The sequence below is a fragment of the Globicephala melas genome, chromosome 1 (assembly GCF_963455315.2).
Source record: "Globicephala melas chromosome 1, mGloMel1.2, whole genome shotgun sequence".
Classification (NCBI taxonomy): domain Eukaryota; kingdom Metazoa; phylum Chordata; class Mammalia; order Artiodactyla; family Delphinidae; genus Globicephala; species Globicephala melas.
The window spans coordinates 169,202,283-169,265,773 of record NC_083314.1 but is presented as its reverse complement, the minus strand read 5'-3'; the positions used below and the strand labels follow the sequence as shown (position 1 = coordinate 169,265,773).

At 48.3% G+C, this 63,491-nt stretch overlaps 1 protein-coding gene across 1 annotated transcript; it reads right to left on the bottom strand.

The window, feature by feature from the left end:
* Positions 1 to 6,467: 6,467 nt before the first annotated feature.
* Positions 6,468 to 29,652, bottom strand: IFNLR1 (interferon lambda receptor 1). Its single transcript, XM_030874719.2, has 7 exons — positions 29,544 to 29,652; positions 25,780 to 25,903; positions 17,601 to 17,785; positions 13,123 to 13,265; positions 11,235 to 11,394; positions 10,799 to 10,932; positions 6,468 to 9,800 (listed from the first exon to the last, which is right to left on the bottom strand). The coding sequence occupies exons 1-7, from the start codon at positions 29,650 to 29,652 to the stop codon at positions 9,054 to 9,056; spliced, it is 1,602 nt and encodes a 533-aa protein (XP_030730579.2). The 3' UTR covers positions 6,468 to 9,053.
* Between the last annotated feature and the right edge of the window lie 33,839 nt (positions 29,653 to 63,491).

The following is a 63,491-nucleotide window of genomic DNA, read 5'->3' as shown; positions in this document are numbered from 1 at the left end:
GCAGAGGAAAAGCTAGACTCCTCGGCTTCGTTCTGGCAGGAGGAGATATAGCGTGTCTGCTGCCCCTGCTTATGCCGCGTATTAAAGCAGGTCCGCCATGCTGGATGCTTGAGGGTCAAGGGGGATGGCACTCCTCCTAGAGAGGCTGCTGAGGGTGAGAAGTCCAGGCACTCCTACACTGAACCTTTGGGGTCTGGGAACTGCAAAACGTTAGGAAAAAATGGAACAGAGATTTCAGTGACTCTTTCTAGTGTGCTAGAGATGGGGGCAACATTCAGGAAAGGGCCTTCGGTTTGTGACAATGAAGGCTCAAACTGCTCGCCCAAGCTGTTCCACCATGTGGAGGTGTATCTACAGGGATAACATGAAATCCACTGGGATGGGTGTTTAGGAGATGATTTTCCTCTTTTTGCTGGGCCTCAAGAGAAGACTGAAGGGGCCTGGACTCTGGTTAGGGTCGACATGATCAGAGATCTCTGCCTCTGGGGAGAGTCTGGCCGGCCCCAGCCACACAACAGCAGGCTGAGTCCTATAGCAGGACAGCCAGACCCTAAGGGAGGCTCTAGAGGGCTTGGCTTTAGGGTGTAGTAGGCCGTGATATCCAGGGATCTGTATTTACGTTTTTCTTTTCTGTGTCGTAATTGTTTTCCGTCATCTCTGAGTCTTTGGCAAAGTTAGACAGCACGGCCACATTTGAGCTGTGCTTTGGGGGAATTAAGGTACGATATTGTGCCAGTCCTTTCCTAGTAATTGCAGGAAACTACATTTCCCAGGCTCCTTTGTCAATGGTTTCCTGTTAGGTCCAGCCAATGGGAGGCACTGGAGGACTGCCGGGAGCTGGAGGAGGGAAGTCAGGGTATTTCTCCCCTTCTTCCTCAGCTCTGAGTGGCATCCCCTACAATGGCTGTGTCTCCTCGGGAGCTGCAGCTGCCACCACTTCTCCGTCAGGCCTGGGCTCTGATAACAACATCTCTTCCTATTTTCCCCTTTAGCTCAAAGGACAGAGCAGCTTCCTGCTGTGGTGACTTTCTGGGCTGCTTCCCATCCAGGATTGGATTCTCAGCTCTTCCATCACCTGGATAACCAGTTCCCCTTTGTGAAAGTCTCTTGGTTTGAAAGACTCAGTGGGTTTCTGTGTTCCTGAATGCACTATGATGGATGGGGGGCCTTTGATGACTTTTGGGACAAAGGGGTGTGGGGAGATCATGGCCAGAGAAAGAGGTTACAAAATGCCAAGAAGGGCCCGTTTGGAGAGGTGCACTCGCTGGAGCAAGCTGGGCTGGCTGGCCGAGAGGACAAGCTGCAAGCCAGCTTGTCTGGGTCTGTGGAACATGAGGTCTTCCTTGGGGACTCTCAGAAGCACCTGGAGGAAGGAACCTATGAAAGAACTAGGCCCCCCATAGTCATGAGGAACTATGATTGTGGGACTATTAATGACAAGGAAGACACCTGGATTATTTTTATTTATTTATTTATTTAGGCTGCATTGGGTCTTTGTAGCTGCGCGCAGGGTTTCTCTAGTTGTGGCGAGTGGGGGCTACTCTTTGTTGCAGTGAGCGGGCTTCTCATTGCGGTGGCTTCTCTTGTTTTGGAGCACGGGCTCTAGGCGCGCGGGCTTCAGTAGTTGTGGCACGCAGGCTCGGTAGTTGTGGCACACGGGCTTAGTTGCTCCGCAGCATGTGGGATCTTCCTGGACCAGGGCTTGAACCTGTGTCCCCTGCATCGGCAGACGGATTCTTAACCACTGCGCCACCAGGGAAGCCCCTGACACCTGGATTATTAAAGAACTTGGGAACATCCAGACATCATTTCTAATAGTAAAAAGAATAAAAGTAGAAGAGAACAGCATCTGTGTCTGACAGTAGGGGTTTGGCTAAATGCATAATGGTAAGTCCATCCAATGCAAGGCGAACGCAGCCTTCAAAATAACCCTGGAGAAAACTGTTTCGTGGCCTGGTAAAGAGTCACCATAGTTTGTTAAATGAAAAGAAGCATGGGGAATTCCCTGGCGGTCCAGCAGTGGTTAGGACCCCGCGCTTTCACCGCTAAGGGAACTGGTCGGGGAACTAAGAAGCATGGAACAAACTATGTACAGTACAGGCTCGTTAAAACACATACACACGTAGAGAAAAAAGTCTGAAGGATATATGTGAAAATATTCATGGAATTATCTCTGGGTGGTAGTAGAATTAAAGGTATTTTTATTTTCCTTCCTTTGCTCATCTGCATTTTCTAAAGTTCTTACAGGAAATGTATTATTTTATACTAAGGAATAGTAAGGTGACTACACAAGACAAGTAGACTGAAGGAGTGCCTTTATCTGGGCTGGACCCGTCTCTGGGGACGCCATTTCTTCTCCCTCAGCCAGAGTCCCTCTTCTTCAAAGCCAGCTGGGATGATTTCTCCTCCTGCAAGATGCTCGTGACAACTCCAGCCCACCACAGATTCACTCAAAATATCCTTCTAGAAGATGTGGTATATATATACAATGGAATATTACTCAGCTATAAAAATGAATGAAATAATGCCATTTGCAGCAACACGGATGGATCTAGACATCATCATACTAAGTGAAGTAAGTCAGACAGACAAAGACAAATATATGATATCACTTATATGTGGAATCTAAAAAAATAATGTTATTTACAAAACAGACTCACAGACGTAGAAAACAAACTTATGGTTACAAAAGGGGAAAGGTTGGGGTAGGGATAGATTAGGAGGTTGGGACTGGCATATACACCCTACTATATATAAAATAGATGATCAACAGGGACCTACGGTATAGCACAGGGAATGCTATTCAGTACTCCGTAGTGACCTGTATGGGAGGGGAATCTGAAAAAGAATAGATACATGTATGTGTATAGCTAAATCACTTTGCTGTACACCTGAAAATAACACAGCATTGTAAATTAACTATATCCCAATATAAAAAATATTTAAAAAATCCTTCTAGAGCTCTGGTCTGCTGTGCACTTGGCATCGTCCAATATTTTTCTTCAGTTATGCTCACATTTATGACTGGAAAGAAGAGACTTGGGTGGGGGCGATGTGAGGCGCCAGCACCATCTGCAAGTACCGGAGGGGCTGCTGCATGGAGAAGGGTCGAGCCCATTTTTGTGTAGCTACCCCTAAACAGGAAAACCAGGGTGGGTAGTAAGAGGACATATTAAGGAGGCAAATTTCTTTTCTTTTTTTCAAAGATTTTTTGATGTGGACCATTTTTAAAGTCTTTATTGAATTTGTTACAATACCGGTTCTGTTTTATGATTTGGTTTTTTGGCTGCGAGGCATGTGGGAACCTAACTCCCTGACCAAGGATCAAACCCGCACCCCCTGCATTGGGAGGTGAAGTCTTAACCACTTGACCGCCAGGGAAGTCCCACAAATTTCTTTTGATTTAAGGAAATAGCTCTCCCTACGAAGGTGTGGCTGCCTTTAGGATGGGCTGCTCTTGGTTGTGGGGGGTATTCAGTGAGAAACTGTGACCAGTGGTAGATGTTCCCTAGATAACCTCATTTATGGTCATAAATGTCTCCTTAGAAGTTTGAGTTGGTGGTAGTTTCTGAGGCCAAATTCCAAGGATGGGGGAAGTAAGGGCATTGCATCCTGTAGTTTAGGCTTTGAGGCTGGATTAGAGCTATTTAGAGGAGGCATGTCCCATGAAAGGGCCTGGAACTCAAAGATGGGATTTGGAGTGGGAGATTCTGAGCCCCTGTTGGAATCTGGCTTCCACGACATCCATTTAGTGTCCAGAGAAGCCAAGGCTTGGAGTGGGGTGGGATGTGTCTAGCAGCACCCAAGAATGGATGGGACTCACCCTGGAGGGATCGGCTCCTGGAGAGGGGCCTCCCACCCCTTGCTGATGGTTTTTCCCACCAGGAGAGTGTACTCTGAGGTATTCTTGCCTTGGGATCCCCACCTTCTTCTCCTAACCCACTTAAAGAGGCAGTAAGGGGAAAAACAGACTGTTGATAATTTATAAATTGCAGTCACACGCCTGCATCCTATATCATCATAAGCCAAGGGGTGGGGTACCCTGGGCTGGAATGGGTCCTGGCGCCAACCAGTATCTCTTGAGTAATTGATTCATGGAACTGACTCACTCATTTAGATAAAGTATAACTTCTAGTGTTTTTTTTAACCCACTCAAACTCCCATCGCTTTAGCCTAATTTTGTGCACACAGGAATGAGTCTCCCACTTCTGCCCCCTCCCTCACAATTTCACTCACTGAACAGCACTGATACCCCCTTGGAGCAGACGCTGGGTTGAGGGAGGACAGTCATCCACATGTGACAGGATCTGGGATCTGGGATAGAATCTAATGCAAGGTCTCTGGCTGCTTTATATGTAAGTCAGCCACAGCCAGCCCCTTACTGACTCCAATTCATATACCAGTTCACTCATTCATTCCTTCGTTCACTTATTTAATATCAAGTTTCCACCCTGTGCCAGATGCTGGCACCGGGAAGAAAACAGTCCCTTCCCTAAAGGAGTTCTCAGGATGTAGCATCCATTACCCCAACGCTGCCCATTCTCAGCGGCTCCGAGCACCGTGCTTGTAAGAACCTGTGCAATTGGCAGCCCTGCCATCCCACCACTGTCCAGAAGGTGGCAGCAAACAGGCAAAGAGGAGCTCAAAAGGTGAGGCGGGCAGGGTGGAGGCCCTTGGGGATCACCTGGAGAGGAAGTTCTGCCCTGGTTTCTGGAAAGGACCTACTGCACACCCATTCAAGGGGGCAGATGCCCCAACCTGACTACAAGCCGCAATATGCATGAAATGTGAATTGGCAAGGATATTTGGTTATGAGTAATAGAAGGCTCTGAAAGTTGGCTTAAAACTAGGATGCAGGGGGCTTCCCTGCTGGCGCAGTGGTTGAGAGTCTGCCTACAGATGCAGGGGACAGGGGTTAGTGTCCCGGTCTGGGAAGATCCCACATGCCGCGGAGCGGCTGGGCCCGTGAGCCATGGCCACTGAGCCTGCGCGTCCGGAGCCTGTGGTCCGCAACGGGAGAGGCCACAACAGTGAGAGGCCCGCGTACCGCCAAAACAAACAAACAAACAAAAAAACCAAAATACAAAAAACTAGGATGCAGGGAAGCCGAGGACAGGGCTGCAGCTGGGCCTCAGGAATGGACTGGATCCAGTCCATTTCTCATCCTGGAGGCTCATGTGGAGGTCCCATGGTCGTCTTTGTACCCTGAGCTTTCCTGTTCTTCGGAGTGGGAAATAGTGTCAGAGCCGGTTGGAACTTAATTGTTCCAGGCCAAGCCAGCCAAGAAGACATCTGAATGCCAGGGAAAGGGACTTGTTGGATTAGCTCATCTTGGGTCTAGAGCCTGCCCTGGCATTAGTAAATGATGACAGTCCGCAAGCACAGTTCTGGGCAGTGTGAAAATGAACGGAAACCTCATTTCAGATGGAGTTGGGAGGACTGAAGGGAGAACTCTCAAGCTCTCGCTGTCAATTGCAGACTCAACAGAAAGAGACATACCTTTGCATCTCCAACAGGAGGAGGGTTACTATTTTACTACCCAGCAGGAGGAGGAATTTCTCTTTGCCTGGCAACAGCCTAGCCAATAAGAGACTGTAGTAACTCAGCCAATGAAAAGCAGTACACTTCAAACTCTCAGTTTGCTCCAATAGACTCTGTGTTTATAACGGCCCCTCCCAACTAACCTCTTTTCCCCTATAAAGGAACATTCCTCTCCGTGTTCTCTGGACTTGCCTGTGGTTCACCATAGATTGCGTGTCCCAAATTGCAATTCTTTGCTGTTCCTGAATAAACCCGTTTTGCTGGTAAAATAACAGGCTGTTTTATTATTTTTAGGTCTTCAGCTGTTACCTTGTGGGAGAATTGGTGGGACCTGGGAGACCCTCCCCAGTAGAGATCTACTGGAATGAGTTTGGGTTGCAAGGCTGCCACATAGGATTTTCTGTATCCTTCCATGGACCATTGTTGCAATAGGGTGAGCTGCCAGGTGGTAGGTACACCTCTGGCTTCGTTGTAGCACCCTTCTCATGTACTCAGCTTGATGGATTCCAACTGCAAGTACCTGCAGCTCCCTGGGAGGGAGTGGCTCTCTACACAGGACTGATGGGAGTTGGATAAGCCTCCCAGCTCCTGTCCCTGGCAGGGGAACAAATCTGGAGGGTCCAACACTGAACTCCCAAAGCTCCCTAGGAGGACTGAACCCTAGTTGCCCAGAGCCATGACCTGTTTGATTATGCATCTGGACTGGCTGCCTCCCCTCCCTCTCTTCCCACTCCCCTATTGATGCTTTCTGGAATCGCCGCACTGCTTTATACCCCCCAGTCCTCGCCTCTGGGTCTGCTGCTGGGCACCCAACCCAAGACCCTGTAGTCTTAACGGCGAGAAGAGTGGTGAGGAAACTTTGAGAAATGAGAGCACACGCTTTTCCATTCAATTTTGCCCTTTTCTCTAAAAATAGAGCTCTTTATTTAAAACAGTTTAGGGTAGGCCCCAACAAACATTAGGAAATTATCTAAATATGACATAAACATAAAATAAAATTAGAAATAACTACAAATATCTTAGAACAATATATAATCTCCTCACTACCCTAAAGAACGGGAATGTTGCTTTCACCCGGGCATCACCCGCTCTGCCCCTGACATCTTTCACGCGTGGCCCTGGAGTTCCCACTATGCAGTTCCTGCCTGCTGGGGACATGAAAGGGCTTTGTAAACAGTTCAGTGCTGAGCACACCTGACAAATGATAATATTGAATAGCATGCTCTTTCCTAAAGCTGCCCAGTTTTTTGTTTATGACTTAATGACCATAAAGGAGCTGGAGTTTAGAATTAATAGAAAGCTCAGCGTCTGTCAGAAATTAAACTTTAAAAAAATGCTTAAAAAACACACAAGGTTTCAGAACAGAGAGAAAGCGGTTCCTTCACACAAGCCTAAGACAATAGTGAGGATAGCTTTTAGTTATTTGGAATTTACTTCCACGAAGCAGCTCGGCTGGTTCCAGAAAGGACACTGGGCTTGGTCTGGGTATTCTCCTAGGAACTGGCCGTGAGCCACAGCCTTCCCCAGCTCCATGGTTGCAGTTTGTTCTTCCTCTTCTGTGCTCAATCATGGATGTAGACAAGCCTCATTGCAGGGAAACCCCTGCAGAAATGCATGTATGTGTGTGAGTCCCAGCAGTGGTGAAGGCCTCCTGCCAGCCTCGTGCCCCTTGGAAACCCTTGCCGAGACCTCAGTACTGTTTACATGGCCAAGGGGACGGGGCTTGGCCCAGCTGGCCAGAGACCGACAGTCTCACCCTCAGAGACGTACACAGTAAGTCAACATTTTAGCTTCCTCGTTTGAAACAAAAGACAGGTGTTCAATTTAAAAAGGGGTTTGCTAACGTTTTCTTTAGCAGTTGAAACTCGTAAGCACAATCTTACGTAGAGGGCCACCGGAGAAAATCAGGGCCCAGGGAGGCTGCTCTGGTTGCGCTGCGGGGATCCTACAGCCCACGGCTCCCCCTGAGATTGAGACGCCTCCTGTGAAGCCCAAGGCCTTTTGGGAACACAGTTTGAGAACCCCTGGACCAGATGCCTTCGAGAAGCTTTTCCAGATCTTCCATTAATGTTCCACCCTTGCGTTGCCTTCAAAACACAGCCCCGTGGATAAAATGCTTATGAAGATGCTTTTTACACAAATGGAGGAACTTAAGTCCTGGCAGGTGAAATGGCAGAGCCAAAGATGTTCGGATTCCTGTGGTCCCTGCAGGGCCACAAAACTGACAAAACCTTGGTCTAACGGGTGAAGACTCAGCTCTGCTCGTCCATATACTGGTGGGTGTAGGTTAATAAAGCGGTCGTTTGAGAACATCCATCACTACCCTCAGGTAAGGACAGTCACCTGTTTCCAGAAGACAGTGGTTTCTCAAAACTGGAAGAGGAAATGGGATGTCTTTACAACCACAATGGTCACCTAAAGGGTCTGAAGTGCTAAGTTGGGGATCACGGGCCCAGGGGTCCAACTCCCTGCTGGGTTGCTACCCCACCACCAATTAATCAGACCCCCTAGAAGGTGGGCCATTTGGTATTTTCTTTGCTGGGAAAAGGGAGAGGGACCCTTGGCTGGGCTCCAGCTTCTGAGAACTGTTTCCTGACCAGGAGGCAGGGGTCAGTGAGGGCAGGAGGCAGGAGAAAGACTAAAGGTGGGAACTCCAGTCACTCTGAGTTTAGGGTCACAGGTGGGAGATGCCCAGCGGTCCCCTCAGAGCCTGGGTGGATGGAGAATCCTACCAGCCACCACGTGGTGAGTGCCAATGGTGTGGCAGGCATCACACGTCTCTGTCGGAACCCTCACCGTGCCCCAGGTGGTAGCTGTAGAAAGGAGACTCGGGTACAGAGAAGGAAGGTATCTCCCCTAAGGCCACACAACTGGGAAATGGCAGAGCTGGGATTTGGACCCAGGCCTCTTTGATAATGGAAACAGTGCAATGCCTGACCCAGAGACTGGGATTTGAAGGACATGCCTTTCCTCTTCCTCTCCAACACCCTCAGCCAACTGGATTTTTCTTCACTGGGGCCCACCCTAGGGGACTCATAAATCAGGATGTCGAGCCTCGGGGAGGAGGGAGCCCAGCGGGTGCTGGAGAGAGGCGTTGAGTCCTGCTACACTTGGTTTGCCTCCGGATTTCTTCCCTCCCCAAATCCAGATGGGCCCTTGTGCTGTCAGCCTTCAATGTCCCCTGTGACCTGACCTCGCCTGTTTCATGTTGTGCAGGGATGACTTTTCCAACTGGCCTGTCACCCCAGGGACAGTGGTGTGGTCTGACACCCAACCAACCTCTGACCTCCGCCCATCCCTGTCTCCACCCCTCTTGGCTCTCGGCTCAAAGCTCGCAGGTCATAGGACGGGGTGGCTTCTGACTGCTCAACCTGGCGGACACCTCTAGCCGGGTTCCCCGAGGTGCCGTAAGAACCCGCTGCTGCCCCGGCGATGATGCTCTCAGGACTTCAAGTCTTGGTGGCATGCTGGGTCCCCAGAAAGCTCAGGAGCACCAGACTGGGAGGGACGGCTCACCTGGCCAAGTAGTGCCCCAGTGTCCTACCTCTGACCTCGATCCTCTGGAGGCTCTTAGCCCCGCAGCTGCCGTCACTGCTGTCCTCACTTTCTGATTCCCCCCCACCCTCTTCTTCTTCCTCGGGGCTGCTGTCCCAGCAGAAGGTCAGTGTCTGAAGAGAAACTGGGGGCTCCCTGGGAACCAGAATCAGCCCTGGGGACGGTAAGCCCCAGCTGACCCAGGAGGACGGGTTGTCTTCTGGGGGCTCTTCCAGGGAACTCGAGTCCTCGGAGAATTCGGGTGGTGGGAGAGGCTTCTGGAACTCCTTCCCACCCGGTCCTCGGCCTGGCCTCTTCTTGGCCAAGTAACCAGATGATCCAGCCTCGTCCCAGGTGGAGGAGCCCACAGTGCTGGCCCAGCTTCTGTCTGAAGAATCGCAAGCAGAGGAGCCTTCGACCTGGACCAGAGGAGTCCAAGGCCCTCCTGCCTCTGCCTGCCCCGGGCTCTGGTGTTCCTGCCCCAGGAAGGGGGGTGGTTCAGTGTAGGGCTGGAAGCTGACACCATCGTCCGAGCTCTCCTCGTCGGCCTCCTCCTCCTCAGCACTGTCCTCTGATCCTGCCTGGACGGTGGCTGGGGCCCTGACTCTAGGGGTCAGCCTGACCCTTCTGGTCTGTTCCTTTTGGGGACAGAGGATCAAGACATGCAGGCACTCTGGGCCACTGGGTTGAAATGTTGCCCCGGGGTGTCTGTGTCCAGAGAGGTCCTGATCGGGGGAAGGGGGAGAAGAACAGAAGATTCAGCCTTTCTGGAAGAGTGACCGTTCTAATTTGGGTTCCCCTGGAAATAGACTCTGAGACAAGGATTCAAATGTAAGTAGTTTCTTTGGGAAGTGATCCCAGGAAGTGTCAGCAAGGCCTAGCAACCGATAGCGGGGTGTTATCAGGCAAGTTACCCCGAGGGCAGCTGGAACTTAGCCCTGCCGGGGACACAGGCCTCAGAGCACCATCGGGTGAGGCATGGAGGGGTGGTGGCGGTGTGAATTCTCTGCCACATGCAGCTGGTGATGTGCACGGGCAGAGCGGACACCAGAGGCCAGAGAAAGCCTCCAGCTTTCAGGTGCCAGCTGCAGGGGGTCGAGCTGGTAACTTACCACATAATGGGAAGGCAGAGGGATAGGGCAAGGTGCAGACCCATCTAACACAGAGGTTGTCCTTCAGTTAGTGAGAATTCTGTGCAGGTCCCATATCCAGGAACGTTGAAACAGTCCCGTGTGGCAGGGACTCTCAGAATCCCTCCTCAAAGCCCCCACCGGACCCGAGTGCCCACTGAGCCTCATCTCCCACAGCCTCACTTTCCAGGCCTTCATCTGAACAAGTCTGACCTCTCCAGGCTTCCCCTGTCCCAGCTGGCCCCAGGTTCTAAGCAAGCGAGCTGGCAGTCCGGTGGGGAAATTCCAGCGTCTGCCTGGGCAAGACTGACCCTCGGTTAGATTGTGAATGAAGTGCTGGGACTCTTTTAAGATGTCCCCTTTAGGTGCCACCCTCCCGCCTCCCCTCTGGGCATCTCTCCTGAAGCATATTTGCTATTTTAGTTTGGTGCCAAAGGAATGAATTACTAATGGTGAAAATTTAGACAGGAAGATAGATGTTTCGCAGTCTGGGCCATCTTGATATTCTAGCTGAACTATCTCTAAGTCTAGCTCCACTTCCTTGCTCTTCGACAACCCTCCCTCTCTGTCGCACACCCCCAGATTTGCCATACCAGGGCCTGTGGCATCTTTGCCTGATGAAACCAGGGGTTCCCCCTGAAGCTCTTCCAGATCACAGGCCCCGTGGCAACGACCAACAGCAGTGGCAGCAGAAGGGGTAGCAGTACCAGGAGTGCCCAGTTGGATCCTAGGAAGAAAAACATAATAACAACTAGAGAAGCAGGGGCTCCTGTCTATCAACGGCATCTGTGCCGTGGGCTTCACGTACATTATCCTATTTAATCCTCATCAGAGTAAACCCGTCCTACAGGGTGTGGAAAGCAGTGTTCAGAGAGGTTATGTAAGCTGCCCAAAGATACAGTGAGTGGGGTGGAGCTGGGATTTTAATCGAGGTGAGTCTGTCTCTAGACTTGTGCTCTTAACCACCATATTATGAAGATCCTAACGCCCAGCGGAAAAGTTCCCACTTCTGTACCACTTTGCACACACCTGGGGCCTCCAGGAAGAAGCAGGTGGGCTCAGAGAACTTGCTGTATTTAGGGGAGCCAAAGGTGTATATAGTTCTGGCGCTGAGGCAGTGGTGTCCGCTGGTGTCTGGCTGGAGAGAAATCTGGACTGGCTGGCCATGGGGAGTGGCTGGAAAACTGGCCTGTTTGGAGAGAGAAGCAGAGGCGGGTGGACCTGCTGGGGGGCGCTGGCTCCATGCAGCCAGGACAGGGTGGGGTTGGCAGGACACAGCGGTGACTCCTACACCTTTTCTTGCATTAAGGCTTAAGCATTCAGGGAGCACGTCCCCACACTCTCTGGTTTCTCTTCCATGGAGTTTCGAGGTAGAGATGGTCTGGGTTCAAAAGCAGCCCTGCCACTCAGGGTCACTCCCATGCACACCCCACCAGGGCCCACAGGCCCTCACTTTCAGGGACAGATGCCTCAGGCTTCCTGCCCTCAGGGCGTGTCAATCAATTGGGGGGGTGGGCGGTGGTCACTCAGCCATTACAGACACAGAAAACTCTAGGGCTGCCTGTCTAACACAGTAGCCACTGGCCACATGCGCTTGAGCCCTTGAAGTGTGGCTGGTACCAACCGAGATGTGCTCTAAGTGTAAAATACACACTGGCTTTCACGAAAAAAGAACATAAAACTTCTCAGTAATTTTTATATTAACTACAGGTTGAGAAGATAACATTCTATTGGATGAAATAAAACCTACTATGAAAATAAATTCACTTGTTTCTTTTTACTTAATTTAATGTGGAACGCTTAAATGACACGATGTGGCTTGCATTATGTTTCTACTGGACAGTGCTGGTTGAGAATATCTGTGAGGTTCTTGAAGGTGAGGACCACATCGGATGAAGATCTATCAACGTGTCTCTGGGATCCAGAGTGTGCAGGAGGTTAGGAGTGGGAGCATTGGTTCGGTAAAAGACAGAATGGACAAGAACGGGGGTCCGTAGACTACAGCCCCATCTTTTTTTTTTTTTTTTTTTTTTTGTGGTACGCGGGCCTCTCACCGCCGCGGCCTCTCCGGTCGCAGAGCACAGGCTCCGGACGCGCAGGCTCAGCGGCCACGGCTCACGGGCTCAGCCGCTCCGCGGCATGTGGGATCTTCCCGGACCGGGGCACGAACCCGTGTCCCCTGCATTGGCAGGCGGACTCCCAACCATTGCGCCACCAGGGAAGCCCCCATCTTTTGTTTTAAATAGAGTTTTCCTGGAACACAGCTATGCCTGTTCATGTACCTATTTACTTATGGCTCCTTTTGTGTTACAGATGGAGTTGAATAGAGGTGACAGACGATAAGGCCTGCAAAGCCAAAAGTATTTACTATCTGGCCAATTACAGAAAAAGTTTGCCAACCCCTGCCATAAATAAATATATACAGACATATGCACACGCATACACAGAAACAAGTCTGAAATTGGATATATACCACATAGTTATTTGCGATCATCTCTGTGTACTTTTGGTTTTCTTCCTAGAATTTATCTGTATTTTCTAGGTTTTTTTCCTAATGAATCTGGTGGCTTAACAAGTAGGCTAAGTAGGTTCTTGGAGCCTGTCATACTTCAGTCAGATTAAAAAAAAAAAAAAGGTTTCATAATTTTAAAAAAAATTAGGTAGAAAACTGCTGTTTATTACCTGTAATGTGCAGGGGAAGGATGTCCCGAACTTGGCCTCTTAGGGGGAGGGGGGCAGAGGTGGGCCACAGGCCACTCACACTGTGCAGAGTCAAGGGGTGACTGCCAGGAGTGAGGGGTATGCAGGGAAGGCTTCCTGGAGGAGGCTTTCAGGGCTTGGAGGGTGAAGGGCACTGGGGTTTGGTGGGAGAATGAGGAAGGGGACCCAGCCTGGGGGCATGAAAGGGGTTTCTCACCTCATTCCCGGTCCCCTCTTTCCAGAAATACACCTCATAGCTCAGATCTGGTTGGGGCATGCAGTGGGGCAGCTGGTACGTGGCATTGACACTCAGGATCTCGTCTGTTCGGGTGAATACCAGGACAGGTGGGGCTGGCTCCACTGGCAGAAACAGAACAGGACCCATCAGGACCTTCTGGGGGTCACAGGGCATCCATCCCCCAGCCTCCAGGCAGGCCTGTTCCTCACCCAGCCCAGAAACAGTTAACCTCCCTTTACTCATGTCATCCCTTCCACTTGGGTGCCCTTCACATGTCACTGGTCTGTCAGCATCCTGTTCATTTGTACTAGTTTTTGCTGCTGCCATAACATATGACCATGAACTTAGTGGCTTAAATCAACACAGATTTATTATCTCTCAGTTCTGTAGGTCAGAGTCTGGGTGGGCTTGATGGGGTCCTCAACTCTGGGTGGAAATCAAGATGTCAGATGGCCTGGGCTCTTATCTGGAATTTTGGGGGAGAATTCACTTCCACGCTCATTCATGCTGTCAGCAGAAGTCAGTTCCTTGTGGTTGTGAGGCTGAGGTTTATTTCTGTGCTGTTGTTAGCTGGGACCCTCTCTCAGCTCCTGAGGGCACCTGCATTTTTTTTTTTTTTTTTTAATTTTGGCCGCGCTGCACAGCATGTGGGATCTTAGTTCCCTGACCAGGGATTGAACCCGAACCCCCTGCAGTTGGAGCACAGTCTTTATTGGACTGCCAGGGAAGTCCTGCCACCTGCATTTCTAATCACGTTGCCCCTTCATCTTCAAAGCAGAAACACCATGTTGAATCCTTCTCACACCTCAACTCTCTCTGATTTTCCCTTCTTCTACACCTCTTCTGCCTGCAGCTGGAGAAAGTTCTCTGCTTTTTAGGGTTCATGGGATTAGATTGAGCCCATTTGGATAATCCAAGATAATCTCACTACTTTAACACCCATAAACTTAATTAAAATCCCTTTTGCCATTTAATAGTAACATCTAACATATTCAGAAGTTCAGGGATTAGAGCATGAATATCTTTGGGGGAGTCATTCTGTCTATCATGGTCCTCCCTCTGACTCCTTGAAAATCATGTCCCTCTCCAATGCAACATACATTCTCCCCATCCCAAGGTACCCCAGGGTCTCATCCCATTACAGCATCAACTCAAGTTCTAAAATCTCATCATCTAACGTATCTAAATCAGGTTCAGGTGAGACTTTGGGTACAATCCATTCAGTACAACTCCTGGGACACAATTCCTATCCATTTGTGGACCAGTGAAAATAAAGTACAAGTTATCTGCTCCCGATATAAGGTGGTGGGATAGGCGCTGGATAATAGTTATAGACATTTTGGTTCAAACAGGGAGAAATAGGAGGTAAAAAGGAATCACTGGGCTGAAGCAGTTTTGAAATCCAGCTACACAAACTGTACTAGGTTTTAAGGCTTGGGAACTACTTCTCCTTGGCTTTCAGCACTGCTCTCTGGGCTCTTGGTTCCACCCTCTGAATCATCCTTCCTTTTCATGAAAGGTAGCAGGTATTTGCAGCTAAGTAGTTTTACCAGTCTGCTTCCTTCCAGTAGAAATTGGGGGACCAGTAGCCTTCTTTCTTTTCTTGTCCTCTCTGTCCCTCTCCGTTCAAGCTGGCAGTGTTTCTGCCGATATAAAATTCTCAAGAATTTTATGGGTCTCCTGTGGATGTCATGGGGACCCACTCCATTAGACAGAAGTCAGTTCCACAAATCTTTTTGAGATAAGCCCTTCTCTATTTTTGGCTTTAGCGGAGCTGGCTGAGGGATAACACTTCAGCTTTCTAGAGGCCCTTTGATTTGACTGAGGGGAACTGAACTGTGTGTCATACCCTTAAATCTCTTCAAAGAGCCTTTTTCTGGACTAAACACTTTGACCTTTCTGAGGTTTTAGGAGATGATCGCACAGCCGCACACTTGGCTGTTTCTCTACGTCACACTCTTGGAAGCAATTTCTTTAGTATCTTTTGCCATCTGTATAGGTTAAGAATTTCCCAAATCTTCAAGTCCTGGTTCCTTTTCGTTTATGCTCTTTCCTCAATTTCTCTCTCTCCTCTTTGCATTTTGCTATGATTACCAAGAATAAACCAGGCAAACCTTCAACACAATATTTATCAAATCTCCTTGATAAATGTCCAGATTCGTCATTTACAAGTTCTGCTTTCCACATACCGACAGGACACAATTTTGCTAATCTTTTTGCCAGTATATAAGAGGCATTCCCCCTTCCTGAAATTTTCAATAACATATTCCTCACTTCCTTCTGTGAGGCAGTGCTTTTAGCATCCATACTTCTACTAACAGTCTGTTCGTGATGATTTAAGAACTCTTGAAGGAGATTTAGATTTTCTCTATGATGCTCCTCGCTTGCTTCTGAGCTCTCACTGGCAGAGTCTTTAATGTCCATTTCTAATGACAGTCTGTTCAAGGTCATCTAGGTTTGACTGATGGTTTGAAGATGGTGGGGGCAGTGAGTTGAAATAAGGTGGCAAGAGAAAATTAATACACCATTGTTCAAGATCCAGCTGAAATGCCACTTCTTCCATGCAGCCCTCCCTGAGTACCAGCCAGCAGGAGCTCTGGCCACACTGGTCATCCCTGTCCTGTGTTTGTGCTCAGGGAAAAGGTGTGGCTTCCACAAGGTGCCACTACTTATGTGTTCAGGAAATATCCACGGGACACTGATATGTATTAAGCCCTGGGCAGGGAGCTGAGGGGAGTGGGGAGATGAGGCCTCCATAAATCTTGACCTCAAGGAGTTGGAAGAATTTAGGGGGAAATGAAATACATAAACTACCAAAACTCAAGAGAGAGAGTGACCAGGGTCACCACAGCTGAGGGCAGAAATAGGAAGGAAGGGTCACTCAAGCTTGAGGTGTGCTGCAGGAGAATCAGAATATTATTCAGGGAGGAGGAGGCAAAAAAAAAAGTAGCCTCCTTTCTGCATCTTTCCCTCTGTTGTTCTAATTCTTATTCCTATTCATCCAGTCTCTGCAGTGGTTCATCCATTATTCTTCTAGCCAGACAGCCTTTCTGCCTGCCTTCCCATCTTTCTTTTCCTTTCTATCCATCCATCCATCCTTCCCAACTATGCTTCTTTTCCTTCCCATCCACACGTCCTTCTCAACCATCCTTCCTTCTTCCTAAGCATCCTGTCTTCCTTTCTTTCCAATTGACATTTCTTCCTTCCTATCCACCCTGTCTTCCTGTTCATTTATACTTTCTTCCTTCCTTGTATCTAGCCAATCAGCCTACTTTTCTACTCCTCCATCCTTCCTATCCATCCATTCTTTTCTTTCCATACATCTTTCCTTCCTGTTTTTCCTTTCTCCTTTGCCTCTCCTTCCCTTTTACCCTTCCTTCCCTTCCCAGGCAGCCAGCCTTCCTTCTGTACTCACTACCCACTGATCCATCTGTCTGCCTTTCGTTCCTATCCTCCACTTCTCCATCCATACTGGCTCCTTCATGGTAAGCATTTACTCATCCATCTAGCCTCCTCCTTCCCACTCATCCATCACTTCTTCCCCATCCTCTCCACACTTCTTTTCTTCTTACCCACCCATCCTTTTCCTCCTTTCGTCCATCCAACCAGCCAGCTTCCTCCCATCCAAATCATCTCTTCTTCCTTCTCTGCCATTTTCTCCTGCCATCCTTCATTAAATCCCTTCCTCATCCCCCTTCAAGCCCTATTTTGTCCTCAAACATTTTGAGAAGCCTGGGTGATAAGTTACAGATCTCAGCTCCATGAGGCTATTGTCTGAGTATTTATCCTCCCCTCCTTACTCCTGACCTGATGAGCACCTTGTCCCAGATCAGAAAGAGCCATTTCACATCCCGCGTCCACCACTTACTAGCTGGCAAGTTCCTTAACTTCTGTGAGTCTTGCTTTATTTATTTTTAAAAAATGGGGTGATGAAAATGAACCCCACAGGTCTGTTATGAGGATTAGAAATAAAATACATTGGGGGAAGAAAAGCACTCTCCTCACTCAATGTTAACACTGGTGATTTATGAAGGCTGTAAGCATGGGGAATGTTTTCCTCTCTATTTTCATCTCCTTTCCCCCCCAAATTTCTACCGTGTACAGAAATTACTATTGCAACCAGAATTTTTAAAAATTGTTTCTTAAAGAGAGAGATTGAACCTTAAAAAAGTAAGAATAAATATATAAAGTGCCTTGTGTAGTTCATGACCAAGGTTGTGCTCAAAAGAAGATCATGAACCTCATTAGGAGGAGGTACAAACTGAACTGCTGGGGCTGGTGAACTCCCCTAACTCCCTGCCACGAAGTCAGGCTACTTGGACATGGGCCAGGGCCCGTGGCAGGTGGCCCCAGAGAGCTGCCCACTGCTTTGGGGAAGTGGGAGACAGATGGCCAGGATAGCAGTGCCTCTGAGCCAGGCTCCTGAGCAGACGGCCTCCCACAGGTCCTTCACTTACCTTCAAAAAAGTAATCCATGGACTTGGACTCCACCCAGGGTGACCTGGCTCTGGGAGAAACCGCTCGCACACGCCCCTTGAACTTATTGCACAGGTCTTGTTTCTCCAGGCACATCAGAGAACACTGTAGCTCTTTGGTTCCTGCACACACTTTTACTCTCCGCCACTGTTTGGGGGTTGCAGAGCTGAGGGAGGAGACAGGAGGGTCATGGATTCAGCCTCTTGGGGGTGAGAAAACTTAGAGAACATGCGATCACTCGTCCCTCCATCCCACCTGATCATCCATCCATCCATCTGTCCAGCCAGCCAGCCATCGGCTGAGACAGAATGAGAACAGTCTAGTCAAGAGCTTGGGCTCTGGAATGATAGACAAGGGGGGGAACCCTGGCTCTGCCCCTCACTAGCTCTGGAACCTTAACGCAGGTCACTGTCCCTAAGCCTCAGTGTCCCCATCTGTCATGGCTCCCCCACAGGGTCGTCGTGCTAGTAACCATTTTCCCCGCGTTTATTCATTCAGGCATTTATGGACCCCCTGCCGTGTACCAGGCCCGGTGCCAGGCGCTATGCGGATGTCAGAGGGGAACACACAGGTCCATGACTACGACCTCCTGAGAACACTGAGGTCCAAAGGAGGGACCTGCGTGCTGGACATTATTCTTGGGCAATCGGCAATTCATGACAGATAGGTCCTGCCCTCAGGAACTTACACTGTGGAGGGAGGGGATGAGAGACCATCACATCAACAAGAGAAATCCAGGAGCTGGTAAATGCAGTGGTCATAGGGTAGTGCGGGGGTGACTGCTCTCTGAAGGCGGCTCAGGAAAGGCCAGGAAGACAGTGCTGAAGCTGAGGCCGGGATGCTGAGAAGGGAGCCAAGAGAAGGCCTGAGGGAAGGAAACGCAAAAGCAAAAGCCTTGCAACGGGAAGGGACTTGATCTGTCCAGACAAAAACAAGGCCAGGGCAGCCAAAGCCCAGTGGACAAGGCCGGGAGAGGGTGGACAGACTGGACGTGGGTGGGCAGAGCAGGCAGGGTCTTGCCATCTTGGCAAGGGGTTCGGATTTTATTCCAAGTGTCAGAGGAAGCTATCAGAAGGTTCTGAAGAGAGGAACTGAGGTCATCTAATTTATGTTTTTAAAATATCACTCTGATAAACTAGCTAGGAGGCTGCAGCAGTGGTCCAAGAGAGAATGATGGGTGAGATGGCAAGAAAAGGTTGGATGTAGGATGCCTTTTGGAGGTAAAGCTGATGAGACTTGCTCATGGATTGGATGTGGAATGTGAGGGAAAGGAGAATTGAGGACTCTTCCTGGGTTTGGAGACTGAGCAACAGGTGACCAGAAAAGGCTGAGATACAGGTAGGCAAAGAGAACAGATCTAGGGGAAGAATTCCCCTGTTTTGTTTTTTGGTGAAGTTATACTAGGTAAACATCAACGAAAAAAGGAACTGGTGTAGGCATATTAATATGAGATAAAATAGAAACTTCAAAGTCCAAAGTGTTAGTAAAGGTGAAAAGAACCACTACACAGTAGTGAATGATTCCACTTACCAGGAAGATATACAAATTCTAACTTATATGTGCCTATTAAATAGCTTCAAACTATATTCAGCAAAAATAGATAAAACTACAGGAAGAAAAAGAAAATCCACAATTATGATGGGAAATTTTTAATATATCTCACTCAGTAATCAACAGTTGAATAAAGAAAAATTATTAGTACATATGTTAAAAAAATGAACAACATAATTATCAAAGTTCGTCTAATGAACATACACAGAACAAACAAGAAACTGGTTGAGCCACATACGAACCCTAAACAAAATATTATCAAAAATATTAACAAAAATAAAGCAACTCTCAAATTTCAAAGAATAGGTATCTCTCAAACTATTTCCTCTGACTGTAAATAATCCAGTTAAAAATCATTAACAAAAAGAGAACTAAAGGAAGTTTGAATATTTTAAAATGTTTTAAAATGACTCATGGATCAAATATTTGCAAATGATGCAACCAACAAGGGATTAATTTCCAAAATATACAAACAGCTTATACAACTCAATCAAAAAGACAAACGACACAATCAAAAATGGGCAGAAGACCAAAATAGACATTTCTCCAAAGAAGACATACAGATGGTCAACAGGCACATGAAAAGATGCTCAACATCTCTAAGTATCGAGAGATGCAAATCAAAACTACAACAAGGTATCATCTCACACCAGTCAGAATGGCCATCATCAAAAAGTCTACAAATAATAAATGCTGGAGAGGGTGTGGAGAAAAGGGGACCCTCCTATACTGTTGGTAGGAATGTAAATTGGTGCAGTCACTATGGAGAACAGTATGGAGGTTCCTTAAAAAACTAAAAATAGAGTTCCATATGATCCAGTAATCTCACTCCTGGGCATATATCTGAAAAAGACCAAAACTCTAATTTGAAAAGATACATGCACCCCAGTGTTCATAGCAGCACTACTGACAATAGCCAAGACATGGAAGCAACCTAATGTCCATCAACAGATGAATGGTATGTATGTATGTATGTGTGTGTATACATATATACAGGAATACTACTCAGCCATAAAAAAGAATGAAATAATGCCATCTGCAGCAACATGGATGGACCTAGAGATTATCATACTAAGTGAATTAAGTCAGACAAAGACAAATATCATATGACATCATTTATATGTGGAATCTTAAAAAAATGATACAAACTTATTTACAAAACAGAAATAGACTCACAGGCACAGAAAATAAATTTATGGTTACCAAAGGGGAAAGGGGACTGGGGAGGGATATATTAGGAGTCTGGGATTAATATATACACACTACCATATATAAAATAGATAAACAGTAAGGTCCTACTGTATAGCATAGAGAACTATATTCAATATCTTGTAATAACCTATAATGGAAAAGAATCTGAAAAGGAATATATATATATATATATAAAACTGAACCACTGTGCTGTACACTTGAAACTAACACATCATTGTAAATCAACTATACTTCAAACAAAAAGACAGGAGACTCAAAAATCACATATTGGAAAATAAAATAAAATGACTCATGGATCAAAGAAAGAATTATGATGGAAGTTAGTAAATCTCTAAAACTGAATGATCAAAAATATAACACAAATAAAAATTTATGAGATGTAGTTAAGCATATAGCTTTAAATATTTATAACAGAAAATAAGGAAGGATAGAAATTAATAAGCTAAGCGATCAACTGAACGAGTCAGAAAACGCATGCTAAAAACATATCTATGAACAGATTGAAACTGTAAACTACTCCTTCAAAATGGATTATAAAAGACATTTTAAAAATGATATAAGACATGGAAGAACAACACAAAACAGAATCAGAGAAACTCAGAAAGGAGATAACAGAACACAGGAGGCAGATAAGAAACAATAACAACCACATTTCATAAACGAAGAATAAATTAGAAGAACAATAAGAGCAAATTAATACAGCAGATAATGCCTTAAAAGAAACAGAAAGTGAAAAGAGAGAAAGTTTCAAAAAATAAAAGAGAACTGGGGGCTTCCCTGGTGGCGCAGTGGTTGAGAGTCCCCCTGCCGATGCAGGGGACACGGGTTTGTGCCCCGGTCCGGGAAGATCCCACATGCCGTGGAGTGGCTGGGCCCGTGAGCCATGGCCACTGGGCCTGCGCGTCCGGAGCCTGTGCTCTGCAACGGGAGAGGCCACAACAGTGAGAGGCCCGCGTACCGCAAATAAATAAATAAATAAAAATAAAAGAGAACTGAAATGTAAATACTAAAGTTTGAAAACTTCTAGAAGAAAGCACAGAAGAGGATCTTCGTGACCTTGAGTCAAGCAAGCATTTCTTAGGACACCGGGAGAAAAGAAACCTGATGTGTTAGTCTGCCAGGGCTGCGGTGACAAAATGCCAGGCTTGGGGGCTTAAACCACAGAAATGTCTCTCTCACAGTTCTGGAGGCTGGAAGTCCAAGATCAAGGTGTCTGCAGGTTTGCTCTCTCCTGAGACCTCTCTCAGGAGATGGTTACCTTCTCTCTGTGTCCTCACCTGGCCTTTTCTCTGTGTGTGAGCAGCCCTGCTGTCCCTCTTCTCATAAAGGCACTAGTTCTATTGGATTAGGGCCTCACCCTTAGGACCACATTTAATCTTAATTACCTCTTGAAAGGCCCCATCTCCAAATACAGTCACATGGGTGTTAGGGCTTTAACATATGAGTGACTAAGGGGGGGAACACAATTCAGTCCATAACAGGGAATTATGAATTAAGCTGCTATGAAAGTTTGTATACAAGTCTTTGTTTGGACATATGTTTTCATGTCTCATGGATAAAGATCTAGGAGTAGAATCTGGGAAACTCGGTTACTGAATGTGTAACTTTACAAGAAACTGTCAAGCTGTTTTCCAAAGTGATTGTACCACTGTATTTCCCATCAACAATATACAGTCAGTGTCCACAGGGGATTGGTTCTAGGCCCCCCGGGAGATACAGAAACCTGTGGATGTTAAGGTCCCTTACATAAAATGGTCTCGTATGTGCATATAATGTATGCACATCCTCCCATGTACTTTAAATCATCTCTAGATTACTTATGATACTTAATACAATGTAAATGATATGTAAATAGTTGTAAATACAATGCAAATGCTATGTAAATAGCTGCTAGTGTATGGCAAATTCAAGTTTAGCTTTTGGCACTTTACGGATTTATTTTTCTTTCTGGATTTTTTTTTTTTTTTTTTTTTTTTTTTTTTGCCGTACGCGGGCCTCTCACTGTTGTGGCCTCTCCCGTTGCGGAGCACAGGCTCCGGACGCGCAGGCCCAGTGGCCATGGCTCACGGGCCCAGCCGCTCTGCGGCACGTGGGATCTTCCCGGACCGGGGCACGAACCCGTGTCCCCTGCATCGGCAGGTGGACTCTCAACCACTGCACCACCAAGGAAGCCCCTGGATTTTTTTAAAAAATATTTTTGATCCATGGTTGGTTGAATCTGTGGCTGCAAAACCCCAGAATATGGAGGGCCATCTCCATGAGAGTTACTCCACATGTTTGTCTATGCTTAGTATCATCAGACCTTTTAACTTTAACCATTCTAGTGAGTGTGAAGTAGTATTTCCTTGTAGCTTTAATTTGTACTTCTCTAATGACTAATGATGTTGAACATCTTTTCATGTGCTTATTGGCCATTTATATATCTTCTTTTGTGAAGTGACTATTCAAATATTTGGGGGGTGATTTGTCTTCTTATTTTTGAGATGTAGGAGTTCTTTATTTTGGATATAAGTTCTTTGTCAGTGTTTATACTATGAATATATTTTTCTCAGTGGCTGGCTTTTTCATTTTCTTTGGGCTTTTTTTTTTCTTTTAAAGAACAAAATTTTAAATTTGGTGAAATCCAGCTTATCAGCATTATTGACTAAATTGTGCACACACATCCCCCACCCAATTCATATGTTGAAGCCCTAACACCCATGTGACTGTATTTGGAGATGGGCCCTTTAAAGAGGTAATTAAGATTAAATGTGGTCCTAAGGGTGAGGCCCTTATCCAATAGGACTAGTGCCTTTATGAGAAGAGGAAGGGACACCAGGGCTGTTCTCCCACAGAGAAAAGGCCAGGTGAGGACACAGAAGGTGACCATCTCCTGAGAGAGGCCTCAGGAGAGAGCAAACCTGCTGACACCTTGATCTCGGACTTCCAGCCTTCAGAACTGTGAGAGAAAAACTTCTCTTGTTTAAGTCCCCAGTCTGTGATATTTTGTTATGGCAGCCCTGGTAAATGAACACAGATTTTGGTACCATAAGTGAGGTGCCAATGTAACCAATATCTAAAATTGTGTTAGTAGCTTTGCAGCTGGGTAACAGAGGCTGAAAGAGTTTTGAGGTTCATGTGAGAAAAAGCCTAAATTGCCTTGAAAAGACTGTTCGTCAGAATATAGATGTTAAAGGTGATTCTGGGGTCATCCCAGTTGGAAAGGAGGAATGTCTTACTGGAAACTGGAAGAAAATTGATCCTTGTTATAAAGTGGCAAAGAACTTGACTGAATTACGTCCTAGTGTTTTATGGAAAATCAGAAGTGGAAAGTGATGAACTTGGATACTTAGCTGAGGAGATTTCTAAGCAAAGCGTTGAAGATGTGACCTGGTTTCTCCTTACTGCTTATAGTAAAATGAGAGAGGAGAGAGAGAGAGATAGAAGGAATTGTTAAGCAAAAAGGAACCAGAAATTGAAGATTTGGAAAATTCTCAGCCTATGCATATTGCAAAAAATGAGAAAGCGTGTTCTGGAGAGAACACCAACGTGGTGGCTGGAAAATCATTTGATAAGGAGATCGTGGGTGCAACTCACGGATTTAATCAGCCACCTCAGTAGAAGCCAGGGATAGGGATGGGATTATTACGTGAATCACCCTAATTCTGTTCACTGAAAAGATCTCAGAGCAATAGTTCAGTAGTGATCAGACAGCTACACAGACTGTGTCCTTTAAAACCATTTCTTACCAAATGGAGACGTGGCTGATTTCAGGTTTTAGGTCAGGAATTGTGCAAGTGAGTCTGGAACATCTTTTCGCAACAGATAGCAATAAAGATATCATGAATTACTAGGGTCAAATTCAAAGGACTCAGGGGCCAACCTGAAGAGACATTCATGGACTAAAGATGAGACCATTCAAGCTTCAATGAGTAGAATAAATTGCAATGAATTGAAACCATCACATATGTTTAACTACTTGAGTTCGTAATGATAATAAAAAAACAAGTCAATCACCTTTGGGACATGATAGGGAACCAGTTTGTTATCTTGAAAACTGGTAAATTAAAGGAAAACAATTCAAGCATTTATTCTGTCTTGCTTACATGAATAGTACCACTGAATATCAAACACTACATGAGAGGAAGCATCTCTTTGTAAAATTAATTCCAGCTAATAAATGAAAAAATACCATTAGAATATCATGGTTTTGGAATCCTCGCAGGTGTTTCAAAAGCGTAAAAGGAAAGGAAAATATCATATAGGTCCAGAGGTTAGGCTTTCAATTCTTTCATCAATTTATCCCACCTCCACTATGCCCAGCTCTGTGGCTTTGAGCAAAATACACTCTCAGTGCTTCAGTTACCTCCACTGTAGAGCAGAGTCACTGAATCCTTCCTCGTAGGGCGGTGTGAGATTAAATACATTTCATGTATGGACACAGTGCAGACACAGAGCAAACACACAGGCCATGTTAGGTATTGGTATTTTCTGCCTCCTGATACAGTTCTATACCATTCTTTCTTTTTAAAGCTCTCTCACAGTCTGTCCTTTCCCAAGCCAGGCCCCCATCACTCACATCTGGATGCTACAGATGGAGGGACAGTAATAGAACAGGGAGAGCACAAGCTTTGGGGTCAGACAGACTTGGGTTTTTCTTCTGGTTCCATCACTGGCTTCCTTGGGCAGGTCACAGCACCTGAGTTGTTTCCTCGCCTCTAGAACAGGGGAAATGCAGGGTCTGCCTGGTGATGCTGGGAGGAAGAAGGGAAATGCTCATGCAAGGCTCCTAGCACTCAGCCTGGCACAGAGTGGGTCCTGAGTACGTGGCAGTTTCTTCTCCTTTCTGCTTCCTCCTTCTCACCAATTCTAGATTAATCCTCCTGAGTATCTGCTTTCATTAGCTCACTCTCTTACTAAAGAACTTCAGATGATTTCCGTCTATGTGCAAAGATGGCAAATCAGCTTTCATTTGCAAACTCCTCTGCATCAGCAGTGGCTGCCTGGGCTGCCAAGTTGAGAAGGACTCCAAGACTCCGTGCAGGCTCCGTGGGGAAAAGGGTAATCATCTAGCGATGCCTAACACGGCTCTGCAAGAGATACACCTGCCTCCCTTATCTGCTGGAATGCCAAGCACCTCATCCAGGCCCTCAAGAATTCCCTCACTGGGTCCTCACAGCTCCATCCAAGCTCTGCTCTGACTTTTCTCAAAGACCTGCCCCCACCCCCGGCAGGTCTTTCACCTGGGCGCTGTTCTCCATTAAGCATCATCCCCACCTCCAGAGCTTTATCAAACGCCCTCTCCCAATACCTGCTGCAGGCCGTCACCCATGGACACAGAGAACCAAGCCCGTCCAGCCCCTGCCCACCTCCTCGGTCTCCCCCTATCATCCCACCAGCCCAGAGGCGCCCCTCCACCTTTGATAGGCCACAAAATAGGTCATGTTCTGGGGGTTGCCAGGTCCTGGGAGCCACGTCAGGTACACACTGAAGTCCCAGGAGAGCAGCGTCACGTTCTGGGGAGGGGCCAGAAGGGGCCTCCCTGTGGTGGAGAAAGAGGCCATGAAGTCTGGAGCCATTCCGAGCAGTGCGGGCGGGCAGTCGGGTGCTCACCGAGTTTAAGAACCAGGAGTTATCTGGGGTGGCTTAAGTATAGGGGATGTGATGTAGGCTGGGAACCTGGGGTGTGGGATTCCAGTCACATCCATGCCACCGACTGGCTGTACTGCAGCCCCTTCCCCTCCTTAGACCTCAGCAGCCCATCTATGACATGATGGGAAGCCCACCCTGGCACGTGAGGGTTCCGGCAAAGCAGCGCAGCACAGGACCATCTAATAGATTCCTGGACTCCAGGAGGGAACGGCCCTGAGGGTCTCAAGGAGCAGAGGCTCTGTCTTGTTCTCAGCCATGTCCCCAGAGCCTGCCTGCAATGGTCCCTGGCACATAGTAGGTACACAATAAAAATCTGTTGAGTGAATGAATGAATACTGTGATGACTTGGATTATTCCTAAGGTCTCCTAACTGGTCTCCCTGCTTCCAACCTTGTGCCCACAATCCATTCTCCATATAGCAGCAAGGGTTAAAATGAAAGTCACATCACGTCACTCTTTTGCTTTAAACCTCCAGTGGCTTCTGTTTCATTCAAGGTAAAATCCAAAGTCTTTACAATCACCCTCAAGACCCTACCCTATACAACCCATGACTCCCCTTGCTGGCTCCTCTCCAGCCATTCTGGCCCTTTCCTGTTCCTAGAGCATGCCGGCACACTCCCACCTCTAGGCCTTTTCACGAGCTGTTCCCTCCGCCTAGACTGTTCTCCCCACGGCTGTCCATCTGGCTCACTCCTCTGCTTCCTTCCCATCTTTACTCAGATGTCATTGTCTCAGTGATTCTTTCCCTGACCACCTCTCACTGGCCCCTACTTCCCTCCTTGGCACCTCCTCCCTGCTAACCCTCATCTTCTGAAATATGCATCTGATTACACAGCTGCCCAGTTTCTGCCCTTCCCTTGTCCTCAGAATAAAGTCTATGCTCCTTATCAGGATACGTGAAGCCCTGCCCAGCTTGGCCTGGCTGGGCCATCTCGTTGACCTCTTCCTGACAGCTCACCTACATACGTCACCAGGCTGCAGCCAGTCTTCTTTCTCGCCCTTCTCAAACCACCTCATTCTTCTGTGTGTCTTTGAACCCAGGTGTCTTTGACAGCGTGGTATTCACCATCGAATCTTTTAAAGACTTGATTCAAACGTCACTTCCTGACATCTTTCAGAAGTGGTGGTGATGCTGCAGATGATAATAACAGCAGCTAATGTGCCCTAACTACGTGCCAGGCACCATGCAAAGCACGTTACCTGCACTTCCTCCTTCAATCCGCCCCACATCCCTAGGAGGTAGGTACTAATTAGGATCATCACATTACAGATGAGGAAACTGAGGCCCCCTCAGCTAATAAGTTGTAGAAACAGAATTCAAATCCAGGCCTAGCCACCCCCAAAGTCTGAGTTTTTTGGGTTTTTTTAAACATCTTTATTGGAGTATAATTGCTTTACAGTGGTGTGTTAGTTTCTGCTTTATAACAAAGTGAATCAGCTATACATATACCTATATCCCCATATCTCCTCCCTCTTGTGTCTCCCTCCCACCCCCTAGGCGGACACAAAGCACCGAGCTCATCTCCCTGTGCTATGCGGCTGCTTCCCACTAGCTATCTATTTTACATTTGGTAGTGTATATATTCCATGCCACTCTCTCACTTTGTCCCAGCTTACCCTTCCCCCTCCCCGTGTCCTCAAGTCCATTCTCTACGTCTGCAAAGTCTGAGTTCTTGATCACACTTCCTCCCCTGGGTTCTCGTGGGGCCTGTTCAGCCTTATTCTTCCAACATCTATGGATCATTATTGGTCAAAGACATCTATTGATCACTGCGTGCCAGAGGGTTCAGAGAGGACTACAGCTCCACTCCTCCCCTTTAGGAGCTCATGGTCCCATGGAGAAGGCAGTGCCTTGAAGTGTCACATGGGTCATGATGGAAATCCATACAGGTTATAGAACGGCCTCAGGGAGGGAGGGCCCTTTCTGCTGGTGGCGCTCAGCTCGGCTCCACACTCCTGGCCTTTCAGACCACCCTACCCCGTGTCCTCTAGCTGGAACTGCGTCACCAGGATGCCAATGCCGACATGGCCCCAGCTTCTGGACTTCCTAGCAGGTGGCTGGCATGAGGCCAAAATCTGTCTACAATCGTCTTATTTGAGGACAGGCCTCAATTCTGAGCTTGGCCACAGTGGATAAATAGCAGCTAGAGTAGTTACCTCCTGATGAGCCTTCGAAGGGTGCCGGGCATCGGTGTGAAACTTTATACACAAAACCTCATTCAGTCCTCAGGACAAACCACCCTGTGGGTTAGGTGTCCTTCCCTTCCACGGAAGGCACTAGGCTCCGATACAGATGGTGAGTAATTTGCCTGAGACTACACAGCCAGTGTGTGTGCGAGCCAGGATGAGAACCTGGATCCCGCTGCGCTTCACCCTAAACCTTCACACCATAGTTTGTGTTGTGTACACTAAATATTCCTCGGGTGTAAGGATAGCTAGCTCTAGACAGCAAAACTATTGAGTTTGATGGTGAAAAAGGGGTACAGAGGAACCCCTCCTCTCCTCCCTGCATAGGTCCACTGTCCCTCATCAGCTGCAGTAACACTGCTGCGGAGGCTCCAGGGGCTGGGGCATCCCTGAGCTGACCTGGGTGGGTGGACCGCCCTGTGCCAGCTGCCCATCCCACGGCCAAAGTTGGCCATGCTCACTTCAGCTTGTCTTCTCTGTTCTGTGTGTCTCACCAATGCCTTCCTTCTTGGGTAATTCCCCTTAATTGCTCTGAGCCTCAGTTTCCCCCTCTGAAACGGGAGGAAATAATACCTATCTTCTAGGACAGTTGGGTTGTGATGCTAAACTAGAAGCCCAAGAAGTTGCTCAAACAAATGCTGGCGTTTAACCTTAGCATTAGATGATGTCCAAGGGCACTTCTAGCTCTTAAATTATTAGTCTAAGACTAGGGACATATCCTGGGGGCATTTTGGTGTCCTTCTCCCTGGATTGGTTGGGGTTTGGTGGTTGGTTCCTATCCCAAGGTATTTTGTATCCTGTCACCTTATTTACCAGTGAGAGCTCAGAAAAAAAGGTGGCTTGTTAGAATGACAGCACAGCACGGGCTAAGCTGGCACTTCTTCCCCTCAGGCCTGGGTGGAACTTCTGACACCCCGAGTCGGGAGGAAGGGGAGGAGACCCCTGGCGACGGCAGGGCGCTTCTGCTTAATTTCCCCTACTAGTCAGGGTCTGTGATATTAATGCAGCGGATAGGGCTTTTAGGAAACCTTAAAAACCACTTTATAAACAAATGCAGCTGACTTTTGAACGGCCACTGTCTTTTTTTCTGTTCGTCTGAGGCTGAACTGGCATTAGGAAGCTGGATCAGTTCCTTCCCGGAAAGGAATTTCAAAGACCCGGGTCTGTTTAGTCCTCGGAAAAAGAAAACTGGTGCTGGGTGGGCTCTGCTAATTCGCACGGGTTGCGGCGCACAGACTGATGTCCAAGGCACTCCCTCCCCGGAGCTCTGGGTCGGAAGGTGGGTGCGGACCGGATGGGGCACCCCGCGGCCCCACGCCCACCCCGCGGCCCCGTGCCCTTACCTGAAGTGGACTGCAGCAGGCACAGGAGCAACGAGACCCACCGCGGGGCCCCGGTCATGCCGGTCTTCCTGTGGCCCAGGGTAGGACCAGGTCCCTCCTCCAGGCCCATCCAAAGCAGGTGACGCGACTGGCAGCCAATGGGAGGCCGGGCCGCGGGCCCGCCCCTTCGGGGCCAGGACTGGGAAGCTCCCGGGGCTTCCCTTGCGGCTGCCGGGCTCAAACCCTCCGGTAGCTCCCAGGGCGTCTACTTCATTTTGTTCTGCCCGATCCCGGGGGTGGGATGTGAGGGGGTATCAGTAAATCCGTGTGTGGAGGGAGGGGAGAAGAGGGAAACTGTTTATTATTAATAATCACAGTTAGGAATTCCAATACGAGACTTTTAACAGGACAGTCGAGTTCAGGGCCAGTTTAAGAACGTAGTCTCAGGCAACCATTGGCTGTATCCGAGAACGTTCTAAGTTCCAGGTTCTAGGCCAAGCACTTTCCCGTATTATCTACTTTAACCCCCGCGAGAATCTGGTGGGTCTGTCGTGTTATTCTCTACATCCTTCACGCAGGGAGTGACAGCCTCCAGAGCTTCACGGGCTTGCTCCCGGGAAAGCTGGTCCCTCTGGTGCCAAAGCCTGTGGTGTGTTTGTTACCAGTCACCTGAACAGTAATCGCTTTCAAATAGTGGAACCAGCCGCCCCACAGGATAGTCTACAGCCATTAAAAACGATGTTGCCAAGGCATATGTAGTGACTCAGGGATGTTTATAATACACTCAGCAGCAGAAAAGCAAGTACCGAAATATGGGCCCATTAAAGAAATGCGTGCCTATAGGTGTGGATCGTTTTGGAAGGATATACATCAATATGTCAGTGGTTGTTATCTCTCGGTGATGAGGGTATTTTTAAAAGGGTTTCTTCTTTTTGTTCATGTTTAATTTCAAATTTAAGTAAGTAATCCTAAACTAAATTAGTCAAGTTAGTTTCTAATTAATATGTCTTGCTTTTCCAATAAGAAAAGTCACTTTATTCTATAAATCATCATAGCTCTTCTTTATTAAATATGTTATTTTCTGTTCTTCCACAACTCTCAAAGGAGGTATTGCTTCCTCGTTTCAGATGAGGAAACTGCCATTCTGAGACCCCAGAGAGCTCATGCAGGTGCTGGATGCTGGATTCAGACCCAGGCCCGTCTGACTCCAAGGCCACACTGCCTCTGGGTAAATGCTCTGTTCATTCTCTGGGTCTCAGTGACGGGCCTGGTGACCGTTGGTCAGTTGTGACCCAGCCCGGCTATTAATATCTTTTTTAACAGGTGAAACTCTGAGAGGTAACATTGCTTGCCCAAGGTCACCCAGCTAGTTAGTGACAGGGCTGGGATTTGGTCCTCAGTCTGGCTGTCCTCAAAGCCTGTGGGTATAAAACTTCTGCTACTCAGCCTTCTGATGGTTAAGGGCAGACAAAAATAAAATGTCCCAGTCTTGATCCCTTCCTGATTTGCAAAGATCATAGCATTAAACTCTCACCAGTGCTGCAGTGCCAGCTTCCTCTTTGGTGGAAGCAGTGGTGCTGGTAAATGTTTAATGCCTGGGTCTTGTGGGGCAGGGGGAGGCCCTGCTTGGTAGCGTTTGCCAGTTTCTGTGGTATAGATATCTCCACCAAGGTCAATTTCAATTTGAGGCCCTAAACACAAAGTTGGGAAGAAGTGCACACAATGGGCTCTCCTGAGTCTGCAGGAGCCTGCTTCAACACAGCACAGAGTGGAAGAACCAGACCTGAGCTCTTCCATGTTTAGAACAAACCACATCCCAAGCCCTGAGTGGCACATGGGGCTCGTATTGAAGTCTCTGGTCCATAGCGTGAGACTCATAATCTCTTACGTGGCAGTCAAAGGTTTTTACAACGGGGCCTCCACCTACCTTTTGAACCTCCCTCCAGTTCTCTGTGCTGCACCCACACAGAGAGTCCTCCTGGCGTCTCTCTCTGTCTCACTCTCGCTCTCTCTCTCACTCTCACTCTCTCTCTGTCTCACTCTCGTTCTCTCTCTCTCTCTCTCTCATCTTTCAAACACGGTTTCCAGGATTCCCTTCCCAGGCTTATCTTTCCCCTAGTCTTCTAGACTTTTAGCCAACTCCTATTCTTGCTTCCTGTCTCAGCTCATGAGTCACTTTCTCAGGGAACGTTCCTTAACCCCTGACACTGATTTGTTCCCAATCCCTATATATGTCTCCTTTGGCAGTACTTAATCACCATTTCATAGAAATCGTTTTTCTGCCTTTAATATCTCTCCTCCTGGATATATCCTCAAGGCCTGGCACATAGTAGGTATTCAATGACGAGTGAGTAATAGACTTTTAATGTCTGGGGCTTAGTTAACACATTTCCAGATGCCCAAGACAACTCAGCCCCACTCCTGGCTCTTAGCTGGCACATGGTAATCACTCTGTAAATATTTACTAAGCTGAACTTGGCATATGACTGATAATTGAAAGACATCAGTATCTCTTCTGAAAGTATGACTTCACAGTCATACCTCCCTCCATAGATAGGATTTTACAATCACACCTCTTCCATTGACCCCGAGAAAAATGTGTAAAACATTACTGTATGATGAATTACAGCTTCCCTCTTTCCTTCCTGGGCCAGCAAAGGGTCCAGGAATGTTGGATCAGTGGACATTGGAAAAGGTAGGTGAGGAGGAAAAAGCTAAGAGCCGACTGGGGCTTAGGTGTTTGGAGAAGAAGGAAGTAAGTTTAGTAGACAGCTACCATGACTGTGAGATGAAGAGAGAGATGGAGAAAATGGAGTTTAAAACTTTTTGTTCTGTGTTAGGACTGGAATATGTTTTGGCATTTTTTTTCAAGAGACTAAAGATTTTAAATGGGTTGAAACTACTGTTGTTTTGACTGCTGTTTTCCTTGCTCTTGTTTTAATGCAATGCTGTCGGGGGTTGGGGGGAGGCAGGCCTCAAAACGAGAACAGGAAAGCCCATTTTTATATGGTAGTATTACTGAAGCCTTTATCCGTGGTAGGGACAAAAACCCCAAAATGGCTTAAGCCAAAAAGGAATTCTGCAGGCTCACCAGATTGGGAAATTCAAGAATGGATGTGGCTTTGGGATGGCTCTCGCAGAAAAAGATTCTGATTGGCTTGGCTTGGGTCACATGCCATTCCCTGAACCAATCAATGCGGTCAGGGAGGATAGACTAGTCTAACTGGCTAGTCTAGGTATTGTGCCCTGGGGTGCGAGGGATGAATGGAATACCCTGACTTACAGCACCTCCAACCATGTGGAGTGGAAGATGGGCAACTCCCCAAAGAATGGATGCAGAGGAGACAAACAGGCCATAGCCACTACAGAGGGTTACATATGAGGAGACCTCAGAGATCACCCACACCAACTTCCTACCCTGGAAAGACAGGCATCCAGATGCTGCTTGGAATCCTCCAGTGATGGACCCTCACTACCTTTCGGGGCTGTCAGTTCTGTTTCTGAACAGTTCCAGTTGGGAAATTCTCCCTTAAGTTCATCTAGCTCCTTGTAATTTTTGCCAGTCATCTGACTCTTCCTTTTGAGGCCTCCCAGAATAAAACAAAGCCTTCCTTTCCACGTCAACATTTCAAATGTTAAGGTCTCTGGAACATTCTTATTGGATGGTGCAGGGCTGGCAGCCAGTTTCCTTGGGGTAAAAGCAGCAGCCTGGAAATCTGGAGGCCTGAGCTCCAGCCCTCATTCTACCTTTCATGCAGAATAGTGGCCACCCTGGGAGCAGGTGTATGCTGTTCCCATTTTACAGATGATTATACCCAAAATTCATATTTGAAATCCTAACCCCCAAAGTGGTGGAATTTTGAGATGGTGCCTTTGGGAGGTAATAAGGTCATGAAGGTGGAGCCCTCATGAATGGGATTAGCAGCCTAAGAAGAAGAGATACAGGAGAGATCATTTTTCTCTGGCCATATGGGGATATGAGGAGAAGACTTCTGCCATCTGCAAACCACGAAAAGCGCTCTCAGCAGGAATAGAATTGGCTGACACTTGATCTTGGATTTCCCAGCCTCCAGAGCTGTGAGAAATAAATGTTGTTTAAGCCATCCAATCTATGGTATTTTGTTATAGCAGCCTGAAGTGACTAAGACAGATACTGAAGTAAAGGGAGGCTAAGGGACATGCCCAAGGTCACACAATTGGAAATGGAGAAGCTGGAATTTGCAGCCAGGACCACATGATTCCAAAGCTTCCAGTCTTTATCACCCTGTGGCCTTAAGCAAGTTACATCCTTTCTCTGGGTCTCAGTTTTGTCATCTGTAATTTGGGAACTTTAGTGTGCATTAGAATCACCTGGAGGGTTTGTTAAACCACAGCTTGCTGGGGCTCATCCCTAGAGTCCCTGATTCAGCATCTCTGAGGTGGGGCCTGAGGATTTGCATTTTAACAAGTTCCCAGGTGCTGCCAGTCTGGGTTCCACACTTTGAGAACCACCATAGTAATTGATTCCAGGTCTAACATACAAGTTGCAGGGTGGGAGAATTTTTACTTTTCCACTTAGCTTGGCTTAGTCCTTTATTAAATGGTGTGTGTGTGTGTGTGTGTGTGTGTGTGTGTGTGTGTGTGTGTGTATGAGAGAGAGAGAGAGAGAGAGAGGGAGAGAAACAGAGAGCGTAGGCAGCAGGAACTTTGCTCCACAGTAAAGTTAATTGAAGGGAAATTCAAGAAGTAGGTAAATAAATGGGGATAATGTGGAGTAGATGCCCAGTCAGATTTGAAGGGAATCAAAAGGAACAGGCTCAGAATCCTATAGGTTTTCTAATTATAATAATTCCACTTATTGAGCACCTGCTGTGTGCTACTGCTTTCATTACTTTATCTCAGCTAACTCTTACAGCCAGTCTATAAGGTAAGTATCAATACTGATGCTTTGCCAATGGGAAACTGAGGGTCAGAAAGGTTAAGAGACTGAGCTAATGGGAATATAATAAGGTACAGCTGCTGTAGAACACATTCTGGTGGTTCCTCAAAAGGTTACATATACAGTTATGATATGACTCAGCAATTCCACTCTTAGGTACATACCCAAGAGAACTGAAAACATGTCCACTCAAAAACTGTACATGAATGTTCAGAACAGCATTCTTCATAGTAGCCCCCAAACTGGAAGCAGCCCAACTTTCCATCAACTGATGAAAGGATGAACAAAATGTGGTATATTCATACAACGGAATGCTACCCAGTAATAAAAGGAAGTATGTATTGATACATACTACAACATGGGTGAACTTTGAAAACATTATGCTAAGTGAAAGAAGCCAGACACAAAAGGCCACATGTTGTATTCCACATGTATATCCCGTTTTTTTTAAATGTGGACCATTTTTAAAGTCTTTATTGAATTTGTTACAATATTGCTTCCATTTTATGTTTTTTTTTGTTTTTTTGGCCACAAGGCATGTGGGATCTTAGCTCCCCAACCAGGGATTGAACCCACACCCCCTGCATTGGAAGGCTAAGTCTTTAACCACTGGACCTCCAGGGAAGTCCCTGTGTATCCCATTTATATGAAATGTCCAGAATAGGCAAATCTATAGAGACATTAAGTATATTAGTGGTTGCCAGGGGCTGGGGGGAGGCAGGAGAATGGGGGAGTGGCTGCTAGTGGCTATGGGTGTTTTATCTTCAGGTGATTAAAATGTTCTGGAATTGGTGGTGATGGTTGCAATGACTTTCTGAATATATTAAACATTGTACACTTTAAAAGGGTGAATTTTATAGTAGGTGGATTATATCTCAAATAAAGAGGGGGTAAGCGTTCCTAAGGGTACACAGGTAGAGGGAGGTGGGGCTGGCATTTGAACCCAGGAGCTCGTGGCAGCCTGGAAAGAGGCCGTGGTTACCCATCTTGGCTCAACCCTTAATCTTTGTCTAGGCCCCTCCTCCTTCCCTTCTGGCCTCAACCTCTCCTGCTTCGGGCTGAGGGGCGCTGGAACATTCTGGCCCTGAGGTGAGAGGACTCCAAGTCTGGCGCTGCACCATTCGATGGGCCCGGGCGGGGCGCAGAGGGAGTGGGGGAGAAGGGGCAGGATCGCTTTCATCCGAGAACACCCTGTCCCTTTCCTGTAAGAACAGCCAGGCTCATTCCAAACCTGCCTTTATCGCTCCTTACCGGCCTGGGAAAGCCCCCAGGCACTCAACAGCGGTTCCCAGGTGTGCAGGCCGGCGGGCGTGCAGGGACCGAGGCTGCGCATGCAGAGACCCGGCGGCCCGCCCCTCCTTCTGGGAAAGTGGAGGCGGCCAGGCGGGCACCTGAGGCCCCAGATCCGCACATCTCCGCGCCGGAGCCTTGGCTCCCACCCGCTTCTTCCATCCGCCCCCTTGCCGACCTACTGTGTGCTATATCCTCCTGGGGTCTCCTTCCTCCCTTTTATTCTTTCTTTCTCTCGTATCTGTTTATTTTTAATAATGAATTTTTAATTACACACGCAATAGATGAATACGTTTTCCTTCTAACACATAACCCTCTGTCCTTTCTCCTCCGCTCCTCACCCGCCATACACACCCAAGGTAACTGCTATGATCAGTTTGGGGGTGATTTTTCCTGAACCCATAGAAAATATATGTGTGTCTTTGTGCGTCGTTTTTCTATACATTGTTTTCTATAAATTGTCCTACTCTATCATTTTGCAACCTGCTTCTGGCATTTTTCACTCAACAAAACTTCGTAGAGAACTTTCCACATTGGTACATAGAAACCTTTTTTTTTCTTCATTGCTCAAAGTATTTCACAGTCTGGATATGCCATATTTTATTTAACTGATCTCCAATTGATGGATATTTAGAACGTTTTTACTTTTTTCACGATGACAAACAGCCTCCACGATCACCTTTGTACACCATGCATGCTTGGGCAGATGTTCCCTGGGGTAGATAACAGAGATGTAGATCTACTGGGTCACGGGGTGTGTACATGTCATAATTTAACAGATATTGCAAATTGCTCTTCACAGGACTGAACCAATCTATTTCCTATCTGTAGTATACATGAGATTCTCCTCTCCCCAACATCCTTCTCAACCTTTGATCTCGTCAAACTTAAATTTTTTTTGCCAATAGTGTTTTCTTACTGTTGTGCTAATTTGCATTTGTACGGGAGTTTTCTGAAAGTTCCGGGTTGCTGGTGTGGGGAAAGAACCCAGGAATTGGAATTAGGTGGCCTGAACACTAAACCCACTCTGTCAACGTCTGCTGTGTGACCTTGAGCATACAAGTTACCTCTCTGATCCAGGGCATGTTCGTATACACGATCTCTCTGCAACCTGTATTTCTCTTGCTGCCTGAGAATCTTGGTTATAATCTTTCTTTTGGGTTCCCTGTTTCTTTGTTTCTGGGACCTAAGGTTTCTGGGTCCCCAAGGAACCCCTTCCTCCCTCTCTGCTCGCTGCCAGGACTCTGAAATGCATGGATAAGGCATGGTGTCCAGAAGTTCCCATTAGAATGCACATATGTGCCCACCAGTGGACAAATCTTCAACTTGCCCATTCTTCACTGAATTCCGACCAGCTTGCAGCAGGCAACAGGGGCAGGACACCAGGTAGAAAGGGCTTTATTATTATTTTTTGTTTTGTAAAATTTTACTGTAGAAAAGTAAAATGCGCTAGGTGTAGAAAATTATAAAGAAAATTTTAAAAACACAATCTCATTCCCTAAAGAGACTCACTGCTGTCATTTGTGTGTCTATCTTTGATTTATGTGTACATAGATAGGTATTTTTATACACATTTTGGTACTAGTTTTTCACTTAGCATTATATAATGAGCATGTCATTTAAAACCTGTTTTTAAATCTTAATTTTTTTTTTTTTTTTTACGACTGCTTTCAGAAAAGTTGTACCAAATTGGACTCCCATGAGAAGGTGTGGATGGGTAAGCTTTGAAAGGAGCAGCATGGCCCTCACCCACTTGGACACACACTCTGGTCTCTAAGGAACAGAAGGCTATCTGGGAGGGAGCTCCTCTGAGAGGGCAGTCAGAAGAGCCCCAGGTAGGACCTCCACCCTTCAAGCGCACTGGATCCCCCAAAAGCTTAGAAAATCAACTGCATTTCACAAGCGTGAGCACCAGGGGGAACCACACACCAAAAGAAAGTGACCCTGACTGTGAGAAGTTGTGTTGGACGGAGAGCTTTCTGGAAGCACTCCAAGGTAGAGAGAAGGCCATTTCTCCCAACTTCCTTGACATTCTCCTTACTGGACCTCCTGCACCCTCTGGGGAGGGTTACCCTCAGATGTGCCCATAGGAAGCTCTGGGAGTTGGAGCAGCACGTCTGGGAGCGCCAAGGCAGTGTACAGGATAGTGGTAGGAGCCTGGTCTGCAGCTTCCCCATTGTGTGTCTTTGGGTCAATTACATCACTGTTCTCAGTTTTTCTCATCTGTTGAGTGGGGGTGATAATTCCCTGTCCTTTTTTACTGTGTGTGTGTGTAACTTATGTAAAAGTAGTTTGAAAACCAGGAAGGCCTATGGATTTCATCTGCAGTGTAGACTAGAGTGTAGAGGGTAAGGGTGGGTGTGTGTAGCAAGACTGGTTAGGTGGCTGCTACGCCAGTCCAGGGCAGATGATGGTGCTGGGAGCTGTGGAGGTGATGAGCAGCAGTTGGATTCTGGATATATTTCAAAGGTAGAACCAATGAGATTTGTTGAAAGATTGGTTATGGGGTGTGAAAAGGAGAGAGGGTCAAGGGTGATACCAGAGCTTCTGGCTTGAGCAAACAGAGACCAGTGATGCCTGCTGCTTAGACGGGGAAGGTGGTGGGAGGATGGCTCGGAGGTGTACATCAAGTTCTCATGTTTGGACATGATAAGTTTGAGATGCCTTTTAGGTCACTGAGTAAATGAGCGAAGATAGAGGTCAGAAGATTGAGCCCTGGGACTTCCCTGGTGGTCTAGTGGTTAAGAATCCGCTTTCCAATGGAGGGGATGCGGGTTAGATCCCTGGCTGGGGAACTAAGATCCCACATGCCTCAGGGCAGCTAAGCCTGCGTGCCGCAACTACTGAGCACGTGGGCCGCAATTACTGAGCATGCAGGCCACAATTAGAGAGCCCAAGTGCTGCAGCTACAGAGCCCATGCACTCTGGAGCCCGTGTGCCACAACTAGAGAACCCATGCACTGCAACTAGAAAGAAACCTGCACGCCACAACAAGGAGCCCACGTGCCACAGCAGAGGATCTGCATATCACAACGAAGATCCCGCATACTGCAGCTAAGACCCAATGCAGTCAAAAATTAAATAAATAAATAAATAAATAAATAAGATTGAGCCCTAACCCCTTTCTTGGGAGCACTGAAAAAAATCACTCTACATGGTAGGTTAGACTATATCAGAGATGAAAACATACTTGACATACACTCTGCCACATCCCTTGCAGCATCCCTGGCGGACATCATTGATTCATCATGACACTCAGAATCCTTCTCAACCCAGGGTTTTACCAGCCAAGTGGAGATGATACAAAGGGAAAATCTCTCTATCACCCTTGGACTTGACAGGCATGCCAAGAATGTAGATAATAAAACCATAGGTTTTTGAGTCAGAGAGACCTGGGCTAGAAAGCTAATCTTGCTACAAACTAACTTGAGACCTCAGAAAGAGTAATTTATCCTTTCTGCCTCAGTTTCCTCATTCGAAAAATAGGGTGAATTATAATTCCTATCTCATAGGTTTGTTGTGAAGGTTAAATGAGATAATATAAGAGGTGTACTTAGCACAGCACCTGGGACACAATCAGCAATCCAGAAAAGCAGCAGCAGCAGTAATAGTTACTGGCCTGTGTTATTCCAGCTCGAACATTCTAGAACATATCCCCCTTCCTTGCTATTTCTTACCTCCAGGACAGAGATGTTGTAATGCTGGGGCTTTCCAGCAGGAGGCACTGTTGACATTTACATCTCTATTGCCCGCAGAGATTCAGGAAGTGGGGAGAAATTTCCTCTGGAAGAGTGTCCTCCAAGGACTGTCCTGGCAGCCACTTAGACCCCTTTTTCCTGGTACAATAAACTGAGCTCAGTGTCTCAGCATTCTTCACTGAGTCTGGTCCTATTTTCTCAGATATGGTTCCTGGCCTCCTCCTGCTTACGGATTCAAGCCAAACCATTGAACCTGGCATCCCAGGCCCCAGCCAGCCTCTCCTCACTCTCTGGCCTCCCAGCTGCTGCTGATTTCCCCAAAGTGACCAGGCATGTGCCGGCGGCCTTCCTTTTGCATGTTGTGTCCATTTGGAATGTGTCCCATGTCCTCTCTCTTCCCCTCAGCTCTGTAGAAACCCTTTTCCCAATTCTTCCTCTTCCAAGCAGGAAAGAGATGGAGGTGGGTTCCACTAACCCCACTGAGCGGACGGGACGGAAGCCAGACACATGTTCCATGAACCGCCCAGGCTCGGGTCATGGGCGAGCTCAAGGAGAAACCGGAAGCCGGGTCTCCCCAGCCTCAGGCTTGAGTGAGTCACTTGCCACCCAGACCTCATTCATCTTCAGACTCAGGCTCTCATTTGGCCTGTGATGAGCACCTGTGACTTGCCAGGCCATGTGCCCGGAGCTGGGCTAGCCTGAGATGGAAGCAGACCCTGTGCCAGGCCTCAAGGGGCACGGCCCTGGGGGGTGCGAGACGGTACTGCAGTGGGCCATGACAGTGCAGAGCAAATGTGCTATAACGGAAGGACGGGCCACCAGGGTGCTGGGAAGGGGGTCATTTCTGGATACCTGTGGTAACCCTCCACACTAGAGCCTCACCAAAGCACATGCCTGTTTTAAAGGGTCCATTTTGGGTCCAGCTTTCTCCACACTCAATGGACAAAATGGACTCTTCCTCAAACTCCATATCCCTTTCTTGGCCAAATATCACCTCCTCCCTGCTGCCTTTAGCACCCCCAACACATGCACAGGCACATACACACACACACACACACACACACACACACATACACATACACACTGCCGCTTAGAGTAAGATGACCTCGTGGGAAGGCCCTGGAAGAGGGCCAGTCAGCTGGGAAGCAGCCTCTGAACCCGCACTGCTTTTTCCCACCCCTCTTGCTTCACTGCCCACTACCCCCATCCACGGGTCCCCTCCATGGTTTCGCAACCAAGTCCTGGAAAGTATCTGTCCCCAACCTTTATCCCTCTCCACTGGCAACCCCAGTTTGTACACAGGAGATGCCAGGACTTATGGCCTGCTGAACTACTGCATGCCTCTGCCACCTGCCCTCCCTCCCTCCGTGTATGAAAGCTGCAATCTTTGGCCATGTGCTTGTTACACAGAATGCCACCAGTAAGTCATCAGCTGTCATGACAAACAAACGAGAAAAAGAAAACAATGAACAAATGAGAAAAAGAAAATGGGAAGCGGGCCGCTTCTCAGGGCTCTGGTGCCCCAAACCACAATGACACACCTGGTGGTTTTCGGTGGAAGGCGGCATGTCACATGAGTCAGCTGAGTTGGCTAGTAGTTATTCTATAGGTTAATAAAAATAATTTCTTTACTTCTTTTTAAAAATTAAATTTAATTAATTAATTTATTTATTTATTTTTGGCTGTGTTGGGTCTTCATTGCCGTGCGTGGGTTTTCTCTAGTTGCAGCGAGCAGTGGCTACTCTTCGTTGCCGTGTGCAGGCTTCTCATTGCGGTGGCTTCTCTTGTTGTGGAGCGTAGGCTGTAGGCATGCGGGCTTCGGTAGTTGTGGCTCGTGGGCTCTAGAGCACAGGCTCAGTAGTTGTGGCACATGGGTTCAGTTGTTCCATGGCATGTGGGATCTTCCCGGACCAGGGATCAAACCTGTGTCGCCTGCACTGGCAGGCGGATTCTTTACCACTGTGGCACCAGGGAAGCCCCTCTTTATTTCTTCACAAAAAGATACACATTAGCTGTTAGAAAAATTAGGAACTAGACATTTTAGATACAACAAACTAAAAGCAAAGACGTATGGGTCACCCCACCATGTAGAAATGATCAATTCCTGGGAATTACACACAGATCACACACGTTTCTTTTTTTCTTTTTCTTTTACACAATGAACTCTTACTGTAGACATTGTTTTAGAACCTGCCTTTAAAAAAAATTGAGCAATATATTGTGAGTGAAAATAGCTAACACTTGCTGAGACTGACTCTGTGTCAGGCGCTGTGGAAGCACTTTGCATGTGGAGTTGCATTTAGTCCACCTTGTGGGGTTGGTCATTTACTGCCCTATGTTACAGATCAGAAAACCAGAGTTAAGTGCTCTTTCGACCCTAAGAGGCAGTTAAAAGACCAGGCTCACAGTTAAGAGGCCTAGCCTGGGAGGCGGGAGGTGAGATTCCAGCTCATCTCCCTGGTTCAGGGCCTCAGTCTTCTCATCTGAGAAATGGGAGTGCAGGGCTGGAATGACCTTCTCCAGTGGAGGGGGGCTGAAGACCCCTTCTCCACTTTCAGAGGCCACCTCCTCCGAGGCCTCACTTTATCATCTGCCTGAGGCTGATGGCAATCACTAATATTCACTGAGCCACCTGCCAGGCCATTCTAAGGACTTTGTTTAATTCTCCCAACAGTCCTTTTTAAAAAAGGTCTGGGTTATTTTTATCCCCGCTTTACAGGTGAGGAAACTGAGGCACGGAGAGCTAGACTGCCTTGCCCAATGTCATTCCATGAGTAAGGGGCAGTGTCAAGATTCAAACCCAGATCCATCCAGTCCCAGACCTGTGTTCTTAATGATTCCCAGTAGCTTTCCAATGTTTCCTCACCCACAGAAAAACAGACATTTCACATCCTAACTCAGTAAACACACGTGATATCAAAATTTAACTGGAGTACAGATTTCATGAGCTAAAAACATATCTGTACCACGTGAGATGCTCTCAATATTGTTTTACTCTTTTTTTTTTTTTTTTTTTTTTTGCGGTACGCGGGCCTCTAGCCATTGTGGCCTCTCCCGTTGCGGAGCACAGGCTCCGGACGCGCAGGATCAGCGGCCGTGGCTCAGGGGCCCAGCCACTCCGCGGCATGTGGGATCCTCCTGGACCGGGGCACGAACCCGTGTCCCCTGCATCGGCAGGCGGACTTTCAACCACTGCGCCCCCGGGGAAGCCCTCAATATTGTTTTTTCTAGTCCACAAAGAAAAAAAATCCTGGCTGCTGCAGCTACATTGGGCTCAAAATGGGTCGTGACCTGTAGTTTGAAAATCATTGCTTGTGCTGTCCCTTCTCTGCCCCAGGGAAGACCTTTTTAATGGGTTCAAGGTCTTTCTCATTTGATCCTAGGAAGTAGCCAGCACAGGCACTATGACCCTATTTCAGAGAGGACAGAACTGAGCACCAGAGAGGGGTAGGGCAGTTCCTGCCGGGGGTACCCAGAGAGCTCTGGGATTCCCATCTAGAGACAGGTCGAGGCAGATTTGGGCCAGCTGACACAGCAACTTTATTGAGCACCTGCTGTTTGCAGGGTGTCACATACCTTACAGCACAAGGTTTAGGTCAGTTAAACTTCTCAGCAAGCCAGGTGTGGGGGGAGGTTAGGAATACCTTGTTACAGTTGAGGCAACTGAGGCTCAGCGAAGTTGAGTGACTTGGCTAAGGCCACACAGCCCGTTAGAAGCCAGGCCTGGTTAGGGTCCCTACTTTGTTCCCGGAACCAAGCTCAGGGCCTGAAACCTAACAGACACTCAGAAAACGTGTCCCTCTGGCTGGCCCCAGAGCCCTCTCCCTCTGCCAGGGCTCTGTGATTTCTGCCTTGGCCCCCTTTCTGGGAAGCACGGCCCTGGGCAGGGCTGGTTCCAGGGTAGTTTGGGGCTTGCTGGGGTTCCACCTGGGCAAGGGTCCCTGGGGTGCGTACTCTCTGCTGAGTTTCAGTTCCAGGTCCCTACACGCGCTCCTGGCCCTGCCCTGTCAGCTGAGAGGGAGGGATTCAGACCACTCCTCTGGGCTTGGGGTGGAGGAGCCCTGCCAGCACCTGTGCTCACTGGGCCTCTCCCACCAGCCGCTCCCTGCTCACCTCTCACTCCCAGGCCCAGCTCTGGGGCCTCTGGTGAAGCCCAAGCCCTCTCTGGTCCTGCCTCCAGCCTGGGTCGGGGTCCCACTCCCAGGGCTCCCTCCTCGGCCTGCACTTTCCCTTGGGGGAGAGACTATGGTGAGAGGGTTGAGCCCGGGGTTGATCCCCGGGGCTGAGGTCATGCTTCCCTGGTGGAGAAGAGCAGACACGGAACCTTGCACTCTCCGTCCTTTTCGGGCTGTGCATTGTCCCTGCCCCAGAGGAGGGAAGGAGGGGACCCTGGAGTCCTAAAGCTAAGCCTCCCTTCCCAGAGCAGGAAGGGGGTCTCCCTTCCCAGAGCAGGAAGGGGACCCACCCCCTAGCAGGAAGCCCAGAGCTGACTCAGGAGGCGGTTCTAGACCTGGGAGGGGAGGAAGCCAGGGCAGAGCGCCAAAGCTGGGCTTTGACATGGCTCTGCATGGTGTGGAAGGTGCCAAGTGTTCAAGGGGAGTGCCATTTTCACCTCCACCCTTCTCCCTGCCCATCTGGGCCTCACCCCTCCTAAAAAAGAGCTGGCTCAACACTCCCTTCCTCCAGGAAGCCTTCCCGGGTTGACCCCACCTCACACTGCCTGACATCACTTTGCATCTTCCACAAGGGAAGGAGGTGAGACTAAGACGAGCATGGTGTAAACTCGCTGTCCATCTGGGAGCTTACACATCTCAGAAGGCTTGGTCCGCCTTCCATGTCATGCACAAATGATGGGTCCCTCTTTGAAAATGACCCTCAGGACCAGTTTGCAGATGAAACATACACACACACACACACACACACAGAGACACACAAGTACATCTATCATCTATCATTACTTGACCATCCTATCTTGTTTTTGGCCAGGAAGAGTAGATGTTTCCAAAGTGAATTCTGGACGATGCCCATCGATGTTAACCCACCCGCCTGACTCTCCTACCAGAACAAGAGAGTCCCGTGGTCAGATAGATTTGGAACCCTGAGATTTAGGGGTTAAACAATGCTAATCTTATTTCTGTACTGCAGGCTTTCAACGATCTTTTACTAGTCAATGCACATTGTGAATCTCCAAGTATCTGCAGTTTCCCAAATTTACTTGACCTTAGAATTTTTTTTTATAGTGGAGCCTCTCATGGGCCTAGAGTGCTACTGGGCACCCTTTGGGAAATGCTGGGGTATAGAATATTCTAGAAAGGGCAGACCCAGCTGAGCAACAACTTATATCAACAATACAGCATACTTCCATGGATGGAGGGCTTACTCTATGTCAGGTGCTAAGCCTTTATGTGATAAATCTCAGCAAATTCTCAAAACAACTGGTGAGATGAATATTATTCTGGAAGCAAAGAGGGCTATCTAAGTCATTTGATGGGTTAATTCATGATAATCTCCCAAGCTATGATTCTGCATTATCTGGAGTGATATTCAAAATATTTACCAACCTACATGGCACTGACCAATTGATTGGAGATCTTATTTCAAATGACAAAAGCAAGCAACATTCCTCATGGATGACTTTTGCAGAGGGCTGCACCAACCAGGAGCTGCCTCTGCTCCCTGGGTGGCCTTGGCCATTACCTTCTCGGTGGGAATGGCCTAGGCCATTGGTGAATGAGCTGCCTGCCCACTGCCCACCGGTCAGTCCAGGGGAGGCCTGGGTCTCCTATCCAGAGCAGCACCGCCTCAAGGCCAGTCACCTGGAGACGGGGGCTGGCCAGGCTTGCCACCCACTTCCCGGAGCAAACAGTTGGGTGTGATCCCCAGAGGAGTGGTGCATACAGCGTGCTCCCAGCTAATGGACCCAACGTGCTTATCACTGCCCAGATGAGGCCTAGTTAATTACTGACCAGAGAACAGAGGTGATTGAATCCTTGACATACACTCCTGCGCTTCGACAGTCTGGGGGTCTTTGCAGCCTGGAGGCCAGTTTCTTTGCCCACCCTGCGAAGAGGTGCGTTCACCATTAACTCTGGCAAGAGGGAGTTGGTTCAGTTCTCTGGGTGTTGAGACCTTGGGATGGGAGCCCTGGGGAGCCACAGGAATTTTCTCTGCATGGCCGAGAAGAGAAGCTGCACCTGCCCATCTCAGTTGGCTTGAGGTGTGACCTGGCTTCAGAGGCAGAGGCGTGGATGGCCTGGGTGCTCTGAGAAGTGCACGATGGGCAGCATGTGTGGCCGAGCCCCGGCTGGGCCTGCAAGGATCCCTGGATAAGTCACTTTTCCTCTCTGGCCTCAGTGTTCCCATCTCTCTGATGAAGGTTCTGGAGACATGATTGCTGGGGTCCCTCAGCCTGCTTTTTGGCCCTTCCCCCATTGTTGAGCACTGCCCCATTCCTCCCTCTGCCCCTCAACCAATACCCTCTCGCCTAACCAGACCCTGGCCTGTGTCTACCCTGACCATTCTCCTCTCTCCTCTCCACAAAGCCCTCTCCACTTTCCTTCTCCCAGGCAAATGCCTGATTAAACTCCCTTCTCCGCCATGAAGTCTAAAGTACCTCCGGCTACACCAGCCCTTATGCGTCTCATTCTCTCCAATGGTTCCCACATGTGGAACCACAGCCTCTGAACTTCTTCCAGTTTTCTGGAAGACTGACAGCGGCTCACACTATGCATCACTGCCTACGTGCCAGGCACCGGAGTAAACCTCATTTGAATGTTAACTCATTTAATCTTCATGACGACTCTGCTCTTATTGCCAATTTACAGATGAGGAAGGTGAGTCCAGATTGGTTATGTAACCCGCCCACAGACACACAACAAGGATGTGTTGAAGCTGGGATACAAACCCAGGCAGTGTGGCTCTAGGGCTGTGCTGTCCGATAGGGGAGGCTCCAACCACATGTGGCTTTGAGCCCTGGAAGTAAGTTTAACCTGGACTGAGATGTGCTGTGGGCATTCAATGCACAGCAGGTTTTGAAGGTATGGTATGGCACAGAGGATGTAAGATATCACGTTAATATTTTTTGCATTGATTACATGGTGAAATGTTATTTTAGACATACTGAATTAAATAAAATAGATCATTAAAATTAATTTCACTTTTCTTGTTACTTCTTGATGTGACTACTCAAAAATTTTAAATTATATATGTGGCTCATATATATTTCTATTGGGCAGTGCTGCTCTAAATTCCGTGCTCAGAAGCACTGTGTTGAACTGTCTACTTCTTGGGTGAAGCGGGTGGGGCAGGTGAGGAGAGTGGTGATGGTGGTGATGGTGATGATGGTATGTTGATGGTGGTGGTGATGGTGGTGGTGGTGGTGGTGATGGTGGTAATGGTGATGGTGGTGATGGTGATGGTGGTGATGGTGATGGTGGTAATGGTGATGGTGGTGATGGTGATGGTGGTGATGGTGGTGGTGATGGTGATGGTGGTGATGGTGGTAATGGTGATGGTGGTGATAGTAGTGGTGATGGTGGTGATGGCGGTGATGGTGGTGGTGATGGTGGTGATGGTGATGGTGGTGATGGTGATGGTGGTGATGGTGGTGGTGATGGTGGTGACGGGGATGGTGACGGTGGTGATGGTGGTGATGGTGATGGTGGTGATGGTGGTGATGATGGTAATGGTGATGGTAGTGATGGTGATGGTGGTGATGGTGATGGTGATGGTGGTAATGGTGATGGTAGTGATGGTGATGGTGGTGATGGTGATGGTGGTGATGGTGGTGGTGATGGTGATGGTGGTGATGGTGGTAATGGTGATGGTGGTGATAGTAGTGGTGATGGTGGTGATGGCGGTGATGGTGGTGGTGATGGTGGTGATGGTGATGGTGGTGATGGTGATGGTGGTAATGGTGATGGTGGTGATGGTGATGGTGGTGGTGATGGTGATGGTGGTGATGGTGGTAATGGTGATGGTGGTGATAGTAGTGGTGATGGTGGTGATGGCGGTGATGGTGGTGGTGATGGTGGTGATGGTGATGGTGATGGTGGTGATGGTGGTAATGGTGATGTAGTGGTGGTGATGGCGATGGTGGCGATGGTGGTGGTGATTGTGGTGATGGTGATGGTGGTGGAGGAGGTAAGGACAGTGGGATGGAGGTGATCGTGGGGTGGTGATGGATGAAGCCATCTCATTTATAGCATCTAATATTTTAAAAGAAACATCTGTTTTTCTTAAAAAAACATATCCATTGTAAAAAATAATTCAAACAATAGAGTGAAAATCTCCCTCTATTCTTTTACTTCAGAGATTGCCAGTGGTTTAGTGGGGTGCAATCTTCCAGCCTTTCTGTAAACAGAAACAGGAGGAGGATATAAACTTAAAAAATTGATGGTTTGAATTTGTAGCAGCATGGATGGACTCGGAGGGCATTATGCTAAGGGAAATAAGTCAGATAGAGAAAGACAAATACTGTATGATATCACTTATATGTGAGATCTCAAAAATACAACAAACTAGTGAACAGAACAAAAAAGAAGCAGACTCACAGATATAGAGAACAAACTAGTGGTTACGAGTTGCAGGGTGGAATACAGGGATGGGGGAGGGGGAGGTATATGTTATTGGGTGTAAGATAGGCTCAAGGATGTATTGTACAACATGGGAAATATAGCCAATATTTTGTAATAACTGTAAGTGAAGTGTAAAAAATTTAAAAATTGATGGTTTGATAATATATATGCTGTTCTGTAACCTGTTTTTTTCCTCACTTAGCAATGTATTGTGTCTATTTTTCTCTATCAGTACAGATGAACTTAATTCATTCTTTTTACCAGCTATATAGTACCATTGCATGGTTCTGTCCAAGTTATTTAACAAGCCCCCTATTAGTGTCCATTTGAGTTGTTTCTAATTTTTACTATTTTAAGCAGTGATACCATGAACATCTTGTACACCTGGTCTATCTTTGAACTTCTGTGCCAGCATTTCTGTAGGATTGATTTGTCACAGCAGAGCTGCTTCACTGAGGTGTCCACACAGTTACTATTGTGCTCAGATTGCCAATGGCCCCGCAGAAACTACCCTCCAGAACACAGCACATGCAAGTTCCTGCCCCTCGTTGTAGCTCTAGCAGCTTTTGCTAGGATGTGTGTAGAGCCTCTCAACTGTCTTCCCACATTCACCCTGCTACCCTCCAGTTTTTCTCCTCACAATAGCCAGAGATGCCTTTTCAAAATACAAATCTGATCATGTCATTACCTGCCACCTCCCCCAAGAAAGCCCCTTTGAGGTCACACTGCCCTTGGGTTAAAGACAGAATCCTTCCAACACCCTAGAAGGCCCTGAAGGATCTGGCCCCCACCCACCTCCCCAGCTCCTTCTGCTGCATGTTCCACTCAATCTCTGCAGCCACACCGGTTCTCCTTGAGTGCCCTGCATTCTCTGCGTTCCTTCCCACCTCAGGGCCTTTGCACGAGCTTTATCCTCTGCCTGGAACACGCTTTCCAGCCCTCATTCCACCCCTTCACCTATTTAACTCCTGCTTATCCTCCATCTCCCAGCCCAAATGGCACTTCCTCAGGGAAGCCCTCCCTGATGCACCCCCAGACTAGGGTCTCAGAGGACACCCCACCCCCACTCCTCACTACTGATGAGCGCACATCTGTCTATGTGATTATCCTCCTCTTTGAAGGCCAGGGCCACTCCCCATGGCACCCCCACGTCCCAGCACAATGTCTGGCTGCCAGACATTCAGTAAAGATTTGCTGGATTTTATTTTATTTTTTACCACGTGCTTGTTTATAAAACCCTAACCCGTATAATGTGTTCTTGTTTGACCCTCCCTGTGACCTTGCAAAGTTAGTAGGGTTTGGAGTATTGTAGCCATTTTATGCAGGAGGAAACTGAGATTTTGAAGAGCAAACTGCTTTGGCTAAGATCCCTCAGCAGGTAAATGGTCCGGGCATGGGATTCGAACCCAGCTCTCCCACCGATACTTCTCACACCTCAACTCTCCTGGGGCTCCCATTCCTTCCTTTACTATCTGTAGAAAATTCCATCTTTTTTTTAAAAAAATAAATTTATTTATTTATTTATTTTTGGCTGCATTGGGTCTTCGTTGCTGCACGCAGGTTTTCTCTAGTTCCAGTGAGCAGGGGCTACTCTTTTTGTGGCACGTGGGCTTCTCATTGCGGTGGCTTCTCTTGTTGCGGAGCACAGGCTCTAGGCGCACGGGCTTCAGTAGTTGTGGCATGCGGGCTCAGTAGTTGTGGCATGTGGGCTCTAGAGTGCAGGCTCAGTAGTGGCGCAATGGGCTTAGTTGCTCCGCGGCATGTGAGATCTTCCCAGGCCAGGGATGGAACCTGTGTCCCCTGCATTGGCAGGCAGATTCTTAACCACTTGCGCCACCAGGGAAGTCCCAGAAAATTACATCTTTATCATTTTTCTTTTGCATCTATTGCTGATCTTCCATCTGGGCTTTCATGGTTCTGAACAATCAGAGAGTCACAGCCCGTGTTAGAGGTGAAGGGGTCTTGCAGGTGAAGCTCAGGTGCCTCATTTTCCTCACAACAGAACCACGGTGCAGAGAGGGCCTGCAACCGGCCTGCCATGACCCCCCTCGGAGCTTCTTCATTCCCTAGTGAACAAACACACGCTGAGCACCTACTCCTGTGCTGAGGACACGACAGGGAACGAGACTCAGTCCTTGATCTCAAGTTGCTGACATTCTACAGGGGAAAGACAATCAATAAACCTGATCATTTCAGAATATGAGAGGTTTTATGCATTTTTTTTTACAGAAAAAAAGGGACAGGGAGTGATTATCCATGGTGGTCGTAGAGGGTCTCTCCAAGGAGATAAGACAAAAATGATGGGAAGGAGGGAGCTATGGGAAGTTCTGCGGGGAGACCATTCCAGAGAGAGGAGACAACGTAGAAGGCACGGACAGCAGGGCCACATGCTTAACGCTCAGTGAGCAGGAGTGACGGGGGAGGGAAGGGGGTGTTGTTGCAGAAGGAGAGGTAAGCAGGGACCAGATCAGACAGGATCTTGAGGTCGTGATGAGAAGTGTGGCTTTTATTTCTAGTGTGATGGGAAGCCAGGGGGAAGTTCTGAGCAGTGGAGTCATACAATCTGATTTATAGCCTTACAATACCACTCTGGCCACTGTGTGCAGATGGACTGTGGAAGAGCAAGGGTAGATGAGAGAGCAGGTTAGAAATGATTGGTGATTTGAACTGGGCTGATGGGGGTGGCAAGAAGTGGGGTCAGATGTGGGGTACATTTTGACAGCAGACCTACAGGAGGTGCTGATAGATAGGATGTGGGGCATGAGGGAAAGAAGAATGACTCCTGGACTCTTGCCCTGAGCACCACTTGCTGGGCTGCAGAGCCCGGGGAATGATCAGGGATGGAGTGATGGTTTGGTTTGGGACAAGTTTGAGATGCTAATGAAACATCCAAGTGGCCCAGTGAGTGAGCAGGTGGATATATGAACCCAGCCTGTGGCGGGGGTCTGAGGAGGTACACACTTGGGAATCATCAGCTTAGAAGCGGAATCAGGGAGGTTACCTGCCTCCTGATTCCTGGCCCAGTCCTTTTTCCACCTTTTCTCTCTCTGTCTGGCCCTTTCTTGCCTTCTCAGCTTCCTGGCAGATCCTCCCAGGAGCAGGCAGACAAGGTGGGCCTCTGGGGCGACACAGAGCTCTGCCCTCTGTTTTCCCCGCCTGCCCTGGCCCCGTCCCTTTGGCAAACAGCCCCGGGCCTCCTAGGCTGCTGTATTTCAGAAAAGCGTTCCAGTTTGGCAAAGCAAATACAGCTGAGGAGAAAGGCAACACCTTGCAAAATAGCACCAGGCCCCCAAAGGAGAGTTTTCTTGGTCTTTTCTTTAACTTTCTCAACTGGCCTCAAGCCAAGAATGTGTCCTGTATTTTCTTCCTTGGTCCCTCCCCACCACCCACCCCATCCCTGGTGTCTACAATTCCCAGAGTGTTAATCTCCCATCGCAAGAGTGGGAAATCTCAGAAACAGCCTGGAGGTGCACAGCTGTCCTGGGCCCTCCTCTGCCCTCCCACAAAGCCCTGGGCTTCCAGTGGGATGGTGGGAAGGAGCGTGGGCTCCGAAGTGGGACTTCCTGGATTTCAGTCCTAGCGTGACGGCTGTGTAACCTTCGGCAAGTTACTTCCCGCTCTGTGCCTCAGTCTCCTAATCTGTAAAGTGGGGCCAATAATAGTACCACCTGACAGGATTGTCGTGAGGAGTGAATGAATTACTATATGTAAAGCTTAAAATGGTGATGATTATGATTTCCCTGGGCTGGTCAAGATAAAGAATACAGGCCCCAGACCAGCACTGCCTGAGTTCAAGTCCCAGCTCCATGACTTACCACTTAAGCCCTGAGTGCCTTGGGTCTTGTGTAGAACAGAACTGTCCTCACAGGTGTGGGGGCCTTGTGCAGGTGGAGCCCTTACCAGTGCCTGACATGGAGTCCTGAGTGCTCTGTGGTTGTTGACTTGATGGAAAATCAGTGCACTTCCTTACCTGGGCTTCCTAAATCTGGCCCAGGCCTCTGACCTCCTCAGCCCAGGCTGAGATCACTCACTGGCAGGCTTCTCTGCCTGGACTCATCCTGATGATGCCTGAAATTCCACCATTATTGCTTCACTTCTTTGGCTGAACACTTTGTCATCATTAAAATACAGAGAGCCCAGGAAAGGGTCACCAGTTCCATCTTCCATCATCTATCACTTAGTGTGAGGACATTTATCAGCCGTTTTCCTGAGAGGGATACGGGAAGGAAAAGCATGCTCTCCCATTGTGCCCCTCCCCTGGGCTTGACCCTCAGGCCCTCCTGTTGCCCCTGAGGGGAGTCCAGGTTCCTTGCCCTGGCCTGTCAGGATCTGGTCCAAACCCACCTCTCACTGTGCATGCCCCACATGACCCCTTGGCCAACCTGGATGTCTTCTCACCCCATATTTGGGCTGTCTGGCCCCAGTGCCTTTGTTCATTCGAGTCCCATCACCAAAATCACCCACCCCTGTCTTCCCATCCCCACTCACACTGTTCTTTGCCTCTCTTGGATAGTCTATGTCAGGGTTTCTGACCCTCAGCACTCCTGACATTTGGGATGGGGTAAGTCTTTGTTGTGGAGACTGTTCTACAACAGTGCAGCATCCCTGGCTTCTGCCCACTGGAAGACTGTTGCACCTCTCCAGTTGTGACAGTCCTAAATGTCTCCAGACATTGCCCAATGTCCCCTGGGGTAGGGTGGGGTGGGGTTGAGAACCACTGGCTTATAATGTATGGCAAGGGGCTGGGAGTCGGCTAGACCTTGGGTTCACGCCCCCCTCTGCTCCTGCTAAGTGGGGAACTGGGCGGGAACTACCACAGCCTTGGTTTGCCTGGCTGCAGATCGGGCACCGGAGAGCCTGTCTCACAGGTGACGTTGTTTTAAACCACAACTGTTGCAAGGTTACCATGATAGCTGCTTGAAAAAGTGAAGCTAAAATTCAAATGACAACCATGCCATCTGCTCAGACTAAATTCCTCCTCCCAGTTTCCTTATTGCAGGAAATGGCAGCCCTGGCCCTCCACCCAGTACAGGCAGGCCCCCAACTCGAGAGTCTTCTTAGAGTCCTTCCACACCCTCATCTGTCCACCAGCAAATGCTCTGGGCGCCTCCCAGGCCAGCTGCGGTCCAGCCTTCTCCCGACTTCCACTCCTCTCACTCCAAACCACTGCGGGCATCACAGCAGCCTCCTCACTGGCCTCCCGATTCCACGCCGTCTAATTCACTGTCCGCACAGCAGTCGGTGGGTTCTTCTTCCAGCAAACTCAAGTCAAACCCTAGTTAATTGCAAACTCCGCATCAGGGCCTCTACAGCCTCGCTGGCTGGCCCTGCCTCCCCTCACCCTGCCCAGGGGGAACCATCCTCCCTGGTCTTTCCCTGTTCCTCAGACAGAATTGCGACCACCGCTATCTCACTCCGGCCCCGACGCTGATGGACACCCTGCCCGGCCCTCGGCGCTCACCTGGCTGGCACCTTCGCGCCCATCACATCCCTGCTCCAGTGCCGTCTGGGGGCCTCAACAGACCCCACATACAACAACCTTCCCCCGCCCCCCCCCAGTTACACGTGGTCCCCTTAGCCCACCTTATCCTCTTCACAGCCTTTATCAGGATCGGAAACTATGCTCTTTATTTATGTAGAACCTTGCCTATTAATAGTCTTCCCCAACCAGAATGGTTAGCTTCTTGGGAGAGGAGCCATGTTCTGTCCACTGCTGCATCCTCAGGGCCAAAGACAGTACCTGGTGCACAGCAGGCATCTGATAAATTCTCGCGGGATATGTGAGTCCAGCTGTAAAGTGTTGCCATCTTTAAAATGCAGCTCAGAGGCCACCTGCCCCACCCTATCCCGCCACGGAAGCCATATTTCCCTCCCGTGAACCTCCCCTGGCCGAGTCACTTGGCCCTCTCACTTCTTTATGGAACACGGCCCATTTTCCCAGACCCGCTGTGAGCTGCCGGAGGGCAGGGACTAGGAAAGTCTTATTTCTGTGTCGCCCAGAGAGCCTGGCACAAAGAAGCTTCTGAATAAATACATATGGGGACAGTGGGTGCCTAGGGAGGGGTAAGAAGGGCCCTGTTGATTTGCTGATTATTTCCGGAGCTTGGCAGACAAACTTCATCTCCCCTGCTGTAGCAGTTTAAAGATGACTGCAAATTCTCTGACATTTCTCCTGTGGAGAGGTGGGGTCGAGGTCCCCTTCCCTTGAACCTGGGTGGGCCTGTGACTGCTTTGACAGAAGACAGCAGAAGTGGTGCCCTTCTGGGTCCTGGCTCAGGCCTTGAGAGACTGCAGCTTCTACTTGCTGGCAGCTGGAGTTTTGAGCTGCCGCGTGGACAGGTCTCACTACACTGGCCGGTGAAATCACGCACACAGGCCCCGAGACCTCGTGGAGAGGGAGAGCGGCCCAGCTGCGCCCAGCCTTGCAGCAGTCTCCACCCAGCTGCCAGGGATGTGGGTGAAGCTGACGGACCCTTCAGATGAGCCCCGCTGCCGGCTGAATCAAGCAACCTCAGTAATACCACGTGGAGCCAAAGTACTGCCCCGCCGCCCCCTGCCTGAATTCCTAACCCACAAAACCAGGAGATGTAATAAAATGTTTGTTTTAAACCACTAAATTTGGGAAATTCCCTGGCGGTCTAGTGGTTGGGACTCTCACTGTCGGCTCCCAGGTTTGATCCCTGGTCGGGGAACTGAGATCCTGCAAGGGGTCTGTGATCTATGAGTGAGGTCTGCCATGGGTACAGGGGAGAAGATGAGGAGATACCTGTGCCACACGTTTCATATTCCTGGCAAATTCATGTTGAATACAGCAAGACGTGATTTCATTTAATCCTCACAGGTAGGGCTTATCATCTCCATTTTATAAATACGGAAACTGAGGAACAGAAAAGCTACATAGCTTGCCTATTCGTTTACTCAGCTAATAGGGGCAGAGCAGATTCTGGGCCTCCGAAATCCACTAAACAAGGCAAGAACACAGGTGTTTTCTCCCATCTGTCCTGATTGATGGCTGACCCCTCACCCCATCTTCTGTTTGCTAGCCCTCATTCTGGCTTTACTCTGGGGCTGAGGATAGCTGGCACCTGGCCAGCGTCACCAGGGCCCCAGAACAGCTGGGTTTCCCCCTCTGTCATGGGAGGCTGCTGCTTAGGTATCTCTCAAGGGTGGAACCATCTAAGTTTGTAAAGAGCTAAGGAAATACCAGTTTCATGGCTCCTGAAACCAGGAAAAGACAAGCACTCCATTCAGGGTTCTTAGAGAGCAGTTACGAAAAGCTTTCTTGGGGAATTCAGGAGCCCAGGATGGGGGAGGGTGTGAGAGGGGTTGAGAGCTCAGGCCCAGCTCCACCCCTTCCTTGAGGTGTGATCCTGAACAAGTGATTTCACCATGCTGACTCTCAGTTTTTTCATCTGTCAAGTGGGTGTTATTAGACTTACCCTGTGTGGTAATTTTGAAGATAAAGGGATTTAATGTAAGTAAATTTCCAGAGCCATGCTTGACACACATGGGTGCTTATTCAGTATTTCTCGATGAATGAGGGAATGAACAATGAACAGGTGGATAACACTTTACCAAGCTGAGGTGTGTACTCAGTTCTGGATCTCAGCTGGCTGGCTCCCTGTGCCCACTGTGCCTGGCACAGTGTAGGCACCTAATGTGTATTTGCTAAAATAATTCTTCCAAGTCCAACCTAAGGAAGTCGTTTCCAGGCACCAAAAAAAACATGACAAAAAACAACAAAAAAAACAATACAGTACATTCCAAAGCAGACAGAATTTATTCAGGTGATGATAATACCTACCCTCTTCAGACCCCATATCAGGCAGCCTCATCTGTGAACCAGGAAATAAGCAAACAAAGAACTCTGAACACACGAAACAGACAGTATACAGTTCATGCTCCAGTACCTACGACTTTTCTCCTAGAAGTACCCTCTGGTCTTCATTTTTAACCTAGTTACCCTTGGTTTACAAACAAATCCAATACGTATCACATGGTGGTTTTGAAGCCCACCTTTCTCAGACGAGAAGAAACAAGCTAGAGATGAAGAAGCCCTCAAAGCTGGAGAAGCACTCAGGCAGAAATGATTCCAATGGGAAATTGGGCTTCTCATCCATACGATAGGATGATAATGAAATTCAATAATACCCATGATAATGCAAGTTCTGGTAAACTGCAACTGGCTCCTGGTCCCCTGGAAGCTACGACCAGCTAGCTACGCAGACAGCTCTAACTTTGCAACACGCAATCTTGCATTTCACATGATTGATTCTAACGCCCACCACCAGCCCATGAGATGGGTTTTATCATCCCCTTATTACAGAGCAGGGTTTCTCCACCTTGGCACTAGTGATATTTAGGGATGAATAAATATCACTAGTGGGGGCCGTCCTGTGCATTGTAGAATGTTTAACAGCATCCCTGGCCTCTCCCCACTAGATGCCAGAAGCACCATCCCACCCCTGAGTTGTGACAACCAAAAATGTCTCCAGACATTACCAAATGCCCCTGGGGCAGAATTGCCCCCATGGAGAACCTCTGTTAGAGACTTAGGAATTGAGTGTCAGCGAGAGTGAGAGTTCCCCAAGGTCACACAAGTCCATGGGCAGCCTAAGCTCTGAGCCCCTAAAAATTATGCCAAGTTACCCCACAGAGACTGTTGTGAGGCTCCAATGAGATCATATCCTGGAATAAAGGTCACAAATAGCTGTTCTTAAGCCATCAGTGACTGACCCGAATCCTTGCAGATGACCTTTGTACTTGGGGATGTATTTCCCTGAGCTGCACCCTTGGCTTCCCCGGCCCTCTCCTCTCCTGCCTTGATAGCATCTGCATCCCTCTGGGCCTCACTCTCTGTGATCTGGACCTGGAGGAGTCTAGGTGGAGCGTTCTCTTGGGGTGTGGAGTGGGGGGCCTCTTGCACACAGAGGTAGACAGGGAGCTGGGCATTTACTGAGGTCACTGAACCCAAAGCTGAGGGAGCATGGCATGCGACACAGAGAACTTAGCAGCGTGATGCTGTCTGTGCTTATTTCCCTCTGATCCCCCCTCTCGGCCTTAGTAGCATCTTGTTTAAAGGGTCTCAGCTGTGCTGTGGGGAATGCAGGCGAGAACTCTAAGGCCACGCTCTAAGCAGACCGTCAAAGGGAGGGCTATGGTTCCTTCCCCAAGACAGCAGGGATCTGTGAGAGGGTGAGGCTGGAACCACAGGACTTGGAGCTGCCCTGCTCTGCGGCCAACTTTAGAGGCTGTGGGCTTTGGCAGGCAGATTCCTTATAAAACACCGCCCCAGGGCTTCCCTGGTGGCGCAGTGGGTGAGAGTCTGCCTGCCGATGCAGGGGACACGGGTTCGTGTCCCCGTCCGGGAAGATCCCACATGCCGCGGAGCGGCTGGGCCCGTGAGCCATGGCCGCTGAGCCTGCACGTCGGGAGCCTGTGCTCCGCAACGGGAGAGGCCACAACAGTGAGAGGCCCGCGTACCGCAAAAAACAAACAAACAAACAAAAACACCGCCCTCCCCCAGATTAGGGGCTGGTTCAGATCTTGAGTGGGAGGGATCTGGGAAGTGTCTGAACACAACTGCACCCTTATGGCTCCCATATACACATCACAGCCCCAGGTGAACATTTTAAACAGCTCACTGGGTATGGTGGTCACAGACCCTGGATATTCAGGGCAGCTGCTTTCAAATAGTCAGGTGCTTTATTCCAAATTGTTAAATGATGAAAGTTTTGAAACAGTGATAAGCATGAACTTTTTCTTGATGTGAATTTTCATTCAACAATTCATTAAATAACTGTTTATTGAGCATATCTGTATGATGTGTTAAGGGGAAAGAATAAAGCAGAGAAGAGTTGGTGAGGGGGGATGTAACATTTTAAATGAGGGAGATGACAATGAGAAGGTGATTGTTGAGTAAAATCCTGAAGGACACGAGGGTACCAGCCAAGGGATATGAGGGGAAGAGCATTCCAGGCAGAGGAGACAGCAAGTGCAAAGGCCCTGGGGTGGGAGTGTGCCTGCCTCATAAGAGGAACATCTGGAAGTCTGAGCAGAGTGAGTGAGGGGGAGGGTGGGTGGGTGGGGGCAGAGAAGTGAGAGGCCCAGGCCATGTTGTGACCACAGGGTGTGGTAGAGAATCTGAATTTTCCTCTCACTACAGAGGCCATGCTACACAATGTTAACAGTGTTTTTTCCTAGGAAGTAGAATTGTGGGTAATCTGTCTTTACTTTGTGTGTTTGCCTCTAAATACAATGAATATATATTGCTTTTAGAGAAAGAAAGGAAGCCAAATAGCTTTTTAGTTTTAAAAATGTACATTTTTGCTGAGTTTTGTGTTTTCCCCGTTTTAAAGCAATTCTTAAGCGCATCACAAAATTTGACTTGTATTTTGAAGGATTTTTCACTTAAGTAAAAACCACCTGAAGTCTTTTATGGAATGAAGTGGGTACAAATAATTGTATTAAGAATACAAGGTAGAGTACATTTATAAGGCGGGAAATATGTTTTCCTCCAATCTAGTTATTGAGGGTGTTCCCAGAGTATAAGGGATGCCTAGCAGGGTGAATGGAGCTGCAGAGAGCCTGGGGCCGTGGCTAAGGGCATTGCTGGGAAGCTGACTGCCACGTTTTACTGCTTATTCCCACTCTGTGGCCATGGTAGTTTTCCTAACCACCTGAGGCTCAGTTTTCTCATCTATAAAAAGGGAATAATAATTATGCCAGTATTAGTACAGGAAACAAAAGCCATTCAATGTATATTAAACAATAGGGATTTAACACAGGGAACTGGGGGCTTACAGAATTGCTGGAAGGACTGAAGGCAAAAGCTCTAGGCTGGAATTCTGGGAACTGTGTCCAGAATTGACCCACCAGGAGAGCTATAGCCTCTAAGACCATGTTCAAGCCACACACCCCTAATTGCCAATCACAGGACAGGAAAGCAGATTTTGAAGCCACCATTGCAGTTGCTTCCTGGCACCCATGCTTAAGGGGCATAGAAATCTGCTGCAGAAAACCTCGTATTTTCGCAAACTTTGCTGGCCAGAAGAAAAAACTAAAGGCAGAGGAAAAGGAGATCCTGCCTCTCTTCCACCTGCAAATATCTCACTAGAGCAACTAATTGGCAGAATCTAAGTCATAGCCAGAACCCTAGGTGCGAGGGAGTCTGGGAAATATAGTTTTTAGCTTTCCAACCTTTTCACAAAAGAAAGGTAGTCTAGGTCCTCTGAGAAGAAGAGGCCAAGACAGAATTAAACATGCAAGGGTTTTATTAGGGGAAATGCATGAGTAGAGAAAATAGGTAAAGAGCCAGGTGAGGTCGGGAGAGCTGTCAGGTTGCAAAGCAAGTTGACTCAAGTGAAGGGGAGATGGAGAGACAGTTGGGTGGAAGCATGTAAGGAAGTTTCAGCAAAGCCATCGGAGGACACCTGAACCAACGTTGGTCTACAAAGTAGTTCATGTCTCCAAGGAAGGAGTCTGTCTTAGTATCCCCATTACAGTCAGTCATTAATGGAACCATCCCATGGCGATGGGTTTCAAAACACAACTCTTGGGGCCCTTAGGCAATTATACTCCCTGTAGTAAGAAGTTCTAGGCATGTTCTCATGGCCACCCCAGAATGGTGGAATGGAGGTCAATCCACAGAGCCTACCCTGATAAAAATACCCATTTCCTAGGGTAATTTGAGGGTTAAATGAGGTAATAGAAGTAAAGCACTTAGAACAGTACTTGCCACAGAGTAAGTGCTCAGCAAATGTTAGGAGCAGGTTGGAGATTGAAAACCAAGGAGGCCCCTTCTGGACCTCAAGGCCCTCTCTGCCCTCTCAGGAAGACCATGCCAAGCATCCTGGAAGCAAATAATGAGAGGACACTGTGCTACAGGCAGGGATGGTGTACATGGCTGTATGTGCTCATCAATAGGGACGCCTTTACCATGATACAGACTCTAGGCCCCACCCTGGAAGTGCTGATTCAGCTGGTGGGAGGTGGGACCTGAACATACAGAGACTGATCATGAGACCTGGGGTTCTGAGACCAGCCAGGCTTGGGATCCCAGTTGTAGGTGTCAGAGGAAGGAGTGCTTAGCTGTGTGGAGGGTGAGGAAAGGAAGGTAAGAAAGACTTTGAAGAAGAGATGGAGCCTGAATAGGGTCTTGAAGGATGAATAGGAGCTGAAAGTGAAGGAGCAGAGGACATTCCAAATGGAGGGAACAGTGCACATGAAGGCAGAGTAGCTTCAAGGACCTCAGGGTGTTTGGGAACCCATAAAGTTTGGTGTGATCAGGTCAAGGGTATTTTTTTCTTTTATTGAACATTTGCTAGTGGCCAGGCTCAGTGCTAAGGATTTAACAAGCTTTACATCACTGAGTCCTCACAACAAGTCTATGAGGTCGGTATTATTATCCCTCCTATTTTGCAGATGAGGCTCAGAGAGGTTGAGTGACTTCCCCTAAGTCACAGAGCTATTTTAAGATGAAGTCAAGGTTGGAATCTATTTGTGTCCACAGCCTGTGCTGTTGACATTCCTGGGAGAAGAGGCTGAAGGAACAGGCAGGCATCTGTTGGGACACATGTGCATGTACAATGTGGCACCTAGGAACTCAGTCTTTGGTGTCATCAGAAATGGGTTCAAACTGCCCCTACTGTCTCTGTGGCTTTGGGCAAGTTAGTTAGCCTCTCCAAGCCTTGTTTTCTTCATCTGTAAAATGAGGAAATAAGGCCCACCTTAGGGTAGGTCATGAGATGGAATGAGTTATGATATTAAAGCACCTAACACAGTGCCTGGTTCTTAGTAAGCACATGGTAATTGGGAGCTGTTATTATTAACTCATGCAAATGTGTTGGGACTTCAACTTGTAGAAGATGGGGAAGCTAGAGGGTTTAAGCTGGAAGATTGTAAATATCTCGAGAAGGTCCATTAGAGAGCAAAGTTCAAGGAATGCTGCTCAAATGGTGAGCTTTCAGGCACTAACCAGTAGTCCAGGAGGCTTTGGGGGTAGATGTGACCATGGCAGCACATGGCATTGTGGGTATTCTGGAAGTCTCACCACGTGGTCAGTTACCCACTGCCTGGTCCATCAGAGAGCAACTTATGTGACTTTGGAAAGTCTCAGAAGGGGCTTCCTGGGCTGAGCTGGGGGTGAAAGACATCTCGTGGTGCCCACTGCTATAATGTTGGGGTCACGACTCTGTAAAGACTCAGTTCCCCAGATATTAGGACAAACACCAAAATGTGACATATATGTATTCCTCGGGTGTTGGAATCATTGAGGATTCCTTTTTATCCCCTTGTGTTTTTGCATGTTTTCCACCCCGAGTTTGTGCTGATTTCTGGTTTTTGAAATAGCCAAATAAGTGTTATTTAAAAGGAAAAAACTAACCCTCGCGTAGGGAGGCTGACTCACGTCTCCTGCAGCAGCCCAGTGAGAAGGACTGATCACAGCCTGCCCCTCCCAGAGCAGCTCCATCAGAGCCATCGGGGCTGGCGACTCCTTTGTCCTTATCTGCAAGCCTGTGGTGGGTGGGTGGGTGTGTGTGTGTGTGTGTGTGTGTGTGTCTGTGTGTGTGTGTGTGTGTGTCTGTGGTTAGGAGAGCAGTTCTCAGACTTAGTCTCAGGACCAATTTACGCTCTTAAAAATTATTGAGGGGTTTTGCGGGTTATATCCATTGCTAATTTTCAAAATAGAAATTGAACCTGAGACATTTTAGTAATATGTATTTATTAATCCATTCAAAGCAGTGGTTGCCAATCAGGGGCAATTTTGCCTCCCAGAGGGACACTTGGCGATGTCGGGAGACATTTTTGTCTCCAACTGGGGGCTAGGGGCTGCTACCGGCATCTAGTGGGCAGAGGCCAGGGACGCTGCCAACATCCTACAATGCACAGGATGGTCCCCACAGCAAAGGATTACTGTGGTCAATGTTGCCAAGGCTGTGAAACCCTAAATTAAAGTAAGGATAATAATATCATTACATGCTAACATAAAAACGTATTTTCATAAACAAAGCAAAATTTTTCCATATTAAAAAAAAATTAGCGAGAATAGTGGCATTGTTTTAGATTTTTGCAGATCTCTTCCATGTCTGGTTTAACAGAAGATGGCTGGATTCTTGTATCCACAACTGCATTCACTCTGTTGTAACATCACATGTCACGTAGCTTCTGGAAAATTCCAGAGAATTAGTTTTGTCAGAGAATGAGAGTGAAAAAGACAAATAACAACTCAAAACTATTATGAAAATAGTTTTACCTTGTAGACCCCCTCGAAGGGTGTCTAGGACCCCAAGGAGTCCAGAGACCACCTTTTGAGAACCGCTGCTGAAGGCAGACTCTCCCAGACTATTTCCAGAAAGAACCATTGTGAGTTGGGTGTGAACACACCTGGCCCGCCGTCCAGGGGGGAAGGGATTGGTGAGAAGCCAAATGTGTGTTCGGTGCCCCCAAACGCAGCCCCCTTCTCTCACCGCCTTACCGTGTCAGCTGCTAGACTATCGTGGTAATTTCTAATGACAGCTCTCACGTTTCACCTCGGGTGAGAAAACAACAGGCCAGACAAGTGGGGATAAAAGGAAAGAGGAGAAAGGGTGGAGGAGGTGGGCTTTGCTGGCTGCTCTGAGGGGCAGAAGCGGGAGTGGGGGTTCTCTGTGGCTTTGAGGTCCCTGCGGGATGTGGGTGTGTGTGGACGGCCCACGCCTTGGCCTTGCCTGGGAGCCCGGCCCTGGGAGCAGCCGTTGAGGTGGCCTGCCGTATCTCTGAGTCACCCACCGGAGTTTCACAGGATGCAATAGGCTACTTTGGGGAAGGAGAGAGGGAGCCCCAGCCTCGGAGACCCAGGTGGGGTAAGCCTCACCCCTTGTCTCAGAAGGAGCCATGAATCCAAGTCAGGAAGCCTGGCTCCCCGGGTCCCCCCTCTGGGCCGCACCCTTCACTGTCCCCATGCCCCCGAGGGGGTGGAGGGTTCCAGCTGCCGCTCTATGGGGGCCGAGGAAACAGGAGCACGAGGGCATTTATGGAGTGCTTGCTGTCTGCGGTGGGCTCTGAGCTAATCCCTTCCAGCGCCTGGTGCATTTAACCCTCACAGTAACCTGCACTGTGGGAGCTGCTATTATTCCCTTTCTATCTGTGAGGATACAAGGCCCAAGGAGGGAATAACTTGTCCATGCGCCAAGCTAGGGACTGGAGCTGGGATTGGTCTAGGTTTCTCTAGATCCACAGCCCAGACTTGTAACCTCTCCTCTATAAATCGCTGTGCTAAGAGTCAGGCATTTACTAACGTACCAGATACTGAACACTGTGCTAGGTGCCCCAACACAGATGAATGAAACACTCCCCTGCTCTCCTCCCAGCGGGCCGTCTCCTTGGCCGGGATGTGCGGGGTGTGTGAGGGCTGAGCAAGCAAACAGGCGATGGCACCTTGTTGTGCCAAGTGCTGTGATGGGGTGAGCAGTGCGAGGGAGCCAGAGGACGTCCTGACCCAGACTGG

Coding starts and splice junctions, on each gene's coding strand:
- IFNLR1 (XM_030874719.2), bottom strand. CDS start 29,652: ATGGGCCTGGAGGAGGGACCTGGTCCTACCCTGGGCCACAGGAAGACC. Junction 11,395..13,122: donor AAGAGGGGACCGGGAATGAG/GTGAGAAACCCC, acceptor CTCTCCAAACAG/GCCAGTTTTCCAGCCACTCC. Junction 9,801..10,798: donor CAAAGATGCCACAGGCCCTG/GTATGGCAAATC, acceptor TCCCCCGATCAG/GACCTCTCTGGACACAGACA.